General features: G+C 39.6%; 2 protein-coding genes across 3 annotated transcripts in view; one reads left to right on the top strand and one right to left on the bottom strand.

Annotated features, from left to right (window-relative positions):
• Positions 1-1496, bottom strand: part of LOC131256963 (uncharacterized) — a 21818-nt gene extending 20322 nt beyond the window's left edge. Inside the window, exons 1-2 of the mRNA XM_058258085.1 lie at positions 1285-1496; positions 900-960 (exon numbers count right to left, since the gene is read on the bottom strand). Of these exons, the coding sequence (XP_058114068.1) occupies positions 900-960; positions 1285-1425 (202 nt within the window). The 5' untranslated portion in view covers positions 1426-1496. The remainder of the gene's footprint in view (positions 1-899; positions 961-1284) is intronic.
• Positions 1497-27235: 25739 nt separating this feature from the next.
• Positions 27236-60570, top strand: LOC131256961 (leucine aminopeptidase 1-like). Of its 2 annotated transcripts, XM_058258084.1 has the most exons (11): positions 27236-27523; positions 45043-45463; positions 45857-46051; positions 46228-46453; positions 48148-48274; positions 48465-48560; positions 54730-54807; positions 58058-58118; positions 59027-59214; positions 59919-60077; positions 60345-60570. In XM_058258084.1, the coding sequence occupies exons 1-10, from the start codon at positions 27329-27331 to the stop codon at positions 60048-60050; spliced, it is 1719 nt and encodes a 572-aa protein (XP_058114067.1). In that variant the 5' UTR covers positions 27236-27328; the 3' UTR covers positions 60051-60077; positions 60345-60570. The 2 variants fall into 2 exon arrangements, with proteins under 2 accessions (XP_058114067.1, XP_058114066.1); XM_058258083.1 differs by lacking the exon at positions 60345-60570 and having other exon boundaries at positions 59919-60219.
• The last annotated feature ends 11519 nt before the right edge of the window (positions 60571-72089 follow it).

Here is a 72089-nt window from a genome sequence, read left to right as displayed (position 1 = left end):
TCATTTTAAGGCTGGAGTCCTAGCATGAAATGGCACAATAGATGTACTAAGTGGATTTCATATAGTCATCATGGCGGGCTTCGCACAGCCTTTGTTGGCGGCTCCCTAGTAGTACCGTCAGGGCAGGCTACGAGCAAAAATGAGGAGAGTGCCTACTTGCACTAAGTAATCATACTTCTTTCGAGTATAACCTAAGCCATTGTGGGCTTGTTCCCAATGAAATTTGAACCGTTAGACCAACAACGGCCACATATTTTAGTTGCTAAAATACCCCTACCTGTAAATTGCATGGGCAAAAATGCCAAGAGTTGCTTACATTATATATAGTAGATTTTGTCAAGGTTTTTATTCATGGGTACTTTAGCGACATCCCTAAAGCTTTTGAATGACACGTGGGACATCTAACAAATCAGGATGGTTCATTCAATAGTACGATTAGGATCAAGCCACCGGGCAAAAATCACACCTATTTGGATGATCCTAGCCCTATAAATGAGGCCAAAGTTCCAACCGTTGGTTTTTTTTATGAGCCACAGATCACGTGGTTGGATTCATAAATCTCAAAGTGCTACTTTGGAACCATAAGCAATACCAAGTGGGATCTATTGGACCTAATTTTGTTTCTCCGCCCAATCTTGACTGTCCATTTTCTATCCTATTGATTGGATGCCTTGGATCATCTGATTGGCATGATTTTTGCACCATGGCTTGTCTTTAGTTGTCTGAAATAATGGATGGCTCAAATTCATGATTGCGTATCCCACGCATCAAGTAAAAGCTTTGGTGACATTGCTAATGTCCCCATAGAGGTGAGGATGTTAGCAAAACCCTTGTTAAAAAGAAGAGGTGTGACAAATATCTACAAATTGTGTGAATCGTCATTGGGTTAGTATGTGTACCAGCGAGACGACGGCGGTCTGCACGAACAGATGGAATGTCAATATCCGACCGCGGAAATCCCTACACGAAATCCATACTTGTCAAACTAGGGCAAATCAATCTAAAACAGCTTTTCTCTACTGAAGTTACGGTGATTTTTCCCATTGAGGTTGTGTTTAGGTGCACAAGCGAATAGAATTGCAATTGCTAGTCTTTGTAAAGTGGAAATAATACCCGAATTGCAATTTCATTCACCGACGTTCATATCAAGTGTCTGAGACTCCAAACTGCAAATCGAAAGGGCTACTTCCTTGGATTACGAGTACTGGGCCTAACGATTGCGGTTGAATTCGATAGTGCACCCAAACGCGCAACGGAAGAACCGATGGGGAATGGAAATCTTGCCTGGGAATCAGTGAGAGGGTCGGAGATTCCTGGCCCACCTGGCTGGGTGAGACGAGAGATGATACCGCTCATCTCGACCTCGATCGCGTCTCTCTTCTCCTGGAGAGAGATCGTCTCCGCCTTCAGATTCGTCGCCACCATCTCTCTCTCTCTCTCTCTCTCTCTATCCTTGTGTGTGGTTTTACAGAGGAATTCTAGTGTTCTGCTCGCTGTCGATTTCCTGCGACAAGTAGGAGCGGGACTTGGCTGCGACCCGATATGCGTGGGACCCTGACCGTAAGGGCCACGTCGATGTATGCGTGGTATATCCACACCGTCCATCTGTTTTGCCAGATTATTTTAGAGCATGGCCCAAAAAAATCCAGATACAAATTTTAAGTGAACCAGGCCACGGGAAACATTGGTTATTGACCATTAAAAATATTTTGTGCGCCACAATGCCCTTCGATCAAGTTGATACTGTTTTTTTATTTTTCTTTTTCTTCTCATCCAAGTCTCCTTGACCTTTCGGTTGGATGCTCAACAAACAATACGGATGGATATTGGAAATTTAAAATGTGCACATTCAGGACCACTGTTTCTTGTGGTGTAGTCCACCTGAAATTTTTATCTGCTTCTTTTTGAACCGTATCTAAAAATAAGCTAAGAAAACAAATAAACATTATACATATACGACATATATATCAAGGTGGGTCTTACTGGTCCCACCCACCTGAAAGTTTTATATGCTTCTTTTTGGACCACATCTAAAAATAAACTAAGAAAACAAATAGACACTATAGATATACAACATACATATCAAGGTGTGTCTTACAAGTCCCACCCACTTGATGGTTATGGGTGGAAGATCAGGGGCCTAGATTGCATCAAAAGTGGATTGTGTATAAAGTAATTTAGTGGGCCATATGATATTGAGTAAACTTCATGGAGCCCAGCGTGATGTCTTATCTAACATTTTTCTATTCATTATTGGAAATGGCCCCAAAAATGAGACAGGTTGAGAACTGACGGTGGGCCAAGCCATCAAAAACAATGGTGATTGAATACCCCACCAGTAAAAGCATCCTTCAAACATCCTAGGGCCCACTATAATGTTTATTGGCCACCCAACCTATTGGTTAGGTGTAGCGCCTCGGATTTCGGGGGCCGAGTAGATACTTGACTCCCAATATCCTGAGTGCCACTTATACTTTGCGGAAATGGAATTTTATAATTCATTTTACCTGGCATTTAAGGAATTCATATAATTAAAATAGATTATGCAATGTACTCTAAAATAAATGTAAATCTTAACGCAAATAAATCAAATAACAAATAAAATATATTTATTTAGAGTACGGGACTATGATTGAGTAAAATATACAGTTTCAAAAATATAGAACGTATCGACTATAAAATCTCATTGACGTCCTGAAAGTGTCTTACATTGGCCCATCTAGCAACTGGAAGTACGAGGACTCCTTTGAGTTTGTGTGAGCCTCCTCAAACGCATCGGATTCCCAGTACCTGTATCTACGAAAGTGTCTGGTTGATGTTTTAAAACACCGTCCCAGAGCGGGAGTAATTGATCAACTCAGTGGCTCCATTAGCATCAAGTTGCACGAGTTATCAATTCCACAAGCGCGAATAATAAGAAACAATTAAACACATGATTCCAAAATACTCTTGTCAATGCACATGCTTGGTATTATGAAATGATGCATGCCTTCACCATCCAACACTCCCTCAAACAACACCATCTATATGTTCACATATGACCAACACTCCTTCAATGCGACCTTGATTGCCGAGTTGCCAACCTATGCTAATGCAATGCTATGAATATTCATATTAGCCGAGTATTTAATTAAATCCGTTCATCCAACAAGATTGGGGAAGCTGAAACACCTCCATTTAATCAATGGTATTATTCAAATCACTTAGCCCATGGCTGACGTAACGGCTTTGAGCCTGCAATCCATGATCCAAATGTAGGTATCATCTATTTGTCTTACAGATTAATAATTCTAAAGGTAAGGCATGATACTTAAAGATATGATAATCAACTCGATATAAGTCATCACCCAAACACTAAGTATGATCACTCAGTTCCGAGGTGCGGGCTTAGAACATAACTAAATCACCACAAGGAATGGCTCGTCACCCAATTCTATTAATGTCAGAGTCGTTCGAATGGTACTTTGGCACGAAACCATCGATCAGGTTATTTGACAGGGGTCGTTCGAACAAGGACCTATCACCTCTTGTGCTTGCTGGTCACTACGAGAAGGCTCGTCACCCTAGCGTATACCAACAACACAAACACAGTATCTCATGCCGCAATGTCCGACTCTCGAGACTTGGGGATCGTATCACTAACGGTTAATAGTAGGTCTCTCAAAGGTATGGGATGCTTTAGATTCAAGCAAGTGTGATCATACATTGTTAGCCAACTGGTGGACTAATTCGACTTATTTAGGTGAAGTACAGCGTAACCGTCACTGAGTGTAAGCATCCTGCGTAGTCCAACTACTGTCGGTTGTCTATCTTTAGCTTGAATCGGTCAAATTGGCCCAGGGCAACCAATCCAGTGGGACTGCCCTTGCGAATCTTTTCGATTTTGCTGGTCAACCCAATTGCCGTTAGACTAAAATTCTATAGTATGCAAAAACAATTCTACTTAAAAATAAGCAACCAAGTTCATTAATACCTTAGGATATTTTATCTAATATGGGCAAATGAAAAGCAAACAAAAAGCATGCAAGTACATTTTTCAATCATCGCACAGTTTACAACAACTAGATAATTACACACAAGCATCAAGGGGAGAATGTGGAGCATATGGGCATGGAAATTTCAGCAAACAGTCTAGTCTAGCATGCAATCAAGGATCAATTATTCTAGATGAAATTCATAATTCATAGAGGGTATTACACCTAAGGATTTACTCAGTATTTAGCTTGCAAATTCTAAATTTCACTACACGATCACTAATTACGACATGGGTTCGATAATTGGCAACCTAAGGGTAATGGTATGCACCTAAGAGTAGTCCATGGATTCGTGGTGCCGCTCCTAGGGCTTCAGGTCCGTGGGTTGGCGAATCGAAGCCCCTTGCCGACGAAATTAACTCGTAAGAGCGCATGCAAATAATTCTACAATGTTAAAATTTGGAGATGGCTAGAGGGTTACCTTTCTATCATTGGTGGGTCACTCCCTATGGTGGGGCGCGATTGTGGGGTCCGTTGTGGGCAGCGTCAAGGAGAATTTTCCCCAAATTAACTCCCCCAATGAGCTCCTTCTTCCAGTCTCCCCACTCCCTCTCTCCCTTGCAACAAAAAAATTCATATGGGAGTAAAAGGGTGTGATTTTTAGGCTTAAATCGTCTATAATTCGTGTTTAAATGGCCATAGGAGTCTTTTTTCTAACATGCATGCCCCTAGTGGGTTAAATCCTGGCCTATAGGGCTATTTTAGAGGCCCACTGACTCATCTGTGCCACGGGGCAGTTACCCCATCGCCGGATGAGTGATCGGTCCGAATTTGGTGGAGATCGAATGCCTCAATTGACCATGGGGACCCTACTTGTAATGAACGGTTGTCGGCGATCGATCAGGGACGTGACTGTACGGATACAGGCGAAAAAATATCCTTAACCTGTACCTTGAGTTTAGTCGCAATCTAATGGTCAGGAAGTCGCAACTTCGCGAATGAGTGAAGGGACCTTCTTCACTTAAGTTTCGGATTTATGACTATGAAAAGTTGCGCATTTCAACACTTCCTTCCTGGCCTAAGTTGAGCAGTTCTAGGTAATTTTTTTGTTCGCCACCCGCGATGGGCGTCAAGCCCAGTGAGACGGACGTTATTCTATAGTTTCGGAACTAGTGGCTCACTAATGAGCGGTCTAGAGATCGTTTGGATAATCAAGACATTTTTAGAATGAATTAGGTAGTGAGATTTCTTGTGCATAATGATTAGGGTCTGGATTAATTATGTTTATAGTGGCCTATTCGAAATTAATAAAAATAGCGATTTGACATAATCACTCTAAACTGTTGGTTCTTAGGCTAAATGAGTAAACAGGTTAACTTGGTTCGTTAATTAAGATCTGGCCCATGGCTAGCCCGGCTTTAGGTAGATCTTTAATTTAGTTATGGTTGTCGTGATTAGTCAGTGATAGATCAGATAGATTTGGGCCCTAGATGAACAACTCACGATGCTAGACTTGAGGTTTAAGTGATCAGGCGGATTCATTGGCTTCATACGGTTGGTTAATCGAATCTGTGTGGTTCTTTACCGGTACCTCCCACGTATAGGTTCACTCCGAACATCAAAGGTCAGTAAGTGACAACATAGGCTAGTGATATATATTAAAAATAATAATAATAAGGATTTTTGGCAATTCAAAATAGCAAAAATTCAGGTCGTTACATTAGGTCACAAAGACCATGACGAAGGGAAAACACAAACATCAACTTAACCCAAAACTTGTATAGCTTTAAGAAAGTTTCAACGATGGACATTCAATCACTAGTGCCTCCCATGGTGTGGTCCAATGGAGATTTGGATTTGCATCATTTTATTGGTGGATAAGCACATACATTATGGTGGGGTTGGTGGGCATTGTGTGCTACCTTAAGTAGTCTTGGTGCTGAAAATTAGGCCAATCAAAATTTCAAGTGGGCTTGTTGCAGTTCAATCAGATATGAGACCACATGTGTTAACGAATGACACGTATTTAATAAAACGTGTGCAATTAGGATAGTTTCGGATATGCTAAAGTCATACGCACTCGAGTTTGACTGAATGCTTGTGACCCTAGATGTCAAATCAGTCGTATGATAAGACCTATGAAGGTCGACCTAACTGTCCAACCACTAATGTGCAACAATCAAGCAATTTATAAGGAAAATGTTAGCCCTTCTAAATTGGATCCTTTTGCATTAATCTAAGGACTTTCTTTCAACCATGATTGTGGTTCTTAGGTTTTTCAATATAATGATTATAGATAATAAAAACAGATATTAAGGTTGATCGTTAATTTCATTAATTTGGAATGAAGATCAGTGCAATCGGTGATAACATAAAATAAGTAAATTAAGAAAATAAAAATAGAAACTTATGGATCATATGTGTGAACAAACAATCAATGCGAATGGCCAAAAAAATGTGACCAATATGATCTTTCGAGTATGTACTCGGTTAATCAAAGATACGATGATAGAAGTCATGAATATTTATACTACTCCTATGCGTATTGCAGCAATGGCATCGTACAACAGCGATCAAAGCTATGCTAAACTCTGGACTTATTGTAGTGAGATTAGATAGAAGTGGGGGACCTAAAGCTAAAATGAAGATAAGACAACATTGCACTGTGAGAAAAGTTGTGTGTGATAGCTTGGTTGGTAGGGCTGCCCCAACTCTTCATCATGTGCTCTTCATATAGATCAGGAAAGGCAACAACCATATTGAGTTTCGTTAATGGTCCACGTTTGATCTTCAAAGGTTATGAGATCACATCCCAATCAGACTCGAATTCTTTGTCGCCTCCCTTGATTTCTTTTTAATTTAAGAAGAACCTGCTTCTACGACCTTTGTAGTCGCCGTGAAAGCACTAATCGCCTGTATAATTTTTTTTGTTTTGTTTTGTTTAACATGATTGTGTGAAATAACTCATGCCGAGCGTATCTAATTAGCAAAAGATTTCCTATCTCAATGGGACTTCTTGTAGCTTGTTGAGCACACTGCTAGACCACATGTGCCACATGCATGTGGATCACAAGTCCTTATAGTATATCGCTTTTCTTGACCACAAATGTGTGTGCGATTCTGAGATGTTTTGCTTTTAGCAAGTGACATGTCACTGAATGTGGGGTTAGAAAATATATTCAAGGTGCGAGTAAGATTTCGTCCGTTATTCATATGTAGTGTTGACATGTGGCAGCATTTCATTGGTCCACATGAATGCACTAGAATAGGTATAAATAGGGCTACACTAGAAAAATTAATGAGGATGTGACTCCCACATTTAAAACCTTTCCGGGGCATCGTGATTTAATATGCAATCTCACCCGATCTGAAGTGAGCCTCGATAGGATGGAGAAAAAAACCGAATATTAGCATCTCGATGGGCCTAAAGAGGTTCCAATGGTAGGCGCACCCATTTCTACTTCTTCCTTATGATATGGCTTACTTGAGATTCAGTTCACCTTTATTTTTTGGCCAACATTTAATGAGTGCCTGTGTCGATGATGTATGGTGTGAATATCACACGGAATCTTTGTGGCCATAACAAATTTTTCGTTCCACGTATGGGTGTCAATGGGCCAAGCTGAGGCCTATCAAAATCATAATTTTGAATAGGATTGACCCAAAACAGTTCAAAATCGGACCCGAGACCAATAACAGCCCAGCCTGTTGACAGCCTAGCTGTGAAATTGGCGTCCCCTATTCACGACAGCAAACATATGGTTTGCTACTTCTTAGGATTTCCTGCATGCGAGACTCGTCTTCAATGATTTAAACCATTTATTCAATAATTCTTACCATAGATAAGGGGTCCCCTCGAAGTCTCCCATTTAGATTCTTACATCCCTCTTATATTGGTATTTTTTTCCATTGAATACGAACTATCACTGTACTTCTTATTTTAACTATCCATCACTTGGGCACTCGTTGAATAGTTATAGTCATCTGAGTCTTGGGCATCCCTTTGCTCCAATCAACACCGTAGATGGTTTAGATCGATGAAGGCCCTTGTACAGGAAATTGTAGTCATAGCCACTGCATGGTGGGTTGTGAGCATGAATATAAGAACCTGTTGTTGTAAAACAAATGTCTTAAATCTTGGTTCACTAAGATGCTTGACCAGTCGAGGGACTGACTCAACTAGTCGAAGGTTCCTTCGACTGGTCGAAGACAATTTGACTCAAAGTCTAACAACAAGGTATTTGGGATTTCTGGGACGCTCAACCAGTTGGAGGGGTCTTTCGACTAGTCGAAGCCTAAGCTTGACTAGTCGAGGGTTACGCAGATGGTGTGCAGTTTATGCGTGGACTCCGTAAATTTGAGGTGGTTTCTAGGGAGGTGTGTAAGTGAGGTTTCTCCATCTATAAATAGGAGTCCCTAGAGCCATTATCAGGCATGTTAAGGCTTTCTAAAGGGGTTTCAAGGGTTTCTAAAAGGGTTTTAGAATTTTTAAAGGGTGTAGCAAGGGTGAGATTCGAAGTTGTTCGAATCGGGTAAGTCCTTTCTCTTTGTAATTTATGCATTCATAGTGGAATAAAACTCTAAGTATCGACACCGTTATGTCGCCGTTTATTCTCATGGCCTTCGCTGACATAATGGTGTCGATACTTAGAGTTTTATTCCACTATGAATGCATAAGTGCAGAGCAGCAGAGAAGACTAAAGGTAGGAATGTAGAGAAGCCCGGGGTTTGCACAGACCCGCGCAAACCATGTCAGTTGCACGGGTTCGCGCAACCAGATTGTTATGCAGTCAGTAATGATAAGAATCGAAATATTACAGAAATGATCAGGCTCCGGTTCTTCTTTTATCCAAACTTCAGGAAGATAAATCAACTGATCAGATCTACGCAATATTCCTCTTAAAGAGATGATCAAAACACGAGTCGAAGTGCTGCCGAATTTGATATCTGGATTTAACATTTGAACTTTGTCAATTTTCGTATTCTAGATAATTTATCATAGAATCAAGGGACACCCGAGGATGTAAATGAACTCAGTATTAATAATATGATGATTTTTTTTAATGTACTCTCTCTGCTATATTTAAATAAGATAATCTCTTAAATCGAAATGCATCTGTTTCTTGTTTGAAACAAAATAACGACTCTGCTGGAGAATTTATCTTATTTAATGTTAACATTGAGATAGTTACATGACTTTCATTGTAGTTTGGCATCTTTCTGACGCCAAAATGGCGACTCTCAGTGGGAACATCCTCCCCTTCATCTCTCAGATAAATTATATTGTTATTCAAATAATAATTACAATTTTGTGTCTTATTTTGAAGTTAAAAAGATGAAATTGCGAACTACGATCAAATTGCAAATTTAATGATGAAAGTAAACTTTTATTTCACTGCGACCGTCGCAGTGGAATATGCACCGAATCAACCTCCAAGTGTGAAGCCTAGTCTTCCGTAAGCAAAAATGACTTAACCCAAACAACGGTTGGAGTCGTGTCTACTTCACCTCATGCACTAGAAGATGATGAGAACTGGACTATCGTGACATCTCAAAGGACGAGAGCTTGAAATGCAAGGAGCTTTAGAACAAGTCTACCTTTGCCATGAACTAGAGGACCAATAACACGTAACGCCGCCAAAAAGAATCCCGAACTGGCCCCTCCTACAATATATCCTGGGCAAGCGGTTTTGCGGTTAGCATCATGTGACTTCCTGGCTTTGATTACTACAAGAGTCCGATGGACAAAAGAACAAAAAAGAAAGGAGCTACTCGTAGGATCACCTACTTCTATATCATCTCAATCAATCAATTGCAGTGGAAGTATGGGAAATCGAAAGGGACTCCCCTCCTTGTAAGCCCCATCACGTCAACATATTCTTATCCCACTCCGATTATAGATTCATCAGGAAGTGGGGAAGCTACAGTGCACATGGTCAGAACAGATCAGGGAATTATGCCGACCACAAAGGACCACATGAATGAAATTGCACAAGCACAGATGACATTAATGGAAGAATGTCGAAATCTCAGAGAAGCTCTGACAACCCTCGCACACAATGTAGCCCAGATAGGAGCTCCTCCAATGATGGGCACGATGAACAGACAAGAACATCAACCTGAAGGTTTCCAACCACAAGGGGCAGGATCACTTGGATCTGCTCCGGCAATGAGGACCATAACTCAAGAGGAAGTACGACAAGTTGTTGAGGAAGCCGTCAGAGTGAAAATGGAACACGAGAATGTTGGTTGGTTCAGATATTGGACACTATATCCATGAGAAGTAGAGGATGTCCTGTTCCCAGTTAACTTCAAGCACCCGGACTTTCAAAAGTTTAATGGAGAGCGGTCGCCGGAGAAGCATTCGATGCACTTTATTACCAGCATGGGGAATTTCTCTACGATACCACAGTACTGCCTACGTTTGTTCGAATCATCTCTAACAAGTAAAAAGTTCCGATGGTATTCTAGTCTAGCTCCAGGATCGATACGCACGTAGAAGTAGATGCAAGATGCCTTTATGTCAAATTTATTCTCTTCAGAGCGAGATGTCAGCATAACAGAGTTGGCTTCAGTATGGCAGAGAGAAGGGAAACCAGTGGAGAAGTTTATAGATAGATGGAAGACATTGGGAGCCTCGTGCAGGCAGTTGCCGGAAGAAAAAGAACATGCCAAGATGTGCCTAAATTTCATGGAAACGGGAATTGCATTTGGACTCACTAGTGCCAATATTAAGACTTTCTATGACTTGGCCACCAAAGCCCACGCCTTAGAGCTGATGACCCAAAAAATGCTAGCGTTTCATTATAAAACAGCTAAAAGAGGACCCAGTAAGTTAATCGCAAATGCTGTGGACCACGAAAAAAGGAGTCAAGAAACAAGGGATTCAAGAGAAAAAATGGCAGAGCGGAAGGAAGAATCAAGTCGTCCTAAAAGCAGGTTCACTGGAAAAAGACTTAAATCGCTTAATTCTCAAGAAGGGCTTGCATTCGATAGAGAAGACGTTATCCTTATGATGAACCAGTTGTTAAAAACCGGTACGATGGAATTACCTGGGTCCAAGCGCCTTGGAGATGCAGGAAGATCAAGAGAAAGAGATTTTTACCGCTGCCATCGTCTAGTAGGGCATCCGATAGAAAATTGTTACACATGAAAGTGCATAATACAAAGAATGATAAATAGAGGTGAAATAGTGATTGGAAAAGAAAAGGAAAGGGACACAAAGGCGATGGTGAACGTACTGACGGTTCGGGAAAGTGCTCATGAAAGAGCAGAGAAAGAAAATCGTAATATGACAGAAAAGGCTGCGGTAATTACGCTACGGTCAGGAAAAATAATGGCAAGTCCCCTAAGACAGAAAGTCGGAACTACAGGAATGGAGAACATCAGGGATCAGCGCGACAGTGACAAGAGAGAAGAGAAGGATGAAACAACAAAGGTGACTTATGACATCGTGAATCATTTGAAAGGTATACCAGCTCGATTAAGCATTTATGACGCGTTAAAGTTATCAGAAGATTTCAGGCAAAGTTTGATTCAAGCACTATCTGACCACAATGTCAAAGAAATGTTTCTGGTGGAAATGAAAAATAAAGAGCGCAAAGGGCGGGAGGACTGTATGCCAGTAGTTTCCTTCTCTGATGATGATCCAGCTTGTGATACATGGCATAATAGGCCATTGATGATAATAGGCCACATTCGCAGCAAAGAAGTAAGAAGGATTATGCTCGACAGCGGATTTGCGGTAAAGCTGTTACCATTAACAATGTTGAATACATTAGGTTACCGTCGTTCATTCTAATCTACGCCCTAGTGGAATGATGATATAGGGCTTTAATCAAGATGGCCAATGTACGCTTGGCAAAATTACGATGACATTGGAAATAGGAGAATTAACTACTGATGTTGTTTGCCATGTGATCAGTGCAGTCACGATATATAATCTTCTCTTGGGAAGACTGTGGATACATTAGTATGGTATTATACCTTCTACCCTTCATCAATGCTTCAAATACTATAGGAATGGAATACATTATAAAGTAATGGCCGATGCAAGACCATACATAGAAGCTGAAGCCTTCTCTGCAGATGCCAGTTATTGCAACGAATTTACTAGATGAGAAGAGAAAAAGAATGATGAAAACAAAACCTTGAAAAATGCTTGTGTGAAAATGACAAAAGGGAAGTTCAAAAAGGTAGAGTTATTTGAAACTGCAGAAGTAAAGAAGAAGTTCTATTTTGTGCCAAGACATTTGAGGCAGCCAGGACAACTGCCCTTAACACTATTATCGCCTGAATAGTTGAAAATATTGCAGTCAAATTATACAGTACCATTGCCACATGCTGAAAGGAACAAGCCATTCTCGGTTGTTTCGGGGAAGTTTTATGTTGAAGCCAATGCAAAATATCGGAGCTGATTGAATTTTACGTCTTTTCGGAAGTAAAGATAAAAGCAAGGGCTGAAATAATGTGTACCACAAAAAGGTGACATCTCGTGATCTCAAGAAATACAGTCTGACAAGCAGAAAAATGATGAAAAAGATGGGTTTTGATGATGAAGAACCAACTAGTTTAAATCATGGAAATGGAATTTAGGTCCCTATCGGAGTTGGGCAAAAGAGGAGAAAAAAATTTTAAGGATTGGGGGCAGAGTCTTTAGTGAATATGGTCATAGTCGATCACCTATAAGAGACAGATCCCGAAATAGTCAAACATCCTGAGACAGCTCCGAAACAGATAGAAGACGGGGGGCAGTCGACAATCGACAGTTTGTGAGAGGTAAATTTGGGCACAAAAGAAGAGTCAGGAAATACATTCATAAGCGCTAATCTTCCTGAACAAGAAGCTAAAGAATATATCCAACCGCTGAAAGAAAATAAAGATGTTTTCACCTGGACATGTGCAAAAATGCCGGGTTTGAAACCCTCAATGGCAGTACGTCGATTAAATATTTTCAAGGATAAAAGATTGATTAAGCAAGCACAAAGGTGATTTCATCTAGATTTGGTCCCTCTAATAGAAGAAGAAGCGAAAAGCTGATCAAAGTCAGATTGTCAAGAAGGTCAAATATCCCAAGTGGATATCGAATATTGTTCCAGTAAAGAAGAAAAATGAACAAATTAGTGTATGTGTAAATTTCAGGGATCTGAATGAGGCTTGCTCGAAGGATGACTTTTCCCTCCTAATAATGGAGCTGCTGATTGACAGTACGACACAATATGCCGTTATGTCTTTCATGGATGGCTATGTTGGTTACAATCAAATTAGAATGGCTTCTGAAGACGAAGAAGCAACAACATTCAGAACCTCGTTAGGAATTTACTGCTACAAGGTTATGTCATTCGGTCTTAAGAATGCTGGGGCAACATACCAAAGGGCGATGTAAAGTATCTTTTAAGACATGATGCACAAGCATGTTGAATGTTATGTTGATGACCTGGTGGTTAGGTTGGGTAATCATCAGGAACATCGCGAGCATTTAGCATCAGTCTTCCTTCGGCTCAGAAAGAAGCAGCTAAAGATGAACCCGGCTAAATGTGCTTTTGGAGTGTTGTCAAGAAAGTTTCTCGGTTTCGTCATCAGGCACAGGAGTATCGAAATTGACCTAGAGAAAGTCAAGGCCATCCAAGATATGCCGCCTCCGAAAATGTTGAAGGAACTAAAGAGCTTATAAGGGAAACTTGCATATATTCATCGTTTTATTTCAAATCTGGTAGGGAGATGTCAGTCGTTTTCCCATTTGATGAAGAAAGGAACAAACTTTGTGTGGGCTAAAGCCTATTAGAACACGCTCGATTCAATAAAAGAATTGCTGAGACAGCCTCCGGTATTGACAGCTCCTATAAAAAGTAAACCACTTATTTTATACATATCTACAGCTGTAAACTCGCCGGGAGCCTTGTTAGCACAAGTGAATGAAGATGGGAAAGAAACTGCTCTTTATTATTTGAGTCGAATTCTACTAGGTGCCGAATGTAACTGCTCTCGGATTGAGAAAGAATGTCCGGCACTAATATTTACAATACAGGAATTGAGACATTATTGCCTCTCCCATGATATAATTTTAATTTCAAGGAAAGATCCGATAAAGTTTTTAATGACAAAGTCGATGTTATCGGGAAGATTGGTCAAATGAATGCTGTTACTTTTGGAATACACAATCACTTTTGAGCTGGCGAAAGTAGTGAAGGGATAAGCAATGACAGATTTCTTGGCAGCGCATTCCGTAACGGAAAGTGAGACTATTAGCGATGATTTTCCCGATGAGCAGGTAATGATGATTGAGTCACAAGGTCAGTGGCAGATGTATTTTGATGGTGCTTCTCGAGCATCAGGAGCGGGGGTAGGAGTTATTTTCATTGCTCCTCAGGGTGATTTATTACTCTATTCTTTCACATTGGGCACCGCATGCACGAACAATGAAGCCGAATATCGAGCTCTTATCGTTGGAATGGAAATTGCCCAAGAAATGAAGATAAGGACGTTGTAGATTTTTGGAGATTCTAAGCTGATTATAAATTAACTAACGACTGAGTTTGAAATAAGAAAGCAAGAACTTTTGCCATATTGTCGAAAAGCCCAGCAATTATTGGAACAATTCTGCCACGTCGAAATCACACATATACCCCTATCCAAAAATGCAAAGGCAGATGCTCTGGCTAGTTTGGCAGTAGCCCTGTCTTACCCGAACCGAAGTCCGTTCTAAGTGACTATAGAAGAAAGAAGATTCCTGCCATCTTCCGAAGTTGTCGATGAAGTCATCAAGGAACTTCCTATATCATGTTTAGAAGTGACAGCAGATGATTGGAGACAGTCGTTCATAGATTATCTCAAATATGATATCTTGTCGGAAGATCCAGCACAAAAACAACAAATTAGGCAGAGATTGAGCAGGTTTATCATTTGTAGTGAAGTGCTCTATAGAAAATCTTATAATGGAATGCTGCTACGTTTCTTGATGAACAAGAAGTAGGTCGGATGTTATGAGAAGCTCACTCTGGGGAATGCGGGGTAACCAGGCTGGAAGAAATTTATTTCATCGGATGCATCTAATGGGGTATTACTGGCCCACAGTATTCAAATATGTAATAGATTATGCAAAAAGATATCACGAATGTTAGATCCACGGGGATGTCATGCATATTCCCCCTGAAGATCTCCATCAAACGGTCACTTCTTGGCCCTTCACCACTTGGGGACTCGATGTTATCGGGCCCATAAATCCGCCTTCATATAAGGGAAAACAATATATTCTGGTAGCAATAAACTACTTCTCCAAGTGGACAGAAGCGATCACATTGTGTAATGTCAAAGAGAAAGATGTGGTCAATTTCATTCGACATGTAATAATATATCGTCACAGCATCCCAAAGAAGATTGTTACCGATAATGGTTCCCTTTTTAAGAACAGAGGCATGCAAAAATTATGTCAAAAGTTAGGTATCCACCATTCATTTTCAACACCTTACTATCCACCGGCAAATAGATTAGTAAAGGCATTTAATAAAATGATTGTGAAAATATTGAAGAAGACGGTGACTGGAAACAAGTGCGACTGGGACGAAAAGTTGCAAGAGGCATTATGGGCACACAGGACCACTCATCGAACGACAACAAGCACAACACCGTATTCATTAATTTACGGCGTAGAGGCGGTCGTTCCGATTGAAACACAAGTCGCGTCGCTCAGAATAGCAGTGCATTAGTCGATTACAGATGACAAAAATGCAGAGATAAGATTGAAGGAACTCGACCTACTCGATGAAAAACGCTTGGCAGCCCGGCAACGATTACAGTTGTATCAGGCAAGAATATCGGCTGCCTTTGATAAACGAGTAAGATATCGCTCTTTCAAGAAAGGGGACATGGTATTAATGTTGAAAAGACCAATATTGGTGACCTGCAGAACATGAGGCAAGTTTGAGCCTAAATGGGATGGGTCGTACATCATAAAAGAAGTATATTCAAACGGAGCATACAGAGTGGTTGATCAAGATGGATAGGGTATCAGTATATCAGTTAATGCGCGCTTCATCAAGAAGTTCATCCCTGAAGATGGTTCTGATTTTGATCCAGAAGATTATCGCCATAATGCTTCTATATAAAAAAGGGGCAACGACAAGTGAAGTCGTCATGTTCATATATTCTTTGTCAGATGATTAAATAAAGGAGGAATTCCAAACATATTGTCAAAGATTACCTATCAGTGATTTCTTAAAAGAGAGTAACCATCATTATCGTCATCAAACAAGCTTCGCTGGAACTCGTCGAAATTGATAACATCACTAGGCTGATATATTATTATGAGCATAGCGCGAATATCATCAACATTATCAGCAATGGTGATATATCGATCAAGATGCCTATTACTGTTACAACAACTATAGTAGCTTATTATCATTTAAGGCACCGTAATCAAGCCTATACAGCCAACTATGCATAAAGCCTATCACTATCGCCATTCGGGTAGCGGTGAGAAGCCAGTGGCCCTAAAAAGCCTACGAAGGCCATCGTACGCATACCCATGCAGGTAACAGATGGAGTCAGTGACTGAAAGCCCTAAAAAGGCCAAAAAGTCCTCAACAGCCAGTCACGTGTCACGCCCATGCCGTTTGTATAGCTTTCCGACAGCGTCACGGGGAACGTATAGAATTGCCCTCCCATGATGGGTCTGACCTTACAAATGAAGAAAATGCGGGCTGCAGCGTGCGCTCTTTGGCCATTGTCCATAATTAGGCCAACCATGCATAAGACCCCCAGATTCTTGGTTTGATTTCAGTAGTAACTCATGAGGAATTGCTTAAACCTACTCATTGATGGCCTGACAGCCCTGGATTTGGTACCCTAAAGGTCGCCTTGTGCACCCCGTGAACTGTAGAAAGGTACTGCAGCCAACCTTCTGCGTTAATCCAACCAAGTTCACGGCCCCGGTTTCTTCACTGGGCCCTTCTGATGGATCACGGTTTGTGAACTCGCCAGGCTATAAGAAGTTCAACGAACTCATAAGAGTTACCCGACTCCACTACTTAAGAATCTAAAAAACTGCGTTGCTCCACTACTCAAGAGCTTAAACTGTAGGTGATCATCTAACTAAATTGAAATCTAGTACCGCCCATAAAAAAATCATAGAGGAAATCCCATACTGAAAATCATAATACGTTGATGTTTTTTTTTAATCTCAATTCTTAGTTAAATATCATGTCAAAATTATTACATAAATGAACATGCTTGAAATAATCTGTGATTTAAAAATTTATGAAAGAGTAAAATATCTCAAAGATATCATTATGCCTTCATTGATACATGTTAAAAATCAAAAGAAATTACATGTTAAAAAAAAATACACAAATGAAATGACTTCTTTAAAGCTCGTCCGTGCTTCCTAACATCCCCATGTACTTTTGCAAGTCTTCCTTTAACTGAATTTGAGCTGCAACATGCTTTGATTTTTCTACAAGGATGATCTTTGCTTGATCAGGAATTCCAGCTGGCTTGTTTTCCAATGATGCGATTATCTCTTCATTTTTGAGTAATTCAGATTTCTCAGCATCAGTAGATTGAATACTGATTCGCATCTTTTCTTCGATTTCCTTCATGGTTGACTCCTTTGAATGATCTTTCAACTCCATCTGCAAGATTTCCTCTTTTAGGACAGCGATGCGGTTATAGATAATTGTCCTATCATCAACACAAGCCTTCAACTGTTCCTGAAGATTTAATTGTTCTTGATTAAATTAAAAAATAACAGAAGTGATGAGGGAAGCTTTTTCCTTGGAAAGAGCTAGTTGTTTCCCGTATTCCAATATCTCAGGTACAATGGTGACATTTTTAGCTGATGCTAGAGAAATTATTGAATCGCGAAATCTGAAAAGAGAGTCACGTAGGGCAAAAATGTTAATCTTCGCCATCTTTGTAGTACTTTCCAGAATTTTGATAGCGATGTCCAAATCTGACCATTGCTCTGGATCCTTGAAAATATGAATTATTACCGACATAGAATTCTTTATCAAAAGCATTTTGTGTGTAGGACTCTTTGCAAAAGACAATAGTTCAAACGTAGTGGCTATAGATTCAGAGCTTGCTGCACTGCTATAAGGAGGAGTTCATGTATTATAAATAATAAAACAAGTTAGGATAATGATTACGAGGCTAGAGGATGTGGAAATTTCAATAAAGTAATCGATATATATATATATATATATATATATATATATATATATATATATATATATATATATATATATATATATATATATATATACACACACACACACACACACCTTATTTTTTCTTTCACAAAGTGGAACTTCCTAAACTGAAGAAGTACCAGCTCCTAATATATTTACAAAAGATGGCGCTTTGGCCTCCGTGCACAAATCTCTGGTAGTTGGAGTTGGTAGATCAGTGGTTTTTATTGAAAAACAATTTCACGAGCCACCACTTTTAGTGCCACTAAATGAACCGGATGAGCTCTCGGTGAAATCACCGGTGCAGTCGAAGAAAGATCCAAGGGAGGAGTATCACCCGTCCTAGCATTAACAATATGAGCACCTGAAATAAAGATATAATAATAATAATGAGATAACTATTGCAAAATGCGCACACACACACACACACACATATATGGACTTATAAAAAAAAGAAAGAGAGAGAGAGAGAGAAGAAAATTCCTTACTTGGTGAATATCCATATTCTCCATAATCCAAGGGCTCATCTTCTTACTCCTCTATTACTGCGGGAGACTTTGCAGGAATATTGACGCTAGGAAGAGTTTCGGAGATCGATGGGAGATGCTCTTTGTCAGTACCTTCTACAATGACATCTCCCTCGCCATCGATGTCAACTTCTCCTTCTTCGAAATCATCATCACTTTCATCATCTTTGTATTTAACAGAAGCGGTACCTTTCGATGAAGAGGCTGAACTTTCGTCACATAAATCTTCTTCGTCAACGTCTTCGATCATAACATGTTTCCCTTTAGAGGGAGAAGCTTGGCTACCTCCTAATCGAGGGTTTCTATTAACTGGAATTGAAGGAGATGGAGAAGCCTGACTACCTCCTTCTTGAGGAATGGATAGTAACGCTTGCAAGCTTGCCCGAGACCTAGTCATGGGAGAAGATGAGCTAGGAGTAGGCTGTGAAGGGGTTGGTTCATCTTGAGCTACAGCAGTGTCTACCGAAATGGGAGTAGATGTTCCTTCAACATCATCTGCAACCTGGCCAATGAAGTCACGAGGGACTTTTTCAAATTCCGCCATGACCCTATGAGCAATCCAACCTTCTAGAGTATTGATGGCTTTCTTTTCACGGATTGGATCTTATAAAGATATTCTTCTGCAAATTTGGCCATAAAAAGGTGCACGACTCTTCTCCGGTATATAGCCAATTCCATCCTTGAGCTTCCTACCTTTTAGCCTGGGCAGGGGAAACCAGATGGGTTCATCCACTAGTAAACAATTGTTGACCAAGTATGATTGGTGATCTCACCATCGCATCCAGCTATAAGAAACACGAACTATACGATCACAACTTGGAATTACAAAAGTAGAATCAACACGACCACCTAGTAGCTGTTTCCATACCATGACCCAATTGTAAGGACCAATGCCATAACAACGCATTCTTCTAGTAACTAATCCACAGTCTTTTAGAACGGCCTGATCGAAACCGAACCAACGAGCAAAACGACTGGGATAATATGGTTCTCTCCAAAACTTCGTTCTTTCTTGCAGTGGCAAGCTACAAGAGCATATGGAAAGAAAGAATGCCCTTTCTCCTACAGTGAGTGCCGCGGTGTCTATCATATCAGTATCTTCGATGTAGTGATATAGACGGAATTGAAAGAAATCAACCTGATCAATCTCCCGAATCTTGTTGGCTACCTAGTTGTATGATCCTTTTGCCATAGCCCTTTGTTGAAAAAATCAAAGTGGAAGGTGCGAAGGATGAACATATGCTTTATCCAGGGTTTCAAAAGTCAAAGGAAAGTAAACCCCCATCTAGCCAGTAATATAATGTCATGGGGTGTACGCTGAGGAAGCCCCAATGGTAGGGTTCTTGACATGAATGACTATTTCCCCAAGGGCTCTATAAATAAAGCATAACATTGGAGGTGCAAGTGAATGCTTATGGCCTTCCGCTAAGGCGCCAACAACGACAAAGGCCGTGGGGCGAATGACATCTGCCCATTTTGAACTAAGAAGCACTACAATGCTTAGCCAATAAGCTAAGAAGGCCGCGAGCTCCCCATATAAGCTGTACTCTGCTCTCTCTTTGATGTTGTCACGAAGCCCCATTAATATATGGAGAATGGCAATCACGAAATCTGCAGGAGAAATAAAAATGGGTGAGAAAAGGTGCAATTGAAGAAAATAGTTGATTTATGGATTTAAAACTACCTGAGGGCTCTGGAAAAGTGTGTAAGCCATTGCAGAGGAGAAATCTTGTGAATGTTAAAAAATTTCGACACTTTCTTGAAAAGTTCAATGGTGGTTTTTGAGATGGAAGGCTTACGGTCAGGTGAAGAAATAAATGCCAACTCCTTATCAGATGGGACAAACTCATCGTAAAATTTCCCTATTAGTGGAAGGCCCGCGATTCGGTGGAGATCCCAGAGCGTGATGCTCATCTCACCCGCTGGCAAATGAAAGGAATTGGTGATAGGAGACCAGTAATTAAGAAAGCCTTTTATCACAGTCGACTCTCTGTAGAAGTACTGAGACGTAACTTCTATGGCATTATACAAGCCTATCTTGACAAGCATCTTCACGTGTTTGGTCAAGACAGCTTCCCCCAATCTGAGTAATAACGATGTGAAGTTAAGAGACCCCTCGTCCGAAATTCCTCCGGTCCCCAAAGCGGCTCACGGTATCGGAAACGTTGTTGGATCGTCTCGTAGAAGTATATGGGGAATAAATTGTGGGGATTGTGAGAAGGGACGAGGAAATTCATTGGGTAGACCTCGCTGATGCGTTACCGTTGCTTGTGCACTAGCAAGATTCCCTCGAGAATACTTGGTTCTTTTAACGTCCAGGAAGAAGTATACATCAGCCTCTCTCCATCTATATGATCTCTTGGTTCATAGTTAAGCATGGATTGATGACGATGAAGACTGAGAGGAATCACAATTATACCCTTTGAGTGAGGGTTATCAAACTTTTTGATGCCTTCAATCACCTTGACCATCTCCCATGAGTTTTGGAGCTTTTTTTAAAAAAATTTTTATGCTCCTTATTCTTCTCTTCAAATTCTTTTGCCTTATTGCAGCAAGTTTTCTTTTATCGAGAGGCAAGGGGTGTATCCTCTTGAGCAGGAGGTCTTTGACTGTCGGTGTGAATATGAGTAGTCGATTTCAGCCACTTGTCCCAATTGTATTCACGACCATGCTTCGAGGGTCATTCTACATCTCCCATTGAAATTGCCCGATGAATAGGAGATAGTAGTGAAGAAATGCGATCAGTAAAATCAAAGGTTGGGAGCACGAGCTCCTTGAAGTAAGTAGGATGACAGGCGGTGGTTTTGGTGCACTTTTGTTGTGGTTGGTTAGAGGAGGGACAAGGATGAAAAGAATATGGGTTTGACAAATCTTGGTGAGAGGGTTGTGCAGTAGGTGGATCAACGGCACGAAAAGTTCGCTTAATGCGGGCCATGGTAGAAAAGGGTTAAAGACTTAAGGGCATTTGAAGAAGAAAAGTTCAAGACCGAAAGTTTTTCTTAGTTCTAGTTACACGGACTTGCGCAATCAAAGTCCTTTGCGCGGGGCAGTGCAACGACCAAAAGCCTTGAGCGAACAGGAGGCCTGTTGCACGGGTTCGTGCAAGCAAAAGTGGTTGCGCGGGGATTCGTTGGAGAGGCAAATGTTCATTACAAACTGAAGCAAGTGTAGAAAGAGTAAAGTTCCAGATATTTATAGTGTGTGTGGCCGAGTACGGTACACGAGCACCAGTTGCACGGGTCCGCGCAAACCCTTTCAGAGTAAGATTAATCATGATTCTTTGATTTTTGAAGAAACAAAGAAAGGATCAATGGGGCATCTGTTGAAGCATAAAAAAGGGAAAGAAAGAATTGAAGAATAAGAAGATAAATATGAAAAACATGAAAGGAAACAAAAGATGAAGAAGAAAAAGTATCTTTAAGGGGGTTTGTGTAGGTCCGCACAAACCATATTGATTACGCGAGTTCGCACAACCATTCACATCAGTTGCGTGGGCTTGCACAACTGGTTTCGGGAATTGTCGTCCATGAATGATTAGAATCAATGAAAGGTGGGTCCCTTGGCACCAAGATCGAGGTTTCGCATATGTTTAGGTATATAAATACCCCCCTCCCCCTCTCACTTGGGAAGATTGAAAATTTTGGAAGAAGTGCAGAGCAGCAGAGAAGATTGAAGGTAGGAATGCAGAGAAGCCTGGGGTTTGCACGGGTCCGCACAACTAGATGGCTATGCAATCAGTAATGATAAGGGCTGAAATGTTGCCGAAATGATCAAGCTCCGGTTCTCCTTCTGTCCAAGCTTTAGGAAGAGAAATTAGCTGATCAGATCTGCACAATATTCCTCTTAAAGAGATGATCAAAACACGAGTCAAAGTGTTGCCGAATTTGACATCCAAATTCAATATTTGAACTTTGTCAATTTTCGTATTCTAGATAATTTATCTCAGAATCAAGAGATACCCGAGGATGTAAATGAACTCGGTATTAATAATACGATGATTGTTCTTAATGTACTATTTCTCTGTTTAATTTAAATAAGATAATCTATCAAATCAAATTGCGTTTGTTCTTATCCGAAACAAGGGGTAAAGGAAAGGTAAAGTGTTGGAACTGTGGGATGGAAGGACATGTAAAGAAGGATTGTACAAATCCTAAATCTAAGAGAGAAGAATCTGAGCCTTCGTACAAGGAGGCCAATGCTGCCACGTCAAGTGGATTGAGTGGATGTGATGGTGATGTCTTGTTTGTGTCTACGATCAGACGACCATACGATGATCGTAGGGACGAGTAGATTTTAGACATAGAAGCATCCATTCACATGACTCCTCATTGGAGTTGGTTCACCAGCTACAGGGAGTGCGATGGTGGACAAGTATTTATGGGCAATGACTATGCCTATAATGTTATGACAGTTGGTATGGTATGTGTCAAGATGTTTGATGGGACAGAGCATACCCTGACTAGGGTGAGGCACGTTCCTGACATAAAGAAGAGCCTGATTTCTCTCGTTGCACTCGAGGTTATAAGGTGCAGGTTCATGGGTATTGATAGTACTCTTAAAGTATCTAAGGGGGCATGGGTGATCATGAAAGCGCAATAACTTGATAACATGTAAAGGTTAATCGAGAGCACTTCAAAAGGTGGAGCTGCAGTGGTTGTAGCGGATTCCACCTCTGCACGCGTGTAGCATGTTGGGCATGACTACATGAGCGGGTAATGCATGAAGGCTGAGACGTGTGGATAGAGATATAGAGTAGGTGGAGGATCCACCTGTGAGAAGAATCACATGGCATAATTACAGGTTATCGGCGAGGTACATGGATGACTCCAATATCGCAGGAGATTCGTCCTCTATTCAAATAGCTCTAGGTGAGCCTAGTGTTGAGAAGTAGAAAGTGACTATGGGCGATGTGATGGACTCGCTGTACTAAATCGACACATGGGAGTTAGTAAAGCTTCCAATGGGATGGGAAGCGGTTGGATGCAGGTGGATCTTCATAAGGATACAATATAGATACAGAGCGATGTTAGTGGCGAATGGTTATGCTCAGAGAAAAGAGATCAGCTTCTCAAAGATATTCGCGTCGACGGTATAGCAGGTGTCTATTAGATTCGTGATTGGCGCTGGTTGGCCAATGGAATCTTGAGCTGGAAAGGATAGATGTGGAGTCTGCAGTTCTGCATATAAAATTGGAAGAACAATCTATATGAAGCAACCAAAGCGGTTCGAAGTTAAAGGGGCTGAGGAAAAAAGTTTGCAAGAGGTCGTTGTATGACCTGTTGCCTATATAATGGTATAAAATTTGATTCCTTCATGGTGAGTCAGGAATTGTATGGTGATGACATGTAGATCGCTAATCATGACTTGTCTAAAATTAATGTACTAAAGACTCGGTTAAGTGGGACATTCAGGATGAAGGATCGAGAGGCTGCAAAGATGGTTCTCGGCACTAAGACTGAAAGATAAGTAGGTTTTGGTAATCATAGGTAGAATACCTTGTGTAGGTATTGATCAAGGATGTGATGGACCAGGCATAGCTAGAGAGCATTCTATATGCGTCTTTCCTTAAGTTTTCCTCATAACATGTCCCAAAACAGATGAGGAAAAGAAAGATATGTCTCATGAGTCTTATTTGAATGCGATTGGCAGTGCATACCACGGTCTGTATTAGACCGGTTATTTTACAGGCAATTGGCGTTATGAGCAAATACCTCGACAAGCAACATTGGATGGTGGTGAGATGGTTATTTCGATACATTCGAGGTACAAAAGATCACGTTTTACTTTTAAGAAGACATGAACAAAGGTGGTTGGGCATGCGGATTAAAATCCGGTAGACATGCTCACATAGATCGTTCCTGTAGAGAAGTTCGAGTTCTGTGCAACTTCTCTGGGCTTAACGATGGCATAAAAGAAGGATGAAGTGTGCACAAGGAGCGTTGATTGAAGCTGTGATGCAATGCAGAGATAAGAGAAGATGTCGAGAAGCTACACGGTTAAAGATTGAAGACATGATGGAGATTGTTGTAAAACAGATGTCTTAAATCTTGGTTCACCGAGATGCTCGAGCAATCGAGGGATTGGCTCGACTAGTCGAAGACAGTTTGACTCGAAGTCCAACAACGGGGCATTTGGGATTTTCAAGACGCTCGACCTGTTGATGGACAGGCTCGACCAGTCGAAGGGGTCCTTTGACCAGTCGAAGCCCAGGCTCGACTAGTCGAGGGTTACACAGATGGTGTGCGGTTTATACGCGGACTACGTAAATTTGAGGCAGTTTGTAGGAGGTGCGTTAGTGGGGTTTCCCCATTTATAAATAGGAGTCCCTAGAACCATTCTCAGGCATGTTAAGGCTTTTTAAAAGGGTTCCAAGGGTTCCTTAAAGGGTTTTAGGATTTCTAAATGGTGTAGCAAGGGTGAGATTCAAGGTTGTTCGAATTGGGTAAGTTCCTTCTCTTTGTAATTTATGCATTTATAGTGGAATTTATGTTGTTCTGTGTCGTAGTTTTTTCTCGAAAGGGTTTTCTATGTTAAATCTGTGTTCTCTTGTGTTTGCTTGGTGCCATTGGATTGCTATCCTAGATCCATATCTATGTGATTCTGCAGCAAAAATTCCAATACCTGTAACAAGGTTTGCTGGTAGCACCATGTGAAATCTTAGCCGTACATCTAAAAGCAGTTACCGTTGCATACAGTAGACCACCCACGTGTGAAGAATCTGACTGATAGAGATCACCTAAGGTGTGCAATGCTGTGGACCACTGCGCATCTAAGTGGGCTGAGGACGTGTCTGTGGTGGGTCCCAATCACCGAATCCAACCATGAATGTGGATTAGGCGGTATTGCCAACACCACAAAAGTAGTGGTGTTGAAGTGTTGGGTGCTATGGGGCCCATCGTCATGGATGTGTTTTATATCCACATTGTCCATTTGTTTTTCGCACTCATTTTAATGTATGAACCAAAAAATGAAAAAGAACCGAAGTTCAAGTGGACCACACCACAAGAAAAGTGAGGATAATGACACCCATTGTTGAAACCTTTATAGGCCCACCGGGATGTTTATTTGTCAGCCTCTAAGAAGTTTTAAATGGCAGGCATTCAATCTCCACTGTTTCCCATGGTGTGGTCCACTTGAGCTCGGTATTTACTTCATTTTTGGTTTTATGGCCTAAAATGAAGGGGAAAAATTAATAGACGGCGTGGATATAAAACCCATACACCACCGCGGGCCCCATAGTGGCCCACACATTGACACACCACCGCTCGTGGAGGTGTTGCCTGATGTGCGTCCATCCAACCATTCGGCTTAAGGGTTCACTTGATGAAAGCAGATTAGGTAGTGATTGGGTGGTGTTGGGCACTGTAGGGCCCACTGTGATGTATGTACTGTAATGTATGTGTTTTATCCATGCCGTCTATTCATCTTTCTAAGCTCATTTTAAGAAGCAGATCAAAAGACTATACCATAGGAAACAGTAGTGAGTGAAAGTTCACCATTAAAATACACATGGCCACAATATACGTTGTACATTAATAATACTCTGAAGCAATCAGTACATCACTAAAATCACACAAATGGAATGATCTAAATTGTTCAAAGGTTGACCATCTAAATGAACAGTTAAAAAACATTGGTTAGTTACTTATTTGTGATTTTTATGTCGTGGCCTACCCAAGGCTCAAAATTTACTAACTTTTTGACTAAAATATATATTTCAATGAGCTTATTACAATAATTCCATCAAATATATACATGTACACTAATTTAAGATATTAAAAATGATTTAGAACATTACATATGTTCTTGTGACTATATTGAAAAATTACAATGCATAACAATTCCTCCCATTTACTCCCAATATTTGAATTTCAAATGCATTTCATCTACTCCAATCGAAATAACACTAAATTTATTTATTTTCTTCAGCTTCATTTTTCATTTATCTTTATTTATAAGCTTCCGAACGAGCTCTAAGGTATTCTCCAATGGTAACAGTGGCTGTAATCATTATCTTACTATCTTTAATATATATTTGTTTTCTTAAAAAACTGCCTTAACAATTATTATAGCTATTATAATTTTTTTAAATAACAGTCATGACTATTTTGACCCTATCACATATAGTGGTGGTAACCACTATTCAAAAAAAGGCCAAACAAAGCACAAATTGTGTCTGGTGACGGAATAAGGAACGAGAAAGGATATTCACATGGTAGCAGCTAATCCAATCAAATCAAATTGTGTCATGTAAGGTCACGAGAGTATCCCATGGTGGCTTGGCGGCGAATGAGTCCAAAGAAAATGCAGGATGCTGGCCCAAAAGTCAATCACCTGGACCGCTCTAGATGCACGGTCGATCGTTACGGCCCACTGCCGAGCATCACTCCACATTCAAGTCACAAAATCAGACCGTCGGATCATACGATCAGGAAATAATGGGCCAATGCATCATCAATAGTGGGTTCCACCACACGATCTCATTCCCGACTACACATCTAGGTGGGCCCATGGCCCCATACACCAAAAATTCATACGAGTCCCGCTCTTATCCATACGAGGACGAGCATCTGATGATGACAATGCTACAGCCGATTTCAACTAAGCAATGAATATTAAATAGAAGGCCAGCATCAGAAGAATGGCAGTCGCCGCGGCTGCCTCTCTCGCTGTCTGCTCGTCTTCTCTCCTCCTTAGGCTGCACCCTTCCTCTATCGTGCGCCTCTCCTTCTCCTTCCCCGCCCCTTTCTGCACTACTCCACGGGTGCGCATGGCGCAAACCGTCACCCGCGCTACTCTCGGCCTCACCAAACCTGTCCCCGTCGACATTCCTCAGGTCTCTCTGTGTGTGTGTGTGTGTGTCTCTCTCTCTCTCTCTCTCTCTCTCTCTCTCTCTCTCTCTCTCCCTCCCTCTCTCTCTCTCTCTCTCTCTCTCTCTCTCTCCCCCAAGTGGCCGTAAGATGTGATAGTTTGGTTTTGCACACTACATGTTTGACGAAATTCCTCATAGAGGTATTTTGAATGGTTTCTGTATGTATTGGTTCGGTCATTCTGAGAGATGGTGTTTTTCTTTTGCGGTGGGATCTTTTTGTACGTTTAATTATTTCTTTGGAGTTGATCTTTTAATCGTTTTTTATTGATGTTGATATAAGTGTAAGTTGGGTAACCGGACTCTCTGATGCCACTTACAACTTAAAGAACTTACAGGCATCCAAACAGGCACGAGGAGAGATTCAAGTGGTGATTGACAGGATGTGCCAACTGGGCACATGGGTGAGAGATATGTGCTGTTTGTTGAGTGGGGCCACTGCAAACATGCACTGGTCCAAAGATTAGGCCGTCCGGTGATCATGTGTGTCAAGCATTTATGAGAGAAAAGAATGGTAGGAGAGAAGATGAGAGACGGTGTATGTCAAATGTACATGTGAGGTGCATCTGATGAATGGATTTTCACTCCTGGGCTTGGGTGTATTCCTTGTTGCTGCCACCTGATGAGTGGCCCAGAATCTGAGGCGTGTGCTTCTCAGCATTCCTCCAGTGATGATTTGATGTATGCTTCTGGCTTCCAATGGTTTCTTTTGATGCCAGATTAATAGGACTTTAATTTGCCGGCCATCTGTTTGATTAATTTCTGAGAGAAGATTTTTCTTATCTTCATTGTTTTCTGCTGTGTTTTCACATTTTTCTCTGTACTATTTCTGAAAGATTGTGTTTTGCTTCACAACCAAGGTATTTAAAATCCGTTACATAACGGTAATGGTCATAACCGTTACACGTTACGGGGTTGAAATGCTCGTTACAGAAAAAGCAGGCCGTAAAGGCCCTATAACGGCCCCGTAAGGGTCCCATAACGGTCTTGTAACAATTTTTTCAAAAAAATAAAAAAAGATCTGTAACGGCTGGTACGGGGGCTGTAACGGCCGTTACGGCCCGTATCATAACGGTAATGGTGGTGGCCGTTACGGCCACCGTTACCATTTTGGAACACATTGTTCACAACTAAAGCCAATCATGACACTAAAGCAAGATCTCATTTCCATTAATTACGCATTCAAGCTTCCACGGGCCTGGATTCTCCATCAATGCTCAATTGGTGATTCTTGTTGAATCCTCTTCCACAATTAGGTGCATGCTTATAGAACCCTTGAACAATCCCAAACCCTCAAAGCTGTATCCGCTGCCTCACTAGAGTCCTCTCCCATTATAGTATAGAAATCAAGTTTAATTGGGAAAAGTGGTGTGGAAAATTTTCCTTGGGGCCCATTTGGATGTGTTGATAAGAAACCGACTAAATGCATTTACGTCGAAACACCTTATTTCTAGTGTTTGGGAGTTCCAACACATGCATCATTTCCACTCAAATATATTATTTCTCATTTCCATTTCATTGGGTTTTCACTATTTACATTTCCATATTTATACTCAACACCCTGTTTTCCATTTCCGTCTCATGAAGTAAGCCCAGCCCCATCTACCATTGTTTCTTCTCGTTATGTGAGCCCAATGTTTTTGAAAAGAAAATATTAATGTGTATTTCCATTTAAGCTTCTCAATTAAAATCTCGCAAATGTTTGACATGAAATTGACATCATGATAGGCCATTGTTCGTATCAGATTTCTAATGGACATGATGCCCCCAAATAGTTTTTTTTTTTTTCTTTTTCCCACTACCATTCTATGTATCTCTTCTTCTTCTTTTTGAAAATTCCATTTCTGTGTATTTCATTTCATTTATATTCCCATAAAGCTTTCTTTTTACATGGAAACTTTTCGAAGCATCCAAATGGGCATATAGAAGGAATCTTCAGGACTTTGAAGTAGTGATGTTAGAAAAGTTGCTTAGGTCGTAACTGATGTGAATCTTCCCACTTGAAAGAAGTTTTATTGGAATGTCTTTTTCTTAAAAAGAAACAAATAAGTGGAAAGAGATTCGTATTCCCCAGGGTGACGATTAGGTATTCATTTCCGCAGGCAGGAAATTATGGTGGAAGGTGTGGTCCTTGAAGTGTTTAGCTAGGTTGTGGATAAGGGTGGCAATGGGACCCGACTTTAGGCCGGGCTTGGACCTACAAGCTTGGCCATTGGGTTTGGGCTCAAGTCATTTTAGCTCAGTCCAACCCAGCCCAATCTGACTTTTTATGTACAGGTGTTATGTCCTGCAAATGTCCCATTCCACTCCTCTGTTCAAGCAACCCATCAATCTGGAATGAAGACTATTGGTTTAATTCCTTTGTTTGTTCGTCGTGCTTATGTGGTCCACTTGATTAGTGGATTGATTAGGAACATCCAATTGGGAAATAGGGATTTATCAATTTTTGGCCGGGACTGGGCTTGGTTGGGTTAGGCTCTGACTTGGTCCTGTTGCGCTAGGCCCATGCTGGACTTTTCAAGAGGTTAGTGTCTCGTTGGCAGGGAAAAACATTTCATTTACCTTGTTTAACTAGGATGCTATTTCTTCCTTGGCATCTTTAGTTGTAAGTATGTCATGTCCTTTTTTTCTTTTTTTTTTTTTTAAATTATATAATTTTGGGAAATTTACCCCCTCTTTCAATTTAATAATTTTCGTTACTTTCTCAAAAAGAGACATATGCCGCTCCTACATTCGGAGGCTACTCCTTGACCTCCACTTCCTTTTTAAAAACTCGCCTCACCTCTTTGGTTCCTGATCCAACAACTCACATGATTGTCTCACCTTCTTGGGGAGTTTGTAAAAGCCCTTCTTGATTCCTTGAGGAGGAATGCTTCACTTTTAGGTTCTCTCTTCTTTCAAACCTTTGCGCTCTTGACTACAAAGACTCCTTGACCTCCAGAGAGACTCCGGTCTTCTTGAATGACTTCCTAGACTCCAGAGACTCCATGACCTCCATAAACTTTACCCAATTACTTAAGGTAAAAAGAAGGAGAAAGGATGATGATGCGGGATAAAGAGAAGGGTGGATTTTTTCATGCACCGCACAATTCAAAGGGGTTGATTTTTTGTAGGGTTATCTCCCTTTGCAAGAGAATGCTTTCTCCCTAAACTTAAACTTTTCTAATTCCAATCTTCATTTCCATATTGTATCTGCAAAGTGACACACACACACACACTAAATATATACTTCACACACATGTATGGGTTTTGGTATATAGTCCCCACCTTTATGGGGATGTTATCAATGTCCTCAAACCATTTCAAGGTTACACGGGGTGACCTATTGTCGATCCCAACCGTTCATTCATTCATACAACTAGAAGCAAGACCCGGTGCAAAAATCATGCCAATCAGGTGACCCTCAGCTTCCGATCAATTGCACAATCAAGAGTGACTAGAGAAACAAAATAGGTCCAACATTATCGTAAAACATCTAGTAGATAGATCTCACTTTGTATTTCTTATGATTCTAAAGTAATACTTTGATTTGATGATTCTAATCATGTGATTTATGGCTTGTAAACAATGGACGGTTGTAACAAATTGGCCATATTCAAAGGTTTAGGATCGCCTAAATGGCCTGATTTTTGCACCATGGCTTGCTCTTTATGAATGGATTAGCGGTTTGGATTGACAATAGGTCCCCCGTGTGACCTTTAAAATGTTTGGGGATGTTGCTAACATCCCTTGAAGGTGGGGGCGTTAGCAAAGCCATACACCCAGACACGGTGAGACCATGACTTATGATGCACCCAATGAATAGCTTCCAACCTTTCTTCTGCGTGTGACATCCAATCTGTCAATAGGTTGGCCCCATTTTGACAATCACCTCGTGAAAACCTCAGCCACATCCACTCATTGAGTAATTGAAGATTAGGTGTGTCACGTGTCATTATAAACGTTTGGGGAAGTTGCTAACCCCATGAAAGGGGGTACATTAGCAAAAACCCCACACACACACACATAAACGAAATTATTTAAATTAAGAAAATAATCTTAAATTACCACACATACATGGGCCTAAATCTCTCATTTTCCTTTATTCTCTTATTCTTATATCCAACTTAATATCTCTCAAGATATTAATATATTATATTAAAGATCTCTCGAGATATTAATATATCCTATTAAAGATTTTCTATGGCTCAAATATTGCAAAATAGAAAACCTTTATTGACTTAATATTCCTCTGAAGATCCTTTAAAATCTTTACTAAATAAAGGCCTCAAAGAGTCAAACTAGACCCACACAAAGGATGCCATCTCTTAAAGATCTCTTAGCATAACTTAACATATGAGGCCCATCATCAGGCTGTAGGACCCACAAATTGGGCTTTTGGGCCGCACATCTTCATCACTCATATCTTGCGATTTTCATGCTTGCATTATTCCCCACTAGTTGTAAGAAATTCAACCTCATCGAATTTTTCATCTTCTTACACAAGGGGCAAGTATCAAGATTTTTTAATCTTCTTACTTAAGGGGCAAGTATCGATTGGCTTCAACGACTTAATCTCTTTGGCTTGCTTCCTGACCAACCCAGATATTTGATCCACTTCGTCAAGTGGCTTAGGATGCAATATGAATGTCTTTTCATCCTTTTCAATCGTGTAGGAATTTTCCTTCCCACATATTGTAGCCAGACCCCCCTTGAAGGACCCGAACATAATGCCATTGCATTCCGAGTAATACATTGTAGACAAAACTTGTATTTTTCTATTTATCAGTGGCTAGATGTTGTTTTCCATGATGTGGCCCACCTCATTAATAGATGGGCTATTTTTGCAGTAGGTGGTCCTCATGGTGGGGCCAAATTATTGGAAGGATTGGATGTTGCATGCACTCAAGAGGTTGTAAGATATTCAATGGGTGGATCATAGGTTGTGGCTGGTTGGACTTGGGGTTTTGCTAATCTCCTCAAACATTTTTAATCTTATCTGCCAATTTTCCATGCTATTGAGATGCTTTGGATCATCCAATGGGCATGATTTTTGCACCATGGCTTGTCCTTAAATGTATGAAAGAGTGCATGGTTCAAATTGAAGATTAGGTGTCTTAGGTGATGATTGGACCTATTTGTTAATTCGTTCAATCTTGACTGCCAATTTTCTTTGCTATTGAGATGCTTAGGATCGTCCAATGGGTGTGATTTTTGCATCGCGGCTTGCCCTTAAGTGTATGAAAGAGTGCATGGTTCAAATTGAAGATTAGGTGTCTCAGGTATCATTATAAACGTTTGGGGAAGTTGCTAACAACCCCATGAAAGGGGGTACGTTAGCAAAAACCACACACACACACTTACACATAAACAAAATTATTTAAATTAAGAAAATAATCCAAAAATACCACACATATATGGACCTAAATCTCTCATTTTCTTTTATTATCTTATGCTTATATCTAACTCATTGTGTTAATATCTCCCAAGATAGTAATATATCATATTAAAGATCTCTTGAGATATTAATATATCTTATTAAAGATTTTCTACGACTCAAATATCTCAAAATAGAAAACCTTTATTGACTTAAATATTCCTCAGAAGATCCTTTAAAATCTTTACTAGATAAAGACCACAAAGGGTCAAACTAGACCCACGCCCCGCCCCCCCAAAAAAAAAAAAGAAAAAAAAAAGACCCACACAAAGGATACGGTCTCTCAAAGATCTCTTAGCATAACTCAATATATGAGGCCCATCGTGGTCGTAGGACCCACAAATTAGGCTTTTGGGCCACACATCTTCATCGCATATATCTTGTGATTGTTCATGCTTGCATTATTCCGCACTAGTTGGAAGAAATTCGACCTCGTTGAATTTTTGATATTCTTACACGGGGCAAGTATCGAGAATTTTTTATCTTCTTACACAAGGGGCAAGTATTGATTAGCTTCAACGACTTAATCTCTTTGGCTTGCTTCATGACCAACCCAAATATCTGATCCACTTTGTCAAGTGGCTTAGGATGCCATATGAATGTTTTTTCATTCTTTTCAATCATGTAGGAATTTTCTTTCCCATATATCATAGGGTCCCGAAGGACCTGAATATAATGCCATGGCATTCCGGGTAATACCTTGCACACATGCGTCACTCCACATCACACTCCAAACCTTGCCGTGGTACTCATCATCAATGGAAAAAAGAAGATAAGCAATGATGAGTTACTTGATTCTGTTGTCATTCCAAAACCCCAATGGACGACATGCGAATATTCCTGTACTACCCCTTGTTGGTTCAGGCCACATGATGAGGATGACAACCTCTTCACATCTATGTTCAATTTTCCTTCGTCATCCTTGACAAATAATTCCGACAAGTGTCTTTGTCGATCACCAACTTGCACAATCTCCCTAGAACTATGCAATTTGTCCCTAGAACTATCAAGGCATTGGTAATTCAATATGCTTTCTCTGAAGATTTTGGAGACAACAGAATGTGTCGTTAAGGAGATTTGGCATTCCATCTCGGTGTGCGAATCTTCCAAACTGTGTTGCAATCGCTAACTCCATCTAGCTTCCCTTCATCACATTCATCATCTTTGTTATATTTACTAATTGAGATTTCGAGTGGCTCACCTCCTTTCATGTTCTTCAGATCTCCATCAAAGTTGATAAGCCTCATCTATGTAATAATCCCTTGTCGGACAATCCAACCCGTCAATGTACCTTGTGACAGGTTAATTTGTCATTATATTGAGGTCATTCTGGATAATGGGGCGGTAGAAATATTTTACGTAAGCTTTAACTGTCAGAAATGTTGGAAATTTTGATAGAGTTCTTGCTCGTAATTTGAGGGCAAAAACTTTTGCCACAACCACCGTTCTCGTTACGGAATACCTTGGCCACAACACGTTCTTTATCTTCTTCCAACTCTCCAACTTTTTCTTCTTAGCGTATGTTTGATTTTTCAATTCCTCGGTAAATACCAATAAATAGTTATAAATTGCTCATTATTTTTATTTACGTCCGTTTGAAAGCCGAGGGTATTTCCACCTTGAAACTCGGTCTAGAAAAGATTGATTTAAGTCTGTGGGGTCTATTGTGATGTATGTGAGATATCCACGCCGTCCATCTATTTTACCTAAACATTTTAGGGTATGAGGCCAAAAATGAGGTAGATCCAAAGCTCAAGTGGTCTACACCATAAGGAATCGTGGTCGTAAAAGGCTTTTAGTGGTAGGCATTCAACCCACTCTTTCGTGTGGCATGGTCCACTTGAGCTTTGGATCTACCTCAATTTTGGATCCATGCCCTAAAATCAGCCCTCAAAATGGATGGATGGCATGGATAAGCCATATATATCACAGTGGCCCGACATGAAATTTGCACCCTCGGTTTTAGTGTCCAAAAAACTTATCGTCATTGTCAACATAGAAAAAAGTACTAGAATTATATTGGCAATTAATCATTACCCATTTACATGCATTTACCTAGGAAACTGAAAAACCGACACCCCCTTAGTGTATTTGCAGGTCTTCTAAAGTTGCGTCCATCACAAAAGCACATGACCCTGTAATTAAGGTGCCACAAGCTTAACCTTCTTCTCTATCATCTCATTCCATTCGATTGCCTTTTATTAGTCAACTCTTGCTTGGCAGAGATAACATTAGCTGGATTGGGTAAAGGAGGGTTTTGTCCGTTGGGTAGCCACTTGTTTATATTTAGACAGTTAGTAATGAGAATTCCTAATTTGAATTTCTGTATAGTGGGATTCATAAAGTTGACCCTAGATAGAGCGGAAGAGGCTATGATGATGAAGATGGCGAGCCCATGAGACTCTGGGTACATATGTGAAAAATGGGGCTCAAGGGCTGGTTTGTAAGTTAGACTTGGAGAAGGCATATGATCATGTTAGCTGGTCATTCCTGAGCTGCATGCTCTCTAGGTTGGGTTTTGGGGAAAAATGGAGAAAATGGATGGAGGCCTGTATTTCTTCTACGAAATTTTCAATCCTCATAAATGGCTCTCCTTTTGGCTTTTTCCAATCTACAAGAGGATTGAGGTAGGGTGATTTGCTCTCCCCTTGATGTAGGACATGAAAATTAAATATGATATGCAAGATTTCAGGCTTAAGATCACGTTAGTTCAGAAACAATTACACAAATTCCATATCCCACATGAAAGTCCAAACATTCAATTAAGGGGAATCTATGCCGGTCCAGGCCTGCACATGATAGGGTTGGATCAATAAAAATTATAAACCAAACGATACTCAAAGATAAGAAATAATCATCCACACATGCATAATAATCAGTCCCTAGTCCAAGGGATTCAGAACTTCCAATTAGGGGAACCCTAGGGTAAGAAAAGGGGCATAAAATTGGAGATTTGAGTAATTTAGGGTTAGGCTTAGGGATTTTGGGTGAAAGCAGATTGAAAGAGAGGAGAGAGATGAACCAGAGAAGTACCGCACGCGTGGACAACAACAATGGCCCAGACGCACGTGCGTGTGATCCCGGCCGCACGTATGTGGGGCCCACTATTCAGAAAAAAGGCCACCTTCCCTGGTCGGCCAGGGATGGACTCCAAAACCCCCAAATCTCAACTCGATCCGATGTACGGTTTGTGCATGGTGCTTCGCCGAAGTTTCAGCCCTCCTGTAGGGCCAGATTCTAAAATTCTGCTGTGGGGAGGAGAATTGCTGCAATAGATGATTGATTCGAAGTGTAGATGATGGGGTGAGATGAGAAGAAGGGATGATAGAAGATAAGTAGTAGAGATGGCGATGGATGGGACGAATCAGGATAGATGTGGATTCGCACCACGGTAGTTAACCCTTCGATAAAGGGAGGGTTTCGCACCCAATTAGGCTTCACAACTCAAAGAGTAGGAAAACGCAGAATTTTTATTAATCTTCAATGAATGAAAAAAAGTTACAAGGGGTGCCTATTTATAAGCAAATCTTATACCCCAAAACTCGCACCATGTGCGCAACCTATTACTTGGCGATGAAGTAAACCAAAATAAAAACTAATCAAAGAAATGTAAAGCGTCCATGATGTTCTAAATAACATTAATAAGCAAAACCCAAAATATGAAATCGATTTGACTAGTGGGCCACGATCATGAGATCCCATGATGGGCTTTTCTTGGCTATAGGGTTCACTCTCTTGAACCAAAATTTCGTCTTCTAACTAGGAGGTCCTCTCTGGACGTCGTCATCAAGCCAGATCGATGGTGGGGCCCTCCTTCTGCGTATGTACGTGCGTAGGGGGGTGGTGTGCATGTGCGGGATGTCCCCATCAATTCTCCCCGGCTGCGAAGATTTCACCACTGGCGAAATAAAACTCCTGAACCGCTCCGAAATGTAAGGATCAAGTCTCTGAAGCTCCTCCTCAGCGAGCCACATATTGACTGAAGCTGGACGTTACTTCCACTTGACTAAGAACTTCTGAAACCCGCCGTCCGACGTTGAAACTATCTGATAGTCCAGGATATCCTCTACTTCTTCTTTGGGTATGTGAAGGTTAGGTATGGTAGGTAGAGGCTGTGAAGAAAGGTCGGGAAGAGTAGGTATGGGAGGTAGAGGCTGAGAAAATGGGTCAGGACGGGTAGGTATGAGAGGTAGAAGCTGGGAAAATGGGTCGAGATGGGTAGGAATGAGACGTAGAGGCTGGAAAAATGGGTCAGAAGGGGGCCATGGATCAAGGGAAAGGTTTGGAGAATAAGGATGGTTAGGCGAAAGGTTGGACAATGCGTTAATGGCCTATTGAAATGCAACTAGGTCCTCCACATTGAATGTGGAGCTAATTCCCATGGAGGGTGAAAGATTTGCCACATACGCATTGAGACTGTTTCGTTTTATAATTTTGAATGGTCCAACGCTATACACGTGTAATTTTCGAACAACTCCCTGAGGGTACCGCTCTGGCCTGATGCGGATCATGATAGAGTCCCTGACATTGAATTCCTTGAAACATTTATGTTGGTCTGCAAAAAGTGAGTAATGTTCATTACTAGTCATGATCGTCTGCCTGATTTCTTGATGCCATGAATGAATGTGATGCGCAAAAGACTCTGACGGCCTATGGGACTGTGACATAGGGACAAGATCAATAGGTTTCTTAGGTTTATAACCAGTAACGACTTCATAAGGACTGAGACCTGTGGACCTATCGACAGAATTATTAACGCAAACTCGGATATAGGTATTACGGTGTCCCATGTTCTGGTGTGCTCTATATCCCTCCTAGGGGTAGACCCATACGGTAGATCATCTGGAATGACATCACGAAACTCATCCACTACTGAAATGGCCTCGGTAGGTAACTCTACACTAGCCTCTGGTGTATTCTCTCTAGCCATGAGGCCGCACATGTTGTACCCCTCAAAATAATGGTCTTGATGTCCCTTATGGGTGGGGGCATGGGTGCACGCCTATGACTGATTCTTTGGCCACCTCCATTCATTGGTCTATCCTCCTGGCTACCCTGTCTGAGATTGACCATCTTCCTTAATGGTGGGGTTTGTCCTGAGGGAGGCCTCTATTTGGTCAAGGCGTTGATCTATGCTTTGTTCCAAGCACTTACCCCAAGACTTGATCTGCTGGGACAGCTTGTTTAGTGACTCTAGCAGTTGTTCCATGTTTAGTGTAGGGTGTTAGCCAAAACCATGACTCGTACGTGTGGGCGTACAACTTGCTAACTCCACCTAAGGACTTTCTACGACGACTATATGGGACTAAATGATCCTATGAGACTCTATATGAGGGAAACTACACAGTGCTACTAAAATCCAGCAATATAGTTGTCAAATTAAAGGAATAACAGAAAGTTACAGCAATGTAAATTGCTAACTTTCTGCTAAAAGAAATTTCAGCAACTAATATCAGGGACTATGGACTCCTAAAAGCTACATGTGATGGACTGGATGCATGAAGGACTCAAACAAACTAACCCTAAACAAGTAATGTATTCCCCTATAAGAACCCTAAGCTCTGATACCAAATTTGATGCAGGACATGAAAATTAAATATGATATGCGAGATTTCAGGCTTAAGATCACGTTAGTTCAGAAACAATTACACAAATTCCATATCCCACATGAAAGTCCAAACATTCAATTAAGGAGAATCTATGCCGGTCCAGGCCTACACATGATAGGGCTGGATCAATAAAAATTATGAACCAAACGATACTCAAATATAAGAAATAATCATCTACACATGCATAGTAATTAGTCCCTAATCCAAGGGATTCAGAGCTTTCAATTCGGGGAACCCTAGGGTAAGAAAAGGGGCATAAAATTGGAGATTTGAGTAATTTAGGGTTAAGTTTACGGATTTTGGGTGAAAGCGGATTAAAAGAGAGGAGAGAGACGAACCAGAGAAGTACCGCACGTGTGGACAACAATGGCCCAGACGCACATGTGTGTGATCCTGGCCGCACGTGTGTGAGGCCCACTATTCAGAAAAAGGCCACCTTGACCCTGGTCGGCCAGGGATGGACTCTAAAACCCCCAAATCTTAACTCGATCCGATGTACGGTTTGTGCATGGTGCTCCGCCGAAGTTTTAGCCCTCTTGTAGGGCCAGATTCTAAAATTCTGCTGTGGGGAGGAGAATTGCTGCAATAGATGATTGATTCGAAGTGTAGATGATGGGGGTGAGATGAGAAGAAGGGATGGTAGAAGATGGGTGGTAGAGATGGCGATGGATGGGACGAATCAGGATAGATGTGGCTTCGCACCACGGTAGTTAACCCTTCGATGAAGGGAGGGCTTCACACCCAATTAGGCTTCACAACTCAAAGAGTAGGAAAACGTAGATTTTTTTTTATTAATCTTCAATGAATGAAATAAAGTTACAAGGGGTGCCTATTTATAAGAAAATTTTATACCCCAAAACTCACGTGCAACCTATTACTTGGTGATGAAGTAAACCAAAATAAAAACTAATCAAAGAAATCTAAAGCGTCCATGATGTTCTAAATAACATTAATAAGCAAAACCTAAAATATGAAATCAATCTGACTAGTGGGCCACGATCATGAGATCCCATGATGGGCTTTTCTTGGCTATAGGGTCCACTCTCTTGAACTGAAACTTCGTTTTCTAGTTAGGATGCCCTCCCTGGACATCGTCATCGAGCCAGATCGATGGTGGGGCCCTCCTTCTGCGTACGTATGTGCGTAGGGGGGTGGTGTGCGTATGCGGGATGTCCCTATCACCCCTTTGCCTTTTGTCATAGTAGCAGTCAGCAGAGGCTATGAGTAGAACTCGAGGGGATGAGAAGGATCTCTTTTCTGGCTTTTTTATTCCTAACTAGGTGTATGTCTCATCTTTTGTTTGCAGATGATACCTTGTTATTTTGTGATGCATTAAAGTATAAGGTAATTAATTTGTGTATAGCTATGAGATGATTCCAAATTGTCGTTAGTTTGAATATTAACTTGAGTAAAAGTGAGATTCTTGGCGTTAATGTATGGGAGGCAGAAATTGCTACATTTGCCGATTTATTTGGTTGCAATGCGGGATCATTCCTGTCTACATACCTTGGGTTTCCACTGTGTTTGGGAAAACCTCTGATTCACCTTTGGGATAAAATTGTCGAGTGAATGGAAAGCAAGTAATCGTTGTGGAAAAATAAATCTTTATCCCTTGGGGGCAAGATTATTATGATGAAACACTCCCTTTCTAATTTGCCGGTTTACTTCCTCTCGCTTTTTCGATGCCCTGCTTATATTGTAAGTCGTTTGGATAAATTGCGTAGAGCCTCTCTATGGTAGGGGGGATGGAAAGAAGTTCCATCTTTTGAGATGGTCCGAGGTTTGTCGACCTTATAGGGATGGGGGAGTTGGCATCAAGGTGTATCGTTGCGGTAATGGTGGGTGTAACGGTGCCCACCGTTATCGATACGGTTATGGGTTGTTACAACCCCCGTAATGGCCACCCTCTGTAATGGTCAATTATTTATTTATTATTTTTTTGTTATAAAAAAAACTTAGAAAAAAATATCCATTAAATCCAGAAAATTCTCAATATTCTACATATGTATTCATTTATAATTTTGAACATGTTTATGGTGTGTAACGGTCCACTCTTTGGTGAGAATGCTGTATCGAGTGGTTTGATGAATTTATGAACCCGACAGTTTGGAATTGATAGCAAAACTCATACATTTAATTTTCTAACTATCTAATACCAATGATAGATATATTAGAATGAATTTAACGTCAAAATATTTGACACGTGTAGATGTTTGCTATTATTAATACCACATTCAATCATCAAACAAGAAAAAAAGACATACTTTTCTTAATTTTTAAAAATAGGCTGAAAATAGTCCGTAAATAGTACGTAAATACAAAAAAAAATACTGAATCACTTGCATAATATGTAAAAAGAACATTTATATATTCTACTATCATTAACACATCATATTCAACCATTAAAATAAAAAAAAGATTGATTTTTTTCCTAATTTTTTAAAATAGGCCCAAAATAATTTGAAAACACCAAAAAAACCAAATCAATTGCATGATATGTAAAAAGAACATTTATATGTTATACTATCATTAACGCACCATATTCAACCATTAAAACAGAAAAAGATTGATTTTTTTTTTCTATTTTTTTAAAATAGGCAAAAAACAGTTCAAAAAAAAAAAAACAAAAAAAGAAAAAAAAAAGAAAATCAATTGCGTAAAGAATGTTTATATGTTCTACTATCATTAACACACCATATTCAACCATTAAGACAGAAAAAGATTAAAAAAAATTTGATTTTTCCTAATTTTTAAAAATAGGCCAAAAATAGTCCAAAACTACAAAAAAATTGCATAATCTATAAAAATAACATTTATATGTTCTACTATCATTAACGCACAATATTCAACCATTAAAATAGAAAAATATTGAAAAAAAAATGTTTTTTTCCTAATTTTTTAAAATTAACCAAAAATGGTCCGAAAAAAATACAAAAAACAATCAGTTGTATAATATGTAAAATGCACATTCATATGTTCTAATTTGAATAACACATCATATTCAACCATAATAACAAAGATTCAAAAAGTAGAAGTATAAATATGTATTTTTGAAGATTTTCTGAAAAATGGCCCACAGAGCTTTGATTCAACAAAATCATTGAAATAACTTGATTTGATCATCAAATTCAAGCTAAGAGTGATGGGAATTTGCAGTAGAATAGTTTATAAAAGAATTTGGAAGATAAAAGTGCCTAAAAATGAGAAAAAAACGCAACATAACAAAACAAAAAATTAGCTATTTATGACCGTTATGGGGGGCCTTGTAATGGCCGATCCGAGCAAAAAATTCGGGGGTCACCGTTTTGACCCCCATATTGTGTAACGGATTAGGCCATTACCATTACGTAGTTACGGTTGATACGTAACCAATTTGGTATACCTTGGTTGGCATTAGAAGATTGCAGTAGATTAATCAGGCTTTGATTGCTAAATGTGTTTGGCGCTATGGTATGGAGGAGATGAGCCTCTGGAGAGTGGTGATCCAGGCTAAATATGGCTCGGCTCCCCTTGGGTGGTGGACGCAGAATTCCTCCGTCTATAGGGCTTCTTTCATTTGGAAAGGGGTGGTTGCTATTGCGCCGATCATTTTTAATGGTGTTAAATTCTTAGTGGGGGACGGATCTAGAGTTAGATTCTGGACTGATGTTTGGTTTGGGGATCACCCTTTGTGTTTTTCATTCCCTAGGTTGGCAAACCTTTCCCCTTCGCTCAACATTCTTGTAGACTAGTGCTTTGACTTTGAGAGGGGTGTTTGGGTCCCCCCTTGTTGTAGAAATTTAGAAGAGGATGAGATTCTAGATCTTATTATGCTCGTCTCTTCTGCAAGGGATACAGTTGACGCAAGGTTCTCAAGATTCCATGGGCTGGAAATATCTTAGGATGTGGACTTTTTAAGTAAGATCCTGTTATCCACTTCTAGCGGAAGAAGGTCATAGTGTTGAAGAAAGTCACACCTCTAGAATTTGGAATTTTGGAGCTCCTTTGAAAGTTGCTGCTTTTGCTTGGTTGGCAGGTCAAAAACGAATTTTAACAGTTGACAACCTCATCAAAAGAGGAATGGCTATTCCCAATGCCCGTCCTCTTTGCATGCATGCGGAAGAATCGGTTGATCACTTACTCTTGCACTGCCCTTTTTCTTCCTATGTTAGGGCTGGAAGCCTGGAATATTCAAGGATGGTTCAATCTACTGGGTGATGCCTGCTTCTATTGATGGTCTTTTTTGAGCATGGGTGTTTGAAGGATCTGGTACCGTGAGGAAAAAGAGGTGGAAAGTTGCAGTTTTGTGGGCCATTTGGTTAGAAAGGAATAATAGATGTTTCAACAATTCTAGTGCGCCCGCTTATCTGATTTGTAACAAGGTTTCCCTCATGATTTGAGAAGGGGTGCCTTGATGATCGCTGTGGTCCTTCCCCCTTTTTTGTGTGTGTGTGTGTTGTATTTTGGGCGCGTGCGCGTGTGTGTATATTGGGCTTGGCCTATTGTACAGTTATTTGGCTTTGCCTAATAAATTTTCATCTTTTAAAAAATTCATGTAGAATTGTGCCTGCTTCCTGAACGGCAGTATTGTCTTATGGTTTTCTTTATAGTATTATTATTATTATTATGTACATGCACTATATATTTTTGTTTCTGAGTGCTGATTTTATTCCTTTCTGCTTTGTGTTTTATTCATTGAAATGGGCTTTTATGTACATACACTGGCCATGTTTCCTTTTTAACATTGTCAGGTTATTGATTTTTTATTTTTAAGAAGTGGGCTTCTAAGATTAAGTCCACATGGCTTTTCACTCTGAAGTGCAACTGATATGGGCTTTTCTTCGGTGAATTTTATTAGTTGTTTTATATATATATATATATATAATTGTTACAAATTCATTTAGGGGCTGTTTGGATTTGTGGAAAGCATGGTCAAAGGAAATATCATTTCATGATAAACTTTGTTTTTGGCAAAGCATGAGAAATGAAATATTGTTTCTAATGTTTGTTTAATTATCAACATCTTCTCAAAAAATTCCGGACCTAATTTCAAATTAGATGTTTGGCAAAACAAATCTTTTCAAAGAAATTTCTCCTAATGTGCAAAATGAGTTTGGATTGAAAGCCATTGGCATGACCCACATGTGCAAGGGCCATGTAAGATGGATTCATTGGGACATCATTCCGATATGTGCTGATGAGAGGATTCTTTAGTTTCTCTTTTTCATGGAAAGTTAAAAAGGCCATTTACTCCACAAGATCTTGTAGAGTAAGCTTATTGTGCGAATGTTGGGTGTGGCCCACCTAGGCATGCATATGCAGCCAGCTGGGCATTACATGAACCCCCATCATGTGGGCCGCCATGTGAATTTGGAATTTGGAGCTGTTTGAATGGTTTTCTTGGGTGGGATACCCCACAAATCACGCATATACTATGATTAGGCAGGCCCCGCCATAGAAAACAATGGAAACTATCTGAAAACCTCTAAATTTATGCAGTGACCCACACGGTGCTTGGATTGCCCTAATTTTTGAGGAGACCAACTTTCATGATGGGGCTCACTTAACGTATAGGGATGGTATATACATCTTTCATGGTGGGGCACAGTCAATTGTGCATGTACATCTTGCATGATGGGGCATCAATTCATGATACCTCCACACGTTGCATATATCCTTCTTCCAAATAAAGAGGTCAATTCCTCTAGACTATTATAAAATGAGGTTATACTATGTGGGGCCCACTGTGATGGAGGGCCCACATCCACTCCGTCCATAATGTGTGGCCCTTCAAGTGCATCCCCTATTCCAAAAAATCAGACGAATCCAAAGCATAGATGGATGATGGATCACACCACAAGGAACAGTTGGAATGGAGTTGCCCATCGTTGAAATCTGCCATATAGTGTGTGTAGGGCCCATAGTGTTCTATATAAATCAACCAATATTCATGAGACAAGCTCAACCAGGATGAGGAGGTTCACATGATGGACTGAGTGGATTTCATAAACACAAGATAATAGAACCCACACATGTAGTTGCAGAAAAAGCTTTCTGTAAATGTTGTATAGCAAGTGACGAGTAATAATGGGAAATGATTGGAAAGGAAATGTGCTTTTCTGAGGGTGGAAGGTGAGAAAATAAATTGGAGATTTTGTAGGAAAAATTTGTGTTTTGGGGATTCACTTCACCTCACTTTCCTATTGTTTTGACTATCACAATCGTGGAAAACGGTTTCACGGAAACCCTATTTCCTTTCCCATGCTTTCCACAAATCCAAGCAGCCCCTTGAGATTTCTGTTACTTATCCCACAAGCATTTGTTAAGATCGATGCCTCAGCATTCTCAATTTTCTTCCTTTAAAAAAAAATTATTTGTTTTTAGTCTTTCACAAGTCAATACTGCTTGGGAGAAACTACTAGTTAATACTGAATCTTAACTTGCTTGCTCTTTTTTCGTTGTTCCCGATCTTTAACCTACAGATTGCTTTTTCTGCAAAAGAGAGTGATTTCTTGGAATGGAAAGGCGACATACTTGCAGTGGCTGTATCAGAGAAGGACATGTCTAAGGATGAGGATTCCAAGTTCAAGAACCCAATTTTGAAAAAGCTAGACAGCCAGCTTGGTGGACTTTTGGGTGAAGCATCAGCAGAGGAAGATTTCACTGGAAAAGCTGGGCAATCGACAATTCTAAGACTTCGCGATTTAGGTTTCAGGCGTCTTGGCTTGATTGGGCTTGGGCAATGCATGCCTTCTACTGCTACAACCACTTATCGAGGCCTTGGAGAGGGAGTTGCTGCAGCTGCAAAAGCTGCACAGGCAAGTAATGTTGCTATTGTCCTAGCTTCTTCTGAGGGGCTTTCTGAAGATTCTAAGCTCAATGCTGCTTCAGCAATAGCATCAGGTAGATCTTCGATCATTTTGGTGTAGTCAGGAAAAAGGTTGAACTTCACTTATATTCTCATTTTTCCTTTTGAGAAATGATTCCCTGTTTGATTTACATGCCAACCCATCTATGCATGAGTTGTCGGTTGGCAATGTATCTGCTGGGCTCATTATATGTTCCAAACTGTGTAGAACTTCTACAAATTACAAGCCAATGGGATATGAATGATCAAGATTGGTTGGTCAGTGATTATCTGTTGCAAGCCGTCTAGCGGGCCACAGCCCCCAGTCTCCCTTTCTCCACTTTGTTTTTGTTGGCACTTTCATTGTTTGCTAATGTTCATGTCTTGCACCATTTCGTTTTATCCTAAGTATGACTGTGAAACTTCTCATGATGATTTCACTATTACAGGGACCGTGCTTGGGATTTATGAGGACAGTAGGTTTAAGTCAGAATCGAAAAAGCCCTTACTTAAGTCAGTGGATATTATCGGGCTTGGGGCTGGACCTAAACTGGAAAACAAACTCAAATATGCTGGTGAAGTTTGCTCTGGGGTGATCTTAGGAAAAGAGCTTGTAAATGCACCGCCGAATGTACTCACACCTGGTTCGTAGACGTTTTTGATTTCACCTTTTGCTATTTATCCATTGAATGACCTGAGTTTTTCTTTTCTCACTTGATCTTATTTGAGTTAAATTACCGGATGGATTTCCTTATGTTTATCGGTGTTTGGGATGAGAGTAACATTCTGTTGACATAGTCTCTCGGCTGTTATGTTTCAGGCGTACTAGCAGACGAGGCCTCAAAAATTGCTTCCACATATAATGATGTTCTTACTGCAAACATATTGAATGTGGACCAATGCAAAGAATTAAAGATGGGTTCTTATTTGGGTGTTGCAGCTGCATCTGAAAATCCCCCTCATTTCATCCATATTTGTTATAAACCTCCAAACGGACAAGTGAAAGCCAAGTTGGCAATAGTTGGGAAGGGATTGACTTTTGACAGGTAATACCTTTCTCCCCCTCATTTCTCAAGCCATTCTTTGCTTAGATCACTGGAAAAAAATAATCTTGCTTGTTAAGTCCACAATCGAGAGTGACTAATATCATTTAAGTTTCACCTTCTACATTTTTTTTGATAAGAGGTCGACTTTATTGCTAAAAGGTACATAAAAGTTGATACAAGGTGGAGGGATTTCCCTAACAAATACTAGGAGATACACCTTTCTCAAGAGAATCGGCAATCTCATTTGCTTCTTTTCATACGGCGATAAAAGAGATGTCAAGTGCAAAGCAAGTCTCCAAAATCTTGTTGAAAATAAATGACACAAGCTGTGGTAAAGGGGTGTCGATGGCTGGGCTGCTCGGCCTTGTAGGGCCAGGGCCCATAAACTTGTCTCAAGTGCTGGGCCTGGGCTTGAATGTAGACCTGGTGTCTGGGCCAGTCAGGCCTGGGCCAATGATGAATGGCCCAGTCCAATCATCAAGTTTGCCACCATTATACATAAAGGCTGGACTGTCTAAAGACACATTTTAGCAGTTTGCATGCACTGCTCACATGTAGCTTAAAGAGACTCGTTTCATTTGAGATTATTTTTCAGTGATCTAAACCATTTATATGATGGGACTGGTTGTGGATAGAGGTACCCTATACTTAGTTATTCCTTTCACTTTTCGAATCGTCTCAGAAAGGATTCTCAAAAGAGAGAAAAAAAAAGTGACCATTTCAAGCCTCTAGTCATTAACTCTTTTCCTTACAGGGCCATTTCAAACCACTCATAGGTCCATGGCCTTTTCAGCCCAGTTAGGGCCAGGGCCAGGCTAACTCCAACCCTGGCCCGGCACATTGCCACCCCTACCATGTTGCCTTATCCTTTTGAAAGGCCTGCCCAATGACATCTGATGAATCCAATTCTACCACCATATTCTGCTGCAACCATTGGATTCCATATTTTGTCCTGGACTCTTGATGTGTTATGACTATATTCAATACTTGTTCCAGTTGGGTCCACTCATATTTGCAAATCATGGACCTGCTGTTTTATTCTGAATGAAAGCTTGAGGTATCATGCAATGCTTGGGCTTTTTTTTTTTTATAAATTTTTTTTTTTTGAAAGGTGAGAAGCACCCACACACTACCACCCCACACACGCATGGGTTCTTGAACCCTTGACCTCAGATATGAGACACACAATGTCTACCACTGAGCCAAGAGAAGAGACCCCTTGGGCTTAAAATTCGTACGGTGAATTTTGGTTATTAGTTTGTCAAATTGGGCCTGTGTTTCAGTTATCCTAACCATTGATACAAGGGGCATCACTCTGGAAGGCCTGTGCACCGAAATATGCAGATTTTATGATCCTAGCTATAGAATACTTGGCCTTCTTTTGACGGCTATTAACCTTTGATGCATTATCTTTCTCAGTGCCTATTTGTTGGCCACACATTGATGGATTAGGATTGTTTCTCGGAGGGTTTTTTAATGCATGCGCCATCCACAATGGGCCCACGATGCCAACAGTTGGAGCACTGAACAATGGGCCCCATTTATACAAACTGAAGGCCAGAAGATTACAGTACAAACTTTTGGCCTGAGCACTGTGTAATGCTCTAAAAGCTTACCCATTAATCTTGGCAGGCATGCACTTAATGGCTGAGTTACTCTTGCAATAAATGATATGTGAATCTTCTATGTTACAGTGGTGGCTACAACCTCAAGACAGGCCCAGGGTGTTTAATTGAGCTCATGAAATTTGATATGGGAGGTTCTGCAGCAGCTCTAGGCGCAGCGAAGGCCATAGGGCAAATTAAACCACCTGGAGTGGAGGTAAGTGGGTCTTCGCTATGCATCTTGTTGGAAGCAATAACCAAACAAATTCATGAATCATGAGTAATGATTAAATTTTTAGAAGCAATAACGAAACAAATTCATGAGTAGCCATGGAATTTTTAGAACTTGAAAGTCGAATTCTATGATTGACATGCTTTTGATTATGGTTAAAAATTCGAATTTTCAGGTTCATTTCATTGTTGCTGCTTGTGAGAACATGATTAGTGGTACAGGCATGAGACCTGGGGATATAATAACAGCTTCAAATGGAAAGACGATTGAGGTAATTCTTTTGGTTGTTTGTAGGCGGAGTGTTATTTTGTCACATTGAGTGATGTTTGTATGACATTTTTCTTGATCGATGGCAACAAAATCTCATTCAAAAGAAAATAGCACACAACAAACTGTTTGTCTGAATCTGATGTGATATCCATCAAAATATGGATCGTGAGAAAAAGCAGTTGCAGCAACCTCTTGTGCAGTGTGACCAATTTTTTAGGGACAGTGGCATCAAATCTCTGTTTATTTCCCTCTTAATCAGATCATTTTCGGTAAAGGTTTGCCAGCTGTGGTGTTTTACAGTACTTCGATGCTTTCTATATGAAATACTGCTGCTATAGCAAAGTTGATGCTGTTGAATGCGTTCAAATGCCATCGCGCTGAAGAGGATATATAGTTAGGAATCTTTAGTATAATCTTTCATGAGAAAACATGGGTTTTATGGCCTCCCATTTATTGTAATTGTGATATAGTAATTTTGATCTTGTTGTTTGCCCAAGTAGTCTTTCATATGAGTAGAACATGAATGTCTGACTTCATTTTTATTGGAAAATCTGTTCCCCCCCCCCTTTTTCAATTGACTTAGTTTGATTTTTGGTGTTGTTTTACATGGTTTATCGGGTGAAGCTAGTGTTCGAGTTGTCGGTATCGCTACAAGTTTCGCTGGTCGGAGATAAAGATAAAATATCGTTATTGTCGATAATATCGCTGATAACTGGAAATGTGGGGAAAATTGGGGAAACATAGGAAAAAATGTGGAGTTTTTCAATGAAACTTCAAGACATGCCTAACTACACATATCTTCATATTTAGGAATAAAAAAATTGTAAAAAAAAATGCATACATAATAAGTTTTCTTGTAATGGAAGTCTAAAAACATGCGCTGCCGGAAGAAATCACTCTAATAGTAACTAAAATGAGTTTATATAATACCTTTATGTATGTATTGTATATTCACGTTTTCCATCCATCCAAACACCCATCCATCCATACATCTCGTCCAACCAACCATCCATCCATCCATCCAACCACCCAACCATCCCATCTATCCATCCAACCATCCTTCCCATTCATCCAAACATCCCATTCAATAATCCAAACATTCATCGATCAATCTCATCCATCCATCCAACCATCCCATCCCATCCATCCATCCATCCATCCCATCAAATCATCCACACATTCCATTTATCCATCAAACAAACATCCATCCATCCTATCTATCCTACAATTCAAACATCCCATCCATCCATTCCATCAAATCATCCAAATATCCATCCTTCCATCCCATTTATTCATCCAACCATCCCATCCAAACATCCATCCCATCCATCCATCCAAACATCCATACATCCATCCCCTCTATTTATCAAAACATCCAACTAGAGGTGGGCAACTTAGGCCTGATCCGGTGGATCTGACCCGACCAAACCCGACTTGGTACCGTTACGAACAGAGCCGACGGTCTGATCGGGCCTGATCGATTCTGATGGTCCAGATCCGAAAGTATTTCGAATTGAGTTCGGATAGCACTGTATCCGAACAGATCTGGTCCAAATACCCGGACCGAATGGGTCCAAACCAACCCGAACAGACCCGACCCGGTTTTGACGTCGGGTATACAATAAATATCAGCTTGATCAAAAACTTTTATGGCCTCAAAACGTTTTTAATGGTCAACGTTCACTCAACACTTTCTTACCATGTGGTCCACTTGAGATTTCTATGTACCTCATTTTTATTCTCATAACATAAAATGATCTATAAAAATAGATGGAGGGCATGGATGAAACACATACATCATGGTGGGGTCCGCAGAGCACCGACCACGGGCCATTTGCTGGTGGCAGGGGAGTAGGCGAGTAGCCCATCCGTCAGTACCCTCTGCGCTCTTCGAGCTCCGTGTGTTCCTTGAGCTCCGAGTTGTACGAACGGTTCAAAGGAGATCAAACTTATATGGCCTCCACAGTGATGTATTTATTATATCTACACCGTTCATATACTTTTAGAGATCATTATAGGACATTATCCAAAAAATGAATAATATTAAAAGATCATCTCGACCACACCACAAATAGCAGCAGAGAATGATTTTCGCCGTTAAACAATTCGTGTGGTCTACTTGATAGTTAGATCTGTCTTATTTTTCATCTCAAGCCATAATACGAGGACACTAAATGGATGGACGGTTTGGATATAACACATACCCCATGATTAAACCCACACAACTCGGTAATATAGATACAAAATCAAAACTGTGCATGTGCTTGCGTGAAAAGCAATTTCTTGCCGTGCACGTTACTTTACGTCCAATGAAAACCTAAATACACAGGTGAAAAGCTCTTTCAGAGCCATGTGGGGCCCACCTTGATGTATATGTTTTATCTAAGCCGTTCATCCATTTTGACATATCAATTTAGGCCTTGAGCAAAAAAATAGCATATATTAATGGTTGAAGTGGACCACATTATATGAAAAGTTAAATTAAATTCACACAGATCCGAATCGTACCCAACTCGGTTTCTCTGACCGAGTCGGACTCGGTTCGGGTCAGGCGAATCATGTATCGGATCTGTTCGGATCAGGTGACCCAGATTTGATTCCGGATCTGATCGAGTTCGGGTCAAACCATTGCCATTTCGGATCTGATCGGGTTGAACCCAATCCGCTTCGATCTGGACCGATGCCCACCTCTACATCCAACCATCCAACCATCGCATCCAATCATTCAAACATTCATCCATCCATCCCATCCAATCATTCAAGCATTCATCCATCCATCCCATCTATCGATCCATTCATCCCTCCAACCATCCTAGCTATTTCATGCATCCAACCATTTATCCATCCATCCATCCAACCATCCCATCCCATCCAATCATTCAAACATCCATCCATCCATCCCATCTATCCATCCAAGCATCCATCCATCCATCCATCCAACCAACCATCCCATCCCATCCATGCATCCAACCATCTAACCATGCGTCGGCGTCACCCAAGACTATGGCCCTTACCGCGGGGCCCACCTTAGTGGATTTATTTTATATCCATCCGTTTTGCAAGACCCTTTTAAGGCATGAGCCTAACAATGAAGTAGATCTAATTATCCAGAGAAACTTATCATTCATAGGAAACAATGACGATGAACATTAATGGGCCACAAAAGTTTTGGATTAAGTAGATATTTGTTTTTTCCCTTCATCCATATTTATGTGACATTATCAATAGGTTGGATGGAAAATAAACATTAAGGAAACATAAGGTGGGTCTTAGGAAGTTTCTAATGGTATGGCATTCAATCACCCCTGTTGTATGGTCCACCTGAGATTTAGATCTTCTTCGTTTTTGGGCTCATGCCCTAAAATGTTCTGAAAAACGGATGGGCAAATACATCATGGTGGGCCGCATCATCTTATGTGAGAATGGGACACACCTAATCTACTCCCGTAGCCATCACAATTTTTTATTTTTTATTTTTTATATATAAAATGGTGGTGAAATAGTCTTATTATGTTGTGTGAAACTCACACTATAAAATAACTTAAAAGTTATCTAATCTATTAGTTTTGTTTTAAGGTAAAATGGCAGTGAAACAGTCTTATTATGTTGTGTGAAACTCACATTATAAAATAACTTAAAAGTTATGTAATATATTAGTTTTGTTTCGAGGCAAAATGATGGTGACCTTTGCAATTTAATAGCGTCAAACGCATAGTTTAGTAAATTTAAAAATTTCAGCTATAAGGAAAGAGCTTCGAAAGAGGGTTTCGAAAATCCCTATTTCAAAACCCTAAAAGTCGACGCACAAGCTCTTCTCCACAGCCGTAGTAACCCCTAGAATCTCGGAAGTATCTTCAATTTCGCAATGCAGATTCAACTATTGACAGAAATCCCAACAATATTAGAAAAAAGCTCGTCGAAATCCCGTATTTTTTGGGTTATTTCATACTTTTGAAGACCACACTATCGATCTACAATCCAATCACCTCTCGATTTTCCAGAAAGAGGTAATTTTAAAATATGATTTTCATTTTTAGTATTTACGGCTCGATTTTGTCAGTGAAATTTCGAAAAAAATTGGCGAAATGTCGCCGATATCGAAGAGAGAAACGAAATCTGGAGTTTTCGTTATCAAAGGGCTAGCGATACTGAAAATATCGGCGATAATTCGATATTATCGCCAATAATTTAAACATTGGGTGAAGGAGATAGTAACCATATTCTAGATGGATTGCATGCCAAAATCAGATGGTCTTAACTAAGTCTACCATTTGACTATGAGAGTAACATGCCTGACTTATGGAGACTAGGAATATTCATATGAGTCTATGGAACTCAATTTTAATAATTACTGAAAACGTGTTAGAGCTAATATGGAAGCATATGGCTCTTCCGAGGGTTCTGAAATTTCTGTGGATGGTTGGTGAGAATAAGTTGCTGGATATGGAAAAAGAAAATGACAATTTTGAATATGTGCTAGTTTATGCCTCCATGATGCCGAATCAGTAGACCATCTGTTTAGTTGCCCCAGTGATGCCTAGATCGATCTAGGAGTTTTTTCATCTTTGGCACGTTGGTTGTGGAAATCCAAAAAGGAAATTCTCTGGCGGCTTGCTCAACTTGCTGGTCTCTGGTCAATGTGGTCTGAGTGCAGCAATTGAATATTTTGCAATTCATTGAATCCTGCAGTGGAAGTGTTTTTGAAAGCAAAGTGGTAGTTGATTAGCTGAGCAAGGTCCTCTTCTTTTTTGGCTAATTGGCCACTGGGTGCATTTGAAGTGAATTGGGGAGGTGAGCTTTGATGTGTCAAACGGATGATTCCTCCTCATCTGCTTTGTAATTGATCCATTTTTATAAAGAAAAGATGAATTTTCATTGCGTTTCGAAAAAAGAAAAAGGAGGAAAATAAAAAGAAAAATAAAAAGAAAGAAAAAAAGGTTCCAGCTAACTGCGTATGTGAGGTTGGGCCACATTTTGACTCGGTCTAGTTTTTGGGATGGCTCGTTTCATATCTCCACGGATACTGAGTTGACCTGGTTTTGGATGATGTTTAAAACCATGTCAGAGAGCTTGCGAGGCCATACCTATTTCCTATTAATGAATTACGCCTAAATTTAGAACTCTATGTAAAACTTGATTATGCTGTACTTGTGACGTTCCACTGCTACATGCTTGTACCTTTTAAATTAACTTGATCAACACAGTCCACTGCCATGCCTGGGTACAACGTCCCCCTTTAGTTGTCATCATCTGCTCTTAGTTCACATTTTGGTTTGTCAACTACTGTATTTATTTTATATTCACCCCAACTCTGCCTGATTGCGACACGCCAAGTGGTCCCAAGCCCAGATGAGGGTTGATGTCGGTGGGCAGCTGGATGTCTAACCTTTGCCAAGCAAATTATGAGAATGCTGAACCCAAATCGATGGGGACAAATTTGTTGCTGGCTGGAAATACACATGATGGGCTATGGTTGGTGTGGGAAAGCATTTTCTTTTTCCCAATGCAAGGATACGTCTCCCTATATGAATTCATGCTGTCATGAAAGAGGTATTCTAAAGGACTGATCTGGCAGCCCATACAAGTGGGGCCCATGATGTGGTGATCCAGACCATTGATCTCCTGGGCTCCACTGTGGATGGTGGATGCCTCGAAAACTTAACAGGTTGGAAAACCCTAACCTTTTGATATTTATACTGGTTTCTGTTGAATGTGGCCTCTGTTTCCAATGTACGAGGCTTTAAAAAGAAGAAGCAAATAATGGAAATTTCTTAAAAGAAAGACCCAAAGGTCCATCCTACAACAGAAACAAAGCAGCAAAATACAAATAATGGACCCAGGGAATCCCCAAATTCCCTTTGTTAAACAAAGTGTTTAACCAAAAGGAGGGACACAGAAGTTACCCCACCAGATTGGACCATTCAATAGCTAACTCACTAGCAGACATCCCACCAATTCTCTGAGATTGTGCTGCCCATTTGATCACTGAACCTCGGTTTGTAAGTTTTCTTTTTCCTCAATCAGCAATCGAGTGGGTAAGTGCGTTGTTCCAGGGCTTGTATGCAAACTTCATTGAATGTTATGGAGTAATTATCTATGATATGTCGATTTATGATTCCACCAGCTTTATACTTGGGCATGTGGCTATTTGGCTTCATTCACTATTGCAGGTCAATAACACTGATGCTGAAGGCAGGCTTACACTAGCAGATGCTCTGGTTTATGCTTGCAACCAAGGTGTTGAGAAGGTATTAATCCTTACAGTCCTGTATAATGTTTCAAGAGAAAACCAGTGTTCCTCTTCTTAGACATGCGAGAAGATAGTGCTGCGTTAGATCTCGGCCATCCGTTGGGCAGGCCCCAAAAAATCAGGATGGTCCACATGTCAAGTAGTCCAAATTGAGAATTGAGTGTAGACCACATGTGAATTTATTCTGATTCTCTAATTTTATCACATGTGTGGCCCAGCTGGCTAGCAGATCAGTCTGATTTTTGGGACAGGGCATGTTTATGGAGGGGGCTGTTTATTAAACAGCCTGGATCTCACTATAATGCCATGTTCACGTGTTTCTTCAAGAGGATTCTCAACCCTCACACAAAAATGTTTTTACTACTGCCTTCTAGTAAAATGCTTTGTTGTTGATAAAAGGACCAAAAACCTTACATTTGTCTTGGCAACTAATATATATATATATATCACACACACACACATATATATATATATATATATATATATATATATATATATATATATATATATATATATATATATATATATATATATATATATAATATATAATATAACTATAATGCTCCAACCATCCATTTGTCTTGGGATGAGTTGACGAGGCATTTGTAGGAAGAGATCCCATGGAGTCTGTTGTTTACAGATGACATTATTTTGATTGACAAGATGAGGGTAGGCATAAAAACAAAGCTAGATTTATGGAGGGAATAGGGATGCTTTGCAAAATAAATGATTGAAATTAGTTGGACTAGAACATAGTATATGAAGCACAATTTTAGTAATAAGAGTGAAAACAAGGAGATAGTTAAGATTGCTGAGCAAGAAGTTTCATATTCTAAAATGGGAGGAAGTTTGCAAGCCTATGTCTCAAGGGTCGGAATTAGGAAACAGGGTCTTATGAACTTGGCTTTGCTTGGGAAATGGTTATGGTGCTTTTTCCATTGAAGAGGGAAGTTCGTGGAGAAGGATTGTTGCTTGCAAGTATGGTGTGAATGAGAGGGGGTGGGAAGTGAAGGAGTCTTCATTATATCATGCTTCTAATGTGTGGAAAGCAATTTTAACCATTATTATCTTAGTCTTTTCCTAAGAATTTGGGTTAGCTTTTAGGAAGTACATGGCAGAGGTTTCTACATGGAGCCTTTTCAATTGGGGTATCTCCTTCTCCCTAGGAGGTGGGGATCGTATTGGTTTCTGGTCGGGTATTTGGTGTGGTGATCGCCCTCTCTAAGAAGATTTTCTTCCCCTAGCTGGTGTTGCTTTTGATAGACGTGTCTTGGTAGTAAGTTGTTACTCCATGGTGGGGAGGAATGTGGTGTGGGCTCCGTACTGTTGTTGCAACCTTTTAGATGGGGAGACGATGGAGCTTGTGGAGTTGTCTTGGTTGAAGGATATGACCCCTTTTGGTGCATTCTGATGATTCTGTGCTTTGGAAAGCCCACCCTTCGGGCTGTTTCTCAGTTTGATCTTTCTTTGAGTTTATATCCAATCCCTCTCAACTCGACATCTTTCCGACCTTCTTTTGGTCTTATGGTCCTCCTCCTCGTGTTGCAGCATGTGCTTGGCTTGTGGGGAGGAAGAAGGTGCTCACGATAGACAATTTGCAAAGAAGAGCTTTGGTCCTTCTGAATATCTGCTTGATGTGTATGGTGGATGCTAAATCGACAGACCACTTTTTCATTCATTGTGTGGTAGCCCGGTCAATTTGGGATCATTTCATTTAGTCCCTCCACTTCGTGTGGGTTATGCCAAAGATGATGTCGGATTTGTTGTGAGCCTGGCATGGTGGAAGAGTGGGGAAAGCAGGGAAGGCAATTGGGAGACTTCTTTTGATTGCAAATTGGTGATCGATTTGGGGAGAGAGAAATAGGCGTTGTTTTTGTATTAGGAGTCAGTCTCAGCGTGAAGTGATAGGGGAGATTACTTGTAATTTAAGGAGTTAGGCTGTTTATGTAAAGGCAATTAGCCCGACCAATCTCTTGCTTTTTTCAAAGGATTAGGCTTGGTTTGCTTGCTTCGGGTGTCTCTCCTCTTTTTCTTTTTTTTTGAGTTGTAGAGGTGGGGCTGTTTTAGCCTTTTTGTTTGTTTTCGCGCTTTGGCGCTTTTCTAATAAAATTGTTGTTATCTCTCTCTCTCTCTCTCTCTCTCTCTATAAAAAAAAAAAAAAAAGAAGTTTCCCAAACTAACCACTTACAATACCTTGGATCAATAATCCATGAGAGTGGAGAGATTGAAAACAATGTTACCCATTGAGTTCAAGCAGGGTGGAAGAAATGGATAGCTATAAGACGAGCCATGCTTTATGCAACGGAAATATGGAATGTTGGGTAAAGGACAACATCTCCAGCTCTTCAAAAAAAAAAGAAAAAAGAAGGGGACATCTCCATAGGATGAGTGTGTAGCTGAAATGAGGACGTTGAGATGATTGAGTGGCAAGATGAGGAAAGACAAAATTAGAAATGAATACATTTGAGGGAACTTACGAGTATCATGAATAGGTAATGAGATGAGGGAAAATAGACTTTAGATGGTTTGGTCATGTGCAATGGAGGCCAAGAACCACGCTGGTTAGGAGTGAGTTGGGATAAGTTGAAGGCTCTAAAAGGGCAAGGGGAAGGCCCACAAGGACGTGGATGGAGGTAATAAGAAAAGACTTGATGGCCTATGGTCTAACTGAAGGTATGGCCCTTGATAGAGTGGAATGGCACCCCAATTAATTGGGATAAAAGGCTTGGATGATGATGATGGTGATGCCAGTTTAATTCAAAGCACATCAATTTTTGCAATTTTTGTTCATGAGTAACACAAATTTAGTGAGAAAAAAGAAGGGAACAACCAAAGAGGAGCAAGTTCCCTAGAGGCCAATGAGATAGTGGATTTCCTCTCTAAAGCTGGAGTGACCCTATTGTTGCTCCAGCTTCAGTGAAGCAATCCACTGTCTCATTGGCCTGTCTGAAAACATGACAAAAACCTGCATATGGAGAAGGCAGAATCTTCAAATTTTCTGCGAATTATAAGAAAATATCTGCACCAAATGAGGAGAGGGAGGGAGACCAGCAAAACGAACACAAGAAAAATAAAAATTAGAATTAAAAAAGAAACTTCTTCAGCTTGAGAGACCCAAGAATGAGATTGAGATGAATACTGGGTCAACAGAGGGCAGGTTTGGGCTCTAAGGCATCTATGTTATTTGTTATTTTTATTGTGTTTGATTTAGAAACTTGTTACCACCTTTTCAAAACTGTTTCATGCAGATTGTTGATCTGGCAACACTGACTGGGGCATGCATTGTTGCTCTCGGGCCCAGTATTGCAGGTATTGTATCCTTTCCTTCCTCATCTTGAGAATAGCTGTTTACCGTTTGGTCAGCATTATGCTCAGATCTGTGCATAATTCTGACTACTTGTCTTTCTCATCTCTTTTCTCGTTGCAAAATCTCCTTTTCCATTAGTGCTCTCTAATGAGTAGGGCTGTCAGGGCCCGCTTCATGTTGCCCAAGCCCAGCCCAAAATCGTTTGGCCTTGCCCAAGCCCAGCCCATGTCCAAAAAAATTTCAAAGCATTGCCCAGGCTCAGCTCATATGACATATATGCCCATGACGACTCTGGTCCATGCTCACTTGCATAAGATCAGTCCATATATACCATGTGTAGGAGCAGGGAGGCTGTGCTCATGAAGCCTCGTTGTCAATTCTGTTTCGCCACTGAAAATCCATGGGTTTGCGAATATTCTGGGATCCCTAATAAAACTGGCCTCAATTTCTATTACTATTGATTTCAATTCTGTGAATTTCATTACCGTCTTTTCCTACATTTTTAGGATATGCTGAGCTTTAGTTTCTAGTTATTGTCTCATCATTTAATTTGGCCAATTCCAAACAAATATGGAACCACCTGATTCTACATTTGAATTGGGTGATTCAACTTGTGGATCACAGCTGGTTCTTATTTGGTTTCCAGTTCCAATTCCAGGTCTCATACTTGTTGGTAATTTTTCTTTTTGTGTCCGTACATTTTTTCTCATCCACGTTTGGTCTGCCTGATAGGTGGGCCACCATGTTTTTTCTTTTGGGGCCAGGGCATGTTGTTGGATCCAAATTTCACCACCTTATGGTTACCGGAATCAGCATGGTCCCAATTTGTAAAATTGATTAGTAAATTGCAAAATATCGAAGCTGAGTCTTTACAGACCAATTTCATGCTGATGATTCCTCACTTGGGCAGGAGTCTTCACGCCCAGTGATGACCTAGCAAATGAGATTTCCGCTGCTTCTAACATCACTGGCGAGAAATTTTGGAGGATGCCATTAGAGGAAAGCTACTGGGAGTCTATGAAATCAGGAGTTGCTGATATGGTTAACACAGGAGGCCGTCAAGGGGGTGCAATCACTGCCGCGCTGTTCTTGAAACAGGTGAACACATTAATCTTGTTTTTGCTTATTTATTCATTTCTGAATGCAGTGGAATTTTTGTCCTAGGAAGACATTGACCCGATCATGCCCTCCTCCTAGCCACTGTATCAACAGGATTGCTTTCACGTGGCCCATAGCTCTTGAACCAAGAGTTGCTCAGTAGAAACTCACTGAGTGAATGTAGATGGCATGATTGTTAGATCTTGTATAGGATGGTCATGAAAAACTGAGAACCAGGCCCTTGGTTGTAATTTATCGGGCTCTCAAATGCATTCAGTTTAAAGCTAGAAGATGAATAATCCGAAGGCTAGCTTTGCAAGATTGGGATTCCAAATTCTACTCTAGCCAGGCATGCGCGCGCGCATGTGAGATCCATGAGTTCATCAGGTGGAACCATTTATGTATGTATTGTGACCTTAGTATCAGACATGTTCTGTCATCAGGTGGGCCCCTTGTGTACAAAAGAATTGGGCAGTGTAACCAGCAGTCTGTATCTGCTGTCCATGTGTAGCTCACCGGATGAACAGGACCAGCCTGAGTTTAGGTCGGGGAACAGTTGTGGTGGGGCCTGCCTAACAAACGTCTGGAATACTGCAAACCCATGCCACATTGTGGAGATTAGGAGTCGCAACTCTTCTCCTGTGAGTGGCCTTACACTTTCTGTGGAATGATTTGTAACTGAAGTGAGCTTTTCACTTGTGCAGTTTGTCGATGAGAAGGTCCAGTGGCTGCATATAGACATGGCCGGTCCCGTCTGGAATGATAAGAAACGGACTGCGACGGGATTTGGGGTCTCTACTTTGGTGGAATGGGTTCTGAAAAACTCCTCAAGTTGAGAGCTGAAAATTTTCACACATCTCCAGGTAATATGAGGTGAACAAGGTCAGTTTGTTTGTGATATTTAGTTTCAAAATCCAATTCAGTGTGTGGAATAAAATGCGTTTTTGAGGAAGGGGAGAAACATTCAGCACATTTATGGAAATAATCAGGCCTGGAGTTAGTACACTACTCAATTCTAAAACTTGCTGACTTGACTCAAAACTTGGTAGAGTCAACTCGACTCAGCAAGATTTCAGGCTGAGTCAACAAGAAACTTAGCTCTCTGGCTGACTTGATGATTCGACTTGCAGTGACTTGAGCCGGGTCACTCGCCTTGTCAAAGCTAGAACCTTTCCGAGGTGGGAGGAGGCTCTAACTAGCAAGCTACAATGCTTGATTGTTCCTAGCTGCATCAGTTCACTTGCATAGTTCAATCGGTCAATCTGAACTGTCCCTTATGTTCAAAACACATTTCATGGGACACTATATAAAATTCACATTGATCTGATGATCCAATCAGTCCTTGATTTGTTCTTATTTTATATGGCAATCCTTTTTCCCAATTGATGGATGGGATGTTTAAGGTTAGGCTGCCTAACAAAAGTTGGTTCTTTAGAATCATAAGCAAATCCATGATGGTCCCTAGCAAATTGATGGATCAAATTGTTGCTTAAACCTATTCTCTAAATGATCATGGCCGTCAATATTTAGGGCCACTGATCAAATGGTCAATGTTTGTCAGATTAGTGTTATATTTTAATGGTAGCCCACGAAATGCGTTGGACCTAATGATCAGTCTAGATCAATTGATAGTGCTCAGAGAGTTGAGTTGGGTCTGGCCTTTGAGCTGATCAGACCCGGATTATCAGAGAATCGAGTCTGAATTTTTGGGTTTTCAAACTATTACCACACCTTTTTGGGTTTTTAAACTACGGCACATTTGGTGTGGTAATGCAGCACACGTGAGGGAGATCTTAGCCGCTTATCAGGTGGGTCCCATTGTGTACATTTTTGGCCCAAAGATAAGCATGGTCTACTCATTAAGTGGGCCATGTGTGCATGAATGGAAATAGATGTTTCGAAGAAATTGATTGGCTCTCCCATTTTCAATGTATCCGTGTTGCCTACCTGACAAGTGGGCCACTCAAGTCTTGGGAGAGATGAGTTTCCATGGTGGGCTGCGGTGTTGCACTAGATGGAGAATAGGGGTCTGGCACACGTGCCACTCGTGTTAGGGATCTCACACATTTGCCTCTCATGTGTTAGGGATCTTGCACCCTTCTGCCCCACCACGTGATGATCTGGATGGTTCATCAAGAAGCTCCTACAGCATATGGTCATGTAGGAAAGAACCATGAACGGTGAGATTTCTTTTCATATGGACCATGTTAGGCGAGAATTTGTAGATGAACGGTTTGGGTTGACATGGTGGGGCAGAGGGGACAAGCAGATTGGGCCACAGCCCCCAACCAGCCTTGCTGGGAAATCTCATGCAAGAAAGGGTCGTATGATTCAGTGAGAATGCGTGGCAGACATCTATTCATAAGGCAGACATGTGAGAGATTTGGGCCATTCATCAAGTAGGGCGCACTGTGAGCATGCCATGTGCAAAAAATCAGGGCAAGTCCTAAAAAAGTGAGCCACACGTGGCATATTCATGGTGTACCCCACGTGATGAATGGTGTTGATTTATTGATTCGTGTGCCGTCCACACAGATCTATGACAGTATTCTGCCCCTCACAGGAGGGGCTGCTGACTACCCTGCCAGAAATTGTTGTCATGAAGCTGGGGCCATTATGATGTTTATAGTGATGATTCTTCGACAATAGATACAGAAAATACAAATAATGAAAGGTGAAATTTTTGGAACTTTGTACCTGTATGGAAGATCTGGGATGATAATAATAATTGAAGTGATGAAGATTTGATTTGCTGTTGGGTCATGGCGTGCATTGTCTTTGAGACGCTCTCTCATGTGCTCAACAAGTGCAGTAGGGTGACTACACAGTATTTGTCACGCCCCGACATTCGGGTACCCAAATAGGGCATTCGGACCCGAATCCTAGGTTTGTGAGTTTGAATATATTGATATTTATTACAATCCACATAATTCAATCAAATTTAATAGATATTCAACGTCATCTAAAAGGAAAATACTGCTAAAATGTTTATTAAATATAACTTTCTTGATAATTTTTCATTTTCTACATCGAAATTTGGAATATAAATTAAACCTAAATAACAAAAAAAAAAAAAAAAAAACTGAATTGAATTAAAACTAAACCTAATTTTTTAGAAAATAAAACTAATAGTAGAGGCCTGCCTGCATATGGTATTTCAGCTTTGCGCCTGTGCATTTTTATACTAGGGTAAGTATAACAGCCCAGTAGGATTATTTCTTACTCAAAATTTAACATGTTCAGATTATATCAAATTTTTATAAACAATGGGGAAAAAAAATACAGATAATAAAGAACATGAATTTATACAACAAAATTGTAAAACTGTGATGCATATGCTAATTTTCATGAATTCTCATAAATAATTATATCATTTCTTATAACACAGTACCCAAGTGGTTAACCACATTATATTAACGCGTATGTACTAGTACCTCATGGTGATGGACCCATTTATACGTTAGCTGGTTAGACTACTGCTCCAGTTGTACCTTTGACGTATGTCCGCGCGTACAATTGTACTCATACGCTATACATATGTAATGACCCTAGAAAATTTTGTGCTTATCTTTCCCTAAGTAGTTGTTTTGGGGTAATTAGCGCTATACTTGATTGCTTGTGAAATTCGCATCAATCACTTTAAATTCGATCTGCATGACTCTAAACTTGTAGATTAGTTAGCGCTATGTTACTCTGAAATCTGGGATCCATCGCTAAATCCAGTTGTTCTGGGGAATTTTTGGAAGTTCTGGATCAGACCTGGACCGCGCGTCGAAAGTCCGATTGCGATGATCTTAGGCTGTTGCGGTCACTATGTTGGGCTTGACCATCACTTCAAAAATCAAGTCCAAAAGATGTTCTGGGTTGATTTGTTTGAGTCTGGAGTGAAGAGTGTGAGAACGGTTGGAATTTATTAAGCTTTTATGAAATCTGAGTCGTGTCGCTTGTGCGACGTTTTTAAGCAATCCGACCGTTGGATTCTTACCCAATTTCATCCTCTGATCAGGAAAGGTGGCCCAGGCATGTCCTTGTGCTTGTGGACCTGATCGAGATTCTGTGACCGTTGAATTGAGTGTGGTCCGCCACGGCTGATCTGAAGAGCCGGTCGGTACGAAAACTCAGCCTGACCTAGATCCATGGTCAGTGAGCTTAAGTCCGACCTTTCGTGGTATTTGGCCCACTGGAAGTGCTTCGTTGGATCGAGAGAGGCTTGCTTTGGTTATTACCTAAGTATACCTTGTCCCTGGGGTTATTTTCATCAATTTGAGGCCTATTTATATTCCTTAAACCCTAGCTCTCTTTTCCATACGAATTTCTCTAACCCTCCCTAAGAAAGAGAGTGGAAAAGAGAGAGAAAGTGAGAGAGAAGTTTGGTGAATCATCTTAGATTCTTTCCGGCTCTTCTTCATCTTTGAACCTTCACTTTGAATCGTTATTCTGACGATTCTGAGTTCATCTTTGGGTAAGTTAACCTAACCCTAATCTATGTTAGAGCTTAGAATAGTCTTGGTGTTGTTGTATCTCATTTCTATCCTTGCTTTAGGGTATTCTATCGTGGTTCATTCTTGTTATGGATGAGATTGTGCTCTTTTCTGGCTTAAGGTGCAGACTTTAAGTGTATAGGTTATGGTTTTCAAGGCTTTCAATGCCAGTGAATGATTTATTCTTGTTATGGATGAGATTTCACATGCCAAATGTTATGTTTATGTTGTGTTTCTGATATGCATGTGATATATTGAGATTTGTGTATTCTGTGTGTATGTATAAAGTACCGTATACGTATAAAATATGCACTTGTGTTTGCCATGATTATTTGTCATGTATGAATGCTAGTTGTGTGTATGACAACTCCTTGGTAAAAGGAATTGTCCAAATGCATGTATTTCAACATACGTCATGTATGTTGAACTATGTATTCTAAGTGTTTGTAGAAATGCCTGAATGATCTAAAGTGTAACTTATTACACTATTTGTGGGCGTTGAGAAGTGATTCTCAACACTTCTATTGATGTGTATGATTTCCTTCTTGCTAGTTACATTCTTTGTTATTTAAATTCAAGTCTTACTTATGCTTACATTCATGTTAAGTTGATATTCTTCAAGTGCTTGTGTACCACATGAGTGAAGTTGTTGTTCCATTACTGTTCTACATTTAATACGAATATCTATTGTAGGGAAATGTGTTTGGGACTATGAATAGTCCAGGAAATTGGTAATCTGCCTTAAGATTGTGGCTGAGATTGCTTTCGCCACAAAGGATGGGATTAGACGAACTCGAGTCGTATTAGAGTTGTCGGCAGTGGTTTGGCCACGCGGAGTGTTTGCGCACTCTATGTCGCTCAACTCAACGTGCGCTCGTGCTAGTTAAGTTCGTCAAGTAACCCGATTATCCGATGTATGTTCACCATGTATTGGACGCTACTGCTTGAATCTAGGGTACCAGACTTACCAGTGAAATCCTATTAACCAAGGTACCTTGATCCGCAAAGACTCATGAGCCGGACATGGTGGTATGAGACACTGTGGTCGAGCTGTCGACCTACGCTGGGGTGACGAGCCTTCCTGTAGTGACCAGTGAGCAACTAAACTCGTTAGCCGATTATGATGGTATGGGACACTATATTCGTGCTGTCGGCTTACATTGATTGGTGACGAGCCCTTTGTAGTGACCTCGAGCATGCCTGGATACCACATTGAGGTGACGAGCCTTAGTGTAGTAGCGAAGGTATGAAAGGTGTGTATTGATTGGTGACGAGCCCTTTGCTACGACCTACAACCATATGATCGCATGAGATATCTAGAACTGACGACCCTAGTATGGATCACTGTTTGGATGGTGATATGAGGAAGGTACTTTAGCTTCCCAATCCTGCTGTATGAAAATGACTAATAACAACTTGGTAATCATATTCATGCACCGCATTTGCATGTGTTTTGTAGATGTGGTGCACTTTAAGGTGGTGTCATGCGTAACGTAAGATAAAGACGCTGAGGGTGTACGCGTGAGGGCACGCATCATTTGCATGCATCCTTGCATTAATAAGAGTACTTATGACTTGTTTACTTGTTCTGCTTTATCATTACTACTTGATTGAACTGATAACATGTTAACCAGTGCCTTATTGTTCCACTGAGTTGATCACTCACTCCCACGTTCTGGGGCGGTGTTAAACACCCACCAGACTCTGTCTTAGGTTCTGATGTTGCAGATGTTGATGCGACTTCTGAGGCAGAGCGGGAGATGGATGATGATGAGACTGCTTTCTCTTATATGCAGTTTTCAGACGGGTTCTAGCGAGCTTGTTCTGATGCGCGGGACTCTGGGATTATTTTTGGGAATTAAATGATGTAACTTGATACTTGTAATTTTGATAGCCACACTTTCATCACGACCTGGTTTGTGTATATACTTCAGGGATTCACACTTGTATACATATATTTCTATAAGTCTTCCGCTTGCTTTATTCACTTATCCCTGAATTATATCTGTGTTTTGGCTTAATCTATTCCATGTTTTATGCACTAATACAGATAACATACATCCATCATTAAATATGTTGCATAAGTGATGTTTTGAAACTCGGGAGCTGAGTTATGCTCGACCCCCGAATTTCAGGGCGTTACAACATAAAAGAGATTTCAAAAGATTCAATAGGTTATAGGGTCTTTCACCAAAGGAACACGATTGCTCTACTTGCCGACTTTAGGGTCTCTCACCTAAGGGACATGATTGCTCTACTTACTAAATATATGGTTTTTTACCCAAGGGACACAATTGTCCTACTTGCTTACGTTACATCCAACATATTAAAATTGATGTTCAATGAATGATATACATGCATGTAAGATGAATAATTGTTTCACAATCGGAAATATCAACAATATAATTCTAATTAATAATTCTAGATTTAAATTTTGCTGAAACTTTAATAATTCAAATACTTAAATAAAATATTATTTTTACTATTATTTAATTTAAGAATTATTATGAAATAATGTACAAGAAATGTTATTTAAATTCTGACTTTAATTAAATCAAAATTTTTACTTAAATAATAATAAATATTAACATAAAAATATTTATTATTTTTATTCGCTAAATTCTAAAATTTAAAATTTTATTTTAATTATCACATAAACTTAACAAATATATATATATATATATATATATATATATATATATATATATATATATATATATATAGTTCTAATTTTGAGTTAATTTAATTATATATACTGAAATAACTTGATTATTTATAACTAATTTTAATTTCTCGTTGATAATTCATTGAGAATGTATATTTAAGTTTTAATCGATAAATTTATTTAAATTTTAATTTAAATAAAAATTTTGAACTACAAGGAGAAGATTTTTTTAAGTTAAAAATCTAATATTATACTTTATTAAAATTTTAATTTAATACAGTTTTAAATATATATTAATCACTAAAATTTCAAAATATAGAAATCTAATTGATTTAGTTTCAATTCCAAAATTTTGATAAATTTCTTAAACTTAAGTTCATTTAAAATTTAAATTAATTAACTCGTTAAGAATTAAAATTTGGATTTTAATCTTTACAGAAACAAAAATATTACACTGATTTCTATAATATAACATTAATAATGTAATTAAATTATTATTTAATAATTTAAGTTAATCTATCTTAAAAATTTTAATCTAATTATTTTAGATCAAATATTCTAAATTTAGAATATTTTATTATTATTTATTTTTATATCTAAATTTAATAAGTTAAAGGAAGTTATTAATTTGAACGATTGCCATACTTATTAAATTTTGGGTCTTTCACCCAAGGGACATGATTGCCCTACTTGTTGGCTTTAGAGTCTCTCACCCAAGGGACACGATTGTCATACTTACTAAATTTAGGGTCTTTCACCCAAGGGACATGATTAAATTTAATAACTAACATAATCATTAATTAAAATATTTTAAAATTAATTATAATTTACTAATTTAGATAAATTCATAAATTAATTTGAATTTAATTTATTTTGAATAATTTACTTTCATATTAATTAATTTTAAAATTTTAGGAATAACTCATATTTAATTTTTAATCTTAACAAACATTTAAGAATTTCTAAATTAAAATATAAACTTAAATAAATTGTTTATTTTATTAAATATTTTATATATATATATTTTATATTTATAAAATATATATATATATATATATATATATATATATATATATATATATATATATATATATATATATATTATATTTATATTTATTCTAATCAAACAAAATTTAAATCAAATAGTCTAACTCAGAATTAATATTTAGTAAATTTAACTAAATTTCAGAATTGATGTTAGAATAAAATTGAACTCTATGAATCAATAAAATTCAATTAATTTTGAAATTCAAAAATATAAACATCATATATAAATGAATTTGATAATTTTATTTATAAGAAAATTATTTCAACATTAAATATCAGAAATATATAAAATAAAAATTCATAAATGAGTATGATTACCTACTTAATAATCAACTGACAATAGCATTCCTATTAAATTTTGGACTAAATAAGCATAATAATTAACTGAAAAGGATAAACCTCAAGATAAGATCACTTACCTTAAAAGTTTGATGATTCGGCTCTGCTCTAATCTCTCACTCTCTTGATCTACAGAGCTCTCTCTCTCTCCCTCTCTTTTGATCTACCGGGTTCTCTCCCTCCCTTTCTCCATTTTTAATATGATTGAATCTTTGTTTATATCTTTCCTTCCTTTTTAATGGATGTGAGGAACGAGGCGGAAGAGTGGGGAATGTAGGCAGTTTCGTTTTGTGGGAGGGTTCGGTGCCCATTATCGTACGAAAATGAAGGAAGAATGGAGAAGGTGGGTTAGGCGGCGGTGACGTGCGGAAGATAATTTTTTTTATAATTTTTTTTTTATTTTTTAGATATGGTGGGTCCCACTAAAAATAATATAAATCTACTTCGTCTATCATCTCAGCTTGGCCACGAGAAGATATAAGGTAAAAAATGAGGCTGATCCAAAACTCAGGTGGGCCACACACAAGCAGACGGTAGGGTTGGTTCCCACAAAAAATGGGTTGTTACACTATCTCTCAGGATACAACGACTAACAAATGAATGTCCATGACGTGCACATGCTATGTGAATCCCAACACCAATTCCACCACACGGACATCCTTCTGCCAAAAATTGAAAGTTACTACTTGAAAGAGGAAGATCGATTAAGGGAAATATTATAGCTGCTAGAGAGGATTTTTCTGTATTAAAACCCTGTCCATATTTCCCTTTTAATATACGCAATGTCCATATTCCCCTTTTAATATATGCAATAAAATACATGTTGAGAAAACGCCCATTAAGAAAAAGTGTCACAATGATTGAGGTGAATTAAAAAACACTTTTGCACAATGAAAACAATCTTAATAAATTGGTCACATCCAATGGTCATGATTTTTTTTTATTTTTTATTTTAAAGAGAGTTGTAAATTTAGACAAAATCAAGTCCATTAAGGCTAAACTCATAGGCCCACTCTAGCCAATAGGCCCTATGCAAGTTCTCGGGCACACATCCGATTAATTGGTTTTTGGGCCAGTTTTTCCATCAGGTTAGCCTCAGCCAGAGCATAATATGGCACATTTCACAAGAGTGTAGTGTGCAAATGCTGATAAACCACTTTAAACTCGTCATTTTGTTCAACACGGGGCTAAAGGTTTTCACAAAAGACAAAACTTATTTTATTTGCTTTTAACCTTTCTTTCAAAATGCACTCAACAATTTTCTACTTCAAAAAAAAATACAAAACTAGGCACAAAGAAGAGCTATTATGCATAAATGATATCGACTAAACGTCTTAAACCCCACTTAGTGAATCGTGCTTGGGCTATAAGAAATTAGTGAATTAAGCCTTGAACTAAATTTCTTTTAAAATAGACCACACACAAAACCCACACAATAGTTGAAGTGTTTACAAGGTGTTTAGAGATGCACGTTACGACCATATGTATATCCCAATTTCATGAGCACTCTAGAGAATTAGTTTAGTTTTTAATAGGAAGTGGCATCATTTCCATACTCATATAGGTGAGTTCATTAAGGGTGTCTCAATAACATCTATCATCTTACTTTAAGACAATGCTATAAACTTATTAAATGATGAATAGAAAGATACTTGGAGAAATGATTTCTCCTACATATGGAATGCAATTCAACTAAAGAATTACATGAAAAACTTATTTTTCCTATTGAACCTAATTTTTGGGATCTCTAGTCCTTATGTTGGGTTATCATTTCTAGTAATTCATTTCTCTATGGGCTAAAGTCTCATCTCCCTCAATATTTGATGGGGACATCTCGCGCATACGCGCACGCATGCCACCTCACCTACGCACGTACGCATGGAGTAGGAGGGTCCCACCATCGATCTATCTCGATGATGACGTCCAGGGAGGGCCTCCTACCTAGAAGACGAAGTTTGGTTTAAAAGATTGGGCCCGATAATCAAGAAAAGCCCATCATAAGATCTCATGATCGTGGCCCATTCATCGGATTGATTTCATATTTTAGGTTTTGTTTATTGTTATTATTTAGAACATTGTGAACTCTTTAGATTTCTCTGTTTGGTTTTTATTTTAGTTTACTTCATCGCCAAGTAATAGGTTGCGCACATGGTGCGAGTTTTGGGGTATATGATTTTCTCTATAAATAAGCACCCCTTGTAGTTCTTTTGATTTTGAAGTTAATAAAAAAATTCTTACTTTATTTTTCTACTCTCTTCGTGAGTTGTGGAAGAATTCAAAAGTGGGTGCGAAGCCTTTCTTTTTCGAAGGGCTAACTACCGTGGTGCGAAGTCACATTGATCCCGATTCACCCACAGCCTCCATCATCTTCTTTTCCATCTTTTCCGTACTTTGAATTCGTCCTTTTGTTGCATCAGATTTCTTCATTACAGCAGGTTTTCAGATTTCGGCCCGCAGGCGAGCTAAAACTTCGGCGGAGCACCATGCACAAACCGTACATCGGATCGAGATGAGATTTGAGGGTTTTGGAGACCATCCTTGGCCGACCAGGGCCAAAGTGGCCTTTTTCTGAATAGTGGGCCCCACACACGTGCGGCCGGGATCATACGCACGTCCGTCTGGGCCATTATTGTTGTTCACACGCGGGATCGTCTTTTGACTTAGATTTTTATCATCTTTTATCCTCTCATAGCCGTTTTTCATGAATCCTAGCCCTAGATTACGTTTTCCCTAAGTTATTTACCAATTTTCTTACCCTAGGGTTCCCTGAATTGGAATTTCTGAATCCCTTGGATTAAGGACTGATTACTATGCATGCGTGGATGATTATTTCTTATCTTTGATTATCATTTGGTTCATAATTTTTATTGATCCAACCCTATCATGTGTAGGCCTAGACCCGCATAGATTCCCCTTAATTGAATGTTTGGACTTTCATGTGGGATATGAAATTTGTGTAATTGTTTTTGAACTAACGTGATCTTAAGCCTGAAATCTCACATATCATATTTAATTTTCATGTCCTGCATCAATATTTTTCATACTTTTTCTCTAATTAGAGCTTTAGTTAAATGATTAATAATATTTACATTGGATCTTATAAAGTTTAGAGTTGTTACACCATTTTTTAATAGTTATCTTACAAAACAATGTTTCAAATGGACTTATTTGAATTTTTTATTATAACACTTGTTATTAGCTCTCCCTATGACAGGTAGGCCATCACGATGAATCAATATAGGCAGTACTGGTTTCATAAAAAAATCTATCTATTAATTGTATTTTATCCACTCCGCCTTTTCACTAGCCGCTACTAAAAAACACAATTCAAATTCCATTGTGAAATGACTAGTAAAATTTTTTTATTTATTATTTCATAAAACAACTCCATTTGTGATGGTAAAGATATAACCATTGGTATATTCACAATTATCTGACCCTAAATTCCGATCAGCAATATGGTATCCTTCTGCAGTAGCTGAAAATCTTTAATAATAAAGACCAATATCCAGATTCTTTTAAGATGCCTTAAGGCCTATATATTGCTTTCTAATGTATGTCACCTGGATTACTAGAATAACTACTCAATTGCTAATTGCAAAAACAATCTCCTGCATATTGCAATTGAGTACATAGACCAGGCTACCAATGACATTAACATATTCAGTTTGAGATATTCCTTCAAAAGTATTTCGTTCTAATTGATTGCTAGAGTTAAAAGGGGTACATACAGATTTATAATCATAGTAATTATATATATATTTTTTTAAATCTTCTTTATTTCATTTTTACTCATAATTATTTTAATTACTAAAATGACTTTTATTTTTTCCAAGGTCTTACATGTCAAAGTGAGAAGATAGAAAGGGTTTAGTCTCATTAATGATTTCAATATTTGTACCAAAGATTTAAAAAACATCATCTATGCACAGACACATGATAATTTCAGAGTTATTAGACACCTTATAATAAAGGCATCCCTTACATTTATTGTACATAAACCCATTAGACATCATCAATTGGCTGAATTTCTCATAACATTGCTTAGCAGCTTGTTTAAGTCCATTTAAGAACATTAAAAGTTTAGATCATATTTTCATTGTTATTCAACAAAACTATCTAAGTTGATAGAAAAATACTCACTTGCGCACCAACATACCTGCACGTCTTCACACATGTCTTGGGTACAAAATTTGATGCAACACCCCTTGAAACCCCCTAGGCCCAACTTTCGGCTTGATCCAAAACTCTAGTAGGCAATGGCAAATAAAAATAGTTTCGTCTCTTGATTTTCTTCTCTCTTTGCTATGGCCCACCAAGGTTTTGGATCAGGTTGAAATTTA

This window comes from Magnolia sinica, chromosome 9 (genome assembly GCF_029962835.1).
Source record: "Magnolia sinica isolate HGM2019 chromosome 9, MsV1, whole genome shotgun sequence".
Classification (NCBI taxonomy): Eukaryota; Viridiplantae; Streptophyta; class Magnoliopsida; order Magnoliales; family Magnoliaceae; genus Magnolia; species Magnolia sinica.
This window is presented reverse-complemented; position numbering and strand designations above follow the sequence as displayed.

Bases quoted from the DNA above. Each gene is read 5' to 3' on its own strand.
- LOC131256961 (XM_058258084.1), top strand. From the start codon at position 27,329: ATGGCAGTCGCCGCGGCTGCCTCTCTCGCTGTCTGCTCGTCTTCTCTC. The intron at 45,464-45,856 runs GTAGATCTTCGA...TCACTATTACAG, and splicing joins TGCTTCAGCAATAGCATCAG to GGACCGTGCTTGGGATTTAT. The intron at 59,215-59,918 runs GTGAACACATTA...TCACTTGTGCAG, and splicing joins CCGCGCTGTTCTTGAAACAG to TTTGTCGATGAGAAGGTCCA.